Source organism: Arachis ipaensis, chromosome B06, assembly GCF_000816755.2.
Source record: "Arachis ipaensis cultivar K30076 chromosome B06, Araip1.1, whole genome shotgun sequence".
Taxonomy (NCBI): Eukaryota; Viridiplantae; Streptophyta; class Magnoliopsida; order Fabales; family Fabaceae; genus Arachis; species Arachis ipaensis.
Window position 1 is genome coordinate 37,130,682 of NC_029790.2, and position 72,089 is coordinate 37,202,770.

General features: G+C 37.9%; 1 protein-coding gene and 1 long non-coding RNA gene across 2 annotated transcripts; both read left to right on the forward strand.

The window, feature by feature from the left end:
* LOC110263962 lies at positions 25,073–39,908 on the forward strand. Its single transcript, XR_002349689.1, has 3 exons — positions 25,073–25,170; positions 26,092–26,098; positions 39,899–39,908. It is a non-coding gene; the product is annotated as an uncharacterized LOC110263962 (long non-coding RNA).
* Positions 71,040–71,525, forward strand: LOC107646794. Its single transcript, XM_016350950.1, has one exon. It carries the CDS (start codon positions 71,040–71,042, stop codon positions 71,523–71,525), a length of 486 nt encoding a protein of 161 aa, XP_016206436.1.

Genomic DNA, 72,089 nt, shown 5'->3' on the forward strand with positions numbered 1-72,089 from the left:
TAAACCTCCTTCTGCCCTTCATGAGCTCTGATGAGTATTCTTCCTCTGAAGAGGATGAAGACATTACTGAAGAGCAAGTTGCTAAATACCTTGGAGCAATCATGAAGCTGAATGCCAAGCTATTTGATAATGAGACTTGGAAAGATGAACCTCCCTTACTCACCAATGAACTAAATGCATTGGATAGGCAGAAATTACCTCAAAAGAAACAGGATCCTGGTAAATTCCTAATTCCCTGTAACATAGCCACCATGACCTTTGAGAAGGCTATGTGTGACCTGGGGTCAGGAATAAACTTAATGCCACTCTTTGTAATGGAGAAACTTGGGATCTTTGAGGTGCAAGCTGCCAGAATCTCTTTAGAGATGGCAGACAACTCAAGAAAACAGGCTTATGGACAAGTAGAGGACGTGTTAGTAAAGGTTGAAGGCCTTTACATCCCTGCTGATTTCATAATCCTAGACACTGGGAAGGATGAGGATGAATCCATCATCCTTGGAAGACCCTTCCTAGCCACAGCAAGAGCTGTGATTGATGTGGACAGAGGAGAGTTGGTCTTCCAACTGAATGAGGACAACCTTGTGTTTAAAACTCAAGAATCTCCTTCTGTAACCATGGAGAGGAAGCATGAAAAGCTTTTCTCACTGTAGAGTCAACCAAAGCCTCCACAGTCAAACTCTAAGTTTGGTGTTGGGAGGCCACAACCAAACTCTATGTTTGGTGTTGGGAGGTTCCAACAATGCTCTGAACATTTGTGAGGCTCCATGAGAGCTCACTGTCAAGCTATCGACATTAAAGAAGCGCTTGTTGGGAGGCAACCCAATGTTATTTAATTATATCTATTTTATTTTTATTGTTATTTCATGTTTTATTAGGTTGATGATCATGTGAAGTCACAAAAACTACTGAAAAATAAAAAATAAAATGAAAAACAGAATGAAAAATAGCTCACCCTGGAGGAAGAACTTACTGGCGTTTAAACGCCAGTAAGAAGCACCAGACTAGCGTTTAACGCCAGAACAGAGCATGGAGTTGGCGTTTAACGCCAGAAATAAGCAGCAGTCTGGCGTTAAATGCCAGGATTGCACTCTAAGGGCATTTTTGCACGCCTAAATAGAGCAGGGATGCTAAGTCCTTGACCCCTCTGGATCTGTGGACCCCACAGGATCCCCACCTACCCCACTTCTTTTTCTCTCTTCTTCACACCGTTCCATAACACTCTTCCCTAAAATAACCTCCACCAATCACTTCTATTACTCCTCCAAAACCATCATACAACCCACCTACACCCACCCACTCAAATTCAAACCATCACTTTTTCCTTTTTACACATCATAACCACCTAATTCTCCCTTAGCCGAACCACTCACCCTCTCCATCCCCTCCAATTTCTTTTTTTTCTCCTCCTTTCTTTCTTCTTTTGCTCGAGGACGAGCAAACCTTATAAGTTTGGTATGGTAAAAGCATTGCTTTTTGTTTTTCCATAACCATTAATGGCACCTAAGGCCAGAGAAACCTCAAGAAAGAAGAAAGGAAAGGCAATTGTTTCCACCTCTGAGTCATGGGAGATGGAGAGATTCATCTCAAAGGTCCATCAAGACCACTTCTATGAAGTTGTGGCCAAGAGACATCCTCATTGAAGAGGACAAGCCCATCACTAAGAAAAGGATGGAGCAAACAAGAGATCATGGACCTCAACAAGAGCATGAGGAAATTCCTCACCATAAAATCCCTGAGATACCTCAGGGGATGCACTTTCCTCCACAAAACTATTGGGAGCAAGTCAACACCTCCCTAGGAGAATTAAGTTCCAACATAGGACAACTAAGGATGGAACACCAAGAGCACTCCATCATTCTCCATGAGATTAGAGAAAATCAAAGAGCTTTAAGGGAGGAGCAACAAACACAAGGAAGAGACATAGAGGAGCTCATGAGCACCATTGGTTCTTCAAGAAGAGGAAGACGTCACCCTCACTAAGGTGGACCCATTCCTTAATCTCCTTGTTCTTATTTTCCTGTTTTTCGTTTACTATGCTTTATGTTTATGTTTGTGTCTTATTACATGATCATTAGTATTTAAGTGTCTATGCCTTAAAGTTTTGAATGTCCTATGAATCCATCACCTCTCTTAAATGAAAAATGTTTTAATTACAAAAGAACAAGAAGTACATGGTTTCGAATTCATCCTTGAAACTGGTTTAATTATTTTTGATGTGGTGACAATACTTTTTGTTTTCTGAATGAATGCTTGAACAGTGCATATGTCTTTTGAAATTGTTGTTTATGAATGTTAAATATGTTGGCTCTTGAAAGAATGATGAAAAAGGAGACATGTTATTTGATAATCTAAAAAAATCATAAAATTGATTCTTGAAGCAAGAAAAAGCAGTGAATAGAGAAAAGCTTGCGAAAAAAAAGAGAAAAGAAAATTGGCGAAAAAAAAAGAGAGAAAGAAAAAGAAAAAGCAAGCAGAAAAAGCCAAGAGCTCTTTAAACCAAAAGGCAAGAGCAAAAAACCAATAGCCCTTAAAACCAAAAGGCAAGGGTAATAAAAAGGATCCAAGGCTTTGAGCATCAGTGGATAGGAGGGCCTAAAGGAATAAAATCCTGGCCTAAGCGGCTAAACCAAGCTGTCCCTAACCATGTGCTTGTGGCGTGAAGGTGTCAAGTGAAAACTTGAGACTGAGCGGTTAAAGTCGAGGTCCAAAGAAAAAGAAGAGTGTGGTTAAGAACCCTGGCCACCTCTAATTGGGGACTTTAGCAAAGCTGAGTCACAATCTGAAAAGGTTCACCCAGTTATGTGTCTGTGGCATTTATGTATCCGGTGGTAATACTGAAAAACAAAGTGCTTAGGGCCACGGCCAAGACTCATAAAGTAGCTGCGTTTGGTGTTGTGATGAGCGGATAATTTATACGCTTTTTGGCATTGTTTTTACATAGTTTTTAGTATCATTTAGTTAGTTTTTAGTATATTTTTATTAGTTTTTAAATAAAAATCACATTTTTGGACTTTACTATGAGTTTGTGTGTTTTTCTGTGATTTCAGGTAATTTCTGGCTGAAATTGAGGGACTTGAGCAAAAATCAGATTCAGAGGTTGAAGAAGGACTGCAGATGCTGTTGGATTCTGACCTCCCTGCACTCAAAGTGGCTTTTTTGGAGCTACAAAAATCCAAATAGCGCGCTCTCAATTGCGTTGGAAAGTAGACATCCAGGGATTTCCAAAAATATATAATAGTCCATACTTTGCCCGAATTTAGATGACGCAAACTGGCATTCAACGCCAGTTCTCTGCCCTATTCTGGAGTTAAACGCCAGAAACAGGTTGCAAAGCAGAGTTAAACGCTAGAAACAGGTTACAAAATGGCGTTTAACTCCAAAGAAGACCTCTACACATGAAAGCTTTAATTCTCAGTCCAAGCACACACCAAGTGGGCCCGGAAGTGGATTTCTGCATCATTTACTCATTTCTGTAAACCCTAGTAACTAGTTTAGTATATATAGAAATTTTTACTATTGTATTTACATCTTATCTTTGGATCATCTTTTGATCAATTGAGATCTTTAGACCTCCATGAAGGCTGGCCACTCGGCCATGTCTACCCTATTTTCACTTATGTATTTTTAACGGTAGAGTTTCTACACACCATAGATTAAGGTGTGGAGCTTTGCTGTTCCTCATGAATTAATGCAAAGTACTACTGTTTTTCTATTCAATTCAAGCCTATTTCTTCTCTAAGATATTCATTCGCACACAAAAACATCATGAATGTGATGATTATGTGACGCTCATCATCATTCTCACTTATGAACGCGTGCCTGACAAACACTTCCGTTCTACATGCAAACAAGATTGAATGTGTATCTCTTAGCCTTCTGATCGTGAGATCAGAGTCTTCGTGGTATAGGCTAGAATTATTGGCGGCCATTCTTGAGGTCCGAAAAGTCTAAACCTTGTCTGTAGTATTTCGAGTAGGATCTGGGAAGGGATGGTTGTGACGAGCTTCAAACTTGCGAGTGGTGGGCGTAGTGACAGACACAAAAGGATTACTGAATCCTATTCCAGTATGATCGAGAACCGACAGATGAATAGCCGTGCGGTGACAGCGCATCTTGGACCATTTTCACTGAGAGGATGGGAAGTAGCCATTGACAACGGTGATGCCCTACACAAAGCTTGCCATAGAAAGGAGTGGGGATGATTGGATGAAGACAGCAGGAAAGCAGAGGTTCAGGAGGAACGAAAGCATCTCTATACGCTTATCTGAAATTATTACCAATGAATTACATAAGTATCTCTATCCCATTTTACGTTTTATTTATCTTTTAATTATTAAAACTCTATAACCATTTGAATCCGCCTGACTGAGATTTACAAGGTGACCATAGCTTGCTTCAAGCCAACAATCTCCGTGGGATCGACCAGTGCACTTGCTGGTTAGCTGTGTGAAGTTGTGACAAAGTGTGTGAATTACGTTCAGAGCACCAAGTTTTTGGCGCCGTTGTTAAGGATCACAATTTCGTGCACCATTATCCTTATCAATTGTGATGAGAATTGTCCATTGCTCCCACTTAGTTAACCTCTAACTATGAAGGAAAGTCAAGTGGATGAATCAATTTGATTCTTCAAGTCCTAGTCAACTCCTAAGGAAAGACTAGCTTTAGAGGGATCCAAATCAACTAGCAACTTTCAATTATCAATCAACAAAGGAGTTTGATAACTCAAGAGTCTCCAATTACTCAACCAAAGCCAAGAATATAAAAATCTAACTTAAAATCCAATCAAGCAATCTATCAAACACTTGGAAGGCATAACATAAAAACATAGAAAACTAGCAAGGAATATTAAATCCAAACAACCAATTGCAAACATCAATGACTAACAAATAATAGAAGAAGCAATAAACATGAAATACCTCAAATTGCATTAAATAGAAAATCAAATCTAACATGAGAATTCTTAAACCAAAATAGCAACATAGAGTAATCAACAAGGGAAATAAATAAACTAGAATACTAGAACAATTAAAAATAGAAGAGAAACTAAATTAAACTAAGATAGAAATCTGAATTTTGAAAATAGCTAAACCTAAGAATAATCCTAAAACCTAGAAAGAGGAGAGAGCCTCTCTCTCTAGAAAACTACATCTAAAACCTAAAATTATATGAATGAATATTGTGTGAATAAATGAATGTGATTCCCCCACTCTGCAACCTCTAATATGTGTTTTTCGGGCTTAAAACTGGGCCAAAAATAGCCCAAAAATCGCCCCCAGTGTCTTCTGCGATTTCTGCACGTGGTGCATGTCCCGCGTACACGTACATCACGCGTACGCGTCGCTTGTCTGTCGCACTATCCACGCGTACGCGTCATGCACGTGTACGCGTCACTTAACAACAAGGCAACTATGGTAAATTTTATATCATTTTGAAGCCCCAGATGTTAGCTTTCCAACGCAACTGAAACCGCCTCATTTGGACCTCTGTAGCTCAAGTTATGATTGATTTAGTACTGAAGAGAGAAATTTTGTGTGGTCTAGAATTCAGAATAAATTCCCGTTGCAAGTATAGTTTCTAAACCAACAAAAGTCCTTTCTTGCAAACGTTTTGGTTGTCACAAGTAACAAGCCCCTTAAAAATTGATAACCGAAGTATTCAAACCTCGGGTCGTCTTCTCAAAGAACTGCAGGGAGGTATGTTCTTATTATTGGTTATGAGTTTTGTAAATTGGGGGGTTTTGAGAGTAAGGAACAAGTAATTTAAATGACAAGTAAAATAAATAAATAACTATAAAATAAACTCTTGGCAAGGCATAAAAATTCGGAAGTCCTATCCTAGTTATTCTTATGAGAATTGAAGTTAATCCCACTTAGTTAACCCTTATGAAAGCAAGAGAAAGTTAAGTGAACTAACTAGTTAGAATTCCCAAGTCCTAGCCAACTTCTAAGGAAAAACTAGAGTTAGTAGAATTCAATTCAATTAGCAAACATAACAATCAATCACGATAAGTTTAATAACTCAAGAATTTCCAGCTAATCAATTAAAACCAAGGATATGAAAAGCTAAATAAGAATTATAAATCTGAAATACCTCAATTGCATTAATAAGAGAAAATCAATCTAAACATGAAGAGTTCACAAGCCAATTCGGCAACATAAGTAATTAAATGAGAACATTAAAGTATCTAAAAGTAAAAGAGAAATATAAAGTAAAAGGAATAAGAGGAGAGCCGCTCTCTCTAAAAACTACATCTAAATCATGAAAAGTGAATAATTCGAGAGCTCCCCTTGAATGGATGCATTCTCCCACTTTATAACCTCTAATCTGTGTTTTCTGGACTTAGATCTAGGCCAAAAAGGGCTTCAAAAATTGCTGGTAGCGTTTTCTGCTTTTTCTGCACGTGGCATCTGTCATGCATCCGCGTGGGTCCCGCGGTCGCGTCATCTAGGAGTTTTCCTTGTCACGCGTTTGCTTCGGTCACGCGTACATGTCATCTGTATTCTGCTCAAGGCACGCGTCCGCGTCAGTCACGCGTTCGCGTCACTGCCTTTTCAATTCAACTATGTCTTGACTCATGGTTGCCATCATTCCTTCTATCCGGTTTAATTGATCTTGAAATTGTTGGTTCAGATTAGGTTGGGTAGGTTGATTATTTTGGCCATGATATGATGGTTGGGGGTAAGTGTTTTGTGTGGCTTGGTATGATCTTTGGTTGGAGTTTTGGTATGTGGAATTGTCATGTTGGTTGTGGTTGTAAGGTTTGTGGTTTTGTGGTTGGGTTTGTTGGTTTCCCCACCCAAAGTTTGGGTGGTTTTTCCAGCCTGGGTTGTAAGTGTTGGAATGTGGATCATATGATTGCCTTTGTTGGTTTCCCACATAATTGGCCTCTTCCCAATCACCTCCTTCAGTGCTTTCTTCCTCTTGCTCTTGTGTGTGTATTGCAGCCACTTGCTTTGTTTCTAATTGCCTGGTAAGCTCTGCTAGTTGCTTGGCAAACACCTTGTTTTGGGCTAGAATTGTATCAACATGGTTCAGCTCCATGACTCCCTTAGTGTTNNAATTCCCAGAGGTTGGGTTTATGTATGAACTAAGAACCCTCCTCTTAGGAATGGCATTGTTTCCATCAGCTCTCTCATGGTTGTGAACTTCTCTATCCATGTTGAGATCTAAAGCTTCCTCAAAATTGTCCTCAGATTCTCCTTCAGATTCCTCTTCTCCCACTACTCTCTTCCCTCTTGCTTCCCTTCTAAGTCTATGAAGGGTCCTCTCTGGTTCGGTATATGGAGGAGTTGATGTCTTTCCTCTCCTACCTGTCATACAAGAACACAGCACAGGCAACAAACAAGTGAAATACTCTTGGTTAATGGAAGAGTATGGTTAGAGCAATTGAGGAATTAATTCAAACAGTTAGTGAGTCAGTGAGTTAGTTGCTTGAATTTAAAGGCATAAAGAAAGAAAGCATGTAACCGAGTGCAGAAATTAAAATTCAACAAGTAACTTGTACTGAATTAATCAAAACACAAAAAATGCTCAATCTAGTTAACTTCCAATTTGAGAATTGTCAATTGAAAACCAAAGCCCCGGCAACGGCGCCATAAACTTGACGCGCATAAACTAGTTATGCTACGATTAGGAAATTAGGGGGTTTAGTGAGTCATAGCTCTGAATTCAATTACAAAGATATGAAAACTAGCTAAAAGTGAAGGTAAAAGTCCCCCCTCACTTAAATTCTATCCTATTTATACACTTTCTATATTGAGCTTCTGTTGTGTTTCTTGGGCTTTGAGGCCTCTCCATGCTTTCCTTTTGCCTTGGGTTTATGATCCATAATCTTGATGAGGTTGTTGATCCAAATTCTGTAACATTTATTGAGCCAACTTAGTGATAATCAAATAATAATACATGACTCAACAAATTGAAATTTCAGACTCATCAATCCTTCAGGCCCAATCCCATAAACCATGATATTCAATTGGGTTTCATGCCAGAGTAAGTTTAAGTTAATGTTTGTGCTCAAAGACTAACTTAAACCGCAATATTTTTGGCCCAGAAACCTTTTCCAAGAGTGGCGTTTAAGTTGCAGTTTAAGCTTACACATGTGATATTCAAGCTTCCTTTATTGATTTTGTTGCTTCCTTGCCTAGCCTCTTCTTCCCTGAAATCATCCAAACAATTGCATCAAAGTCTTGCAAAATTTCATGAGAAATCTTCCATTCATAGCATTCAAGTAATATAACTAAAACTCATGGAATTTGCATCAAAATCATATTGTTTGGATGGTTCATTGCTTTGTTATTCTTTTAACCATTCTTGGTTACTTTAAGCTCAAGAAAATGCATAAAACCACTAAAACTAACAGAAAAATACTAGTGAAACTAGCCTAAGATGCCTTGGCATCAATAAATCACCTAAATTGAGCACAAAATACATCATAAAATATGGGTTTATCAAGTACCAAGAGGTCAGGCTTGACAGCTCAGCAATTCCTTCAATTTCTTGTATTCTTTCCACTTTTGCATGCTTCCTTTCCATCCTCTAAGCCATTCCTGCCCTATAAACCCTGAAATCACTTAAAACACATATCAAAGTATCGAATGGTAACAAGAGAGGATTAATAATTAGCAATTTTAAGGCCAAAGAAGCATGTTTTCAATCAAAGCACAGAATTAGGAATGAAAGTGTAAAACATACGAATTATATGAATAAGTGTGAGTTTAGTGGATAAAATCCACTCAATTAAGTATAAAATATACCATGAAATAGTGGTGCATCAAATCTCCCTACACCTAAACATTAGCATGTCCTCATGCTAAGCTCAGGAGAAGCTACAAAGTAGTGAAGAGAAATGGTAAAAATTATGAAATGCAACCTATCTATATAATTGCAACTACATGTAAAAATACTTCTACCTACTTGGTTAAAAGTAAACAAATTCTCCAAGACAAACATAAATCAGATTCCACTAATTCAAATCACACAATAAAAGACAAGTAAACTTGTAGGAAGATAGCTCATGAAAGCAGGGAACATAGAATCAAGCATTGAACCCTCGCACTCTAATCGCTCAAGTGTCTAGGGTTAATCCACTCTACTCTTCTCTAGTCATGCTTTCTAAAACTTTGTTCTTTATCTAACCAATCAACAAATATTTAGTGTACAAATGCAAACATCATGAGGTCTTTTCAAGGTTGTAATGGGGCTAAGGTAAGGGTGAGGATATATGTATGGCCAAGTGAGCTACAATATGAATCTTTGACTAACCTAAGTTCTCACCTAACACACACACACTCTATATAATTCTTAAATCATGCCGAGCTACCCAAAATTTCTACTTTTTCATCACATACTCATGTATCAATTTTTAATTTCACCACATATGCATTGATCTTTTATTAAACTTAACATTGGGGTAATTTTTGTCCCCAATCTCTATCTTAAGCTAACCAAAGATTCAATTGGGGTAATTAATTGTTTTTCTGCTTAAGGCTAGTGATGTGGTAAAATACAGAACAAATGGGGATTAAAAGGCTCAAAGTGGCAAACAAGGGTAATTAAAGTGGTATGCTATTTGGGATAAGTGAGCTAATAACAAATGATGGCCTCAATCATATGCATGCATGTAAATACACTAAACAATGGACATATAGAATGGAACAAAGCAAAGATTGCAATCATAGAGAAGAAAACACACAAGAATAAAAATCATGGTTAAATAATGTAACCATATAATTAAGCTCAAAATCTCACAGGTTGTGTGTTCTTAGCTCAAAAACCATGTTCCAAATTGCAGTCTTCAAACAAGTTTAACAAAAAAGTTTTAATTTAAATTAGTGAAATACTATAAAAAGGGTCTTGAAAAAGAACTTATCACTCCAACCAAGTAGTGGTAGAAGAACATGCACAAAATCAAACAAACATGCAATCAAACATGCAAATGCAACAACTAATTTAACAAGGAAAATTAAACATTGGTGTTGAAATAGGAAATAACTAACTCACGGAAGTCGGTATCGACCTCCCCACACATAAAGATTGCACCGTCTTTGGTGCATGTTGAGATGTGTAAGTGGTTGGGTTGCTACACTGATGCTTTTCCCCAAAGATTGTGTAGATGGACTTGTCTGTTGTCCCATTGAGAAGCTTTTCCTTTCCCTTCTCGGTGGCCATCCTGAAAGAAGAGGAAAAAGAAGAAAAGTAACCCAGAAATAAAGATAAGAAAACAGATAAAGTATGGGTAGGTTAATACCAAATAATGAGGGCCTCAATTACATGGTAGCTACAACATCCAATTGAGAGAACAGTAGAAGCGCATGGCATATCGATAGTGCAAAAATTGCAACAATGGGGGAGAGAGAGTGGGTAATGAAAGATAGTGTAAGTGCATAGCAATGCAAATGGAATATAAGTATCATAAAAGATTAGCATTGACTTATGAATAATAATACACAGTAATATAAAACAAGTCACTAAGCACCAAAATAATGCAAGAAAAGATGCAACAGTTGAATAAGGACATTTAACACCAATGGAAAAATAATAGACTTAGAAAAGAAAATAAAAACATGAACAAAATTAAAATACAATGAGTGAAAGTATGTAAATGCAATAAGAAAAATAGAATGAAAGAGAATACGAATGAGAAGTTAAAGAAATGAGGAAGAAGGAAGTAAGAAAGGAGGAAGAAAGAAGGAGAGAGGAGAGAAGAAAGAAGTAAGAATTGAAAAATAGGGCGCAACGCGCACACGTGGGTTATGCGTGCGCATGAAAACAGACACGGCCATGCGACGCATAAGCGTCTGGCACGCGTATGCGTGGAAGGTCTGAAAGCAAAAGGACACGCACGCGTCAGGGACGCATATGCGTGGGTGATTTTGTGCCACTAGCATAGTGCCAGCCCCAGACCATCACAACTCTCTGTTCAGCACGCTATTTATGCCGATTGCCAAATCCACGCGTGCGCCTGCTTGACACGTATGCGTGGATTTCCCAGGTTGCAAGTGACGCGCACGCATCCTAGACGCGTATGCATAGGTCGAATTGTGCGCAGAGCACGCTTCCTGCCCCACTCCCGCGCAACTCTCTGTTCAATCCCACTGTGTTTCACATTCACGCATGACGCGTACGTGTCATAGACGCTTGCGCGTCGAATGCTCCTTTTTTTTATATGCCGAATGCAGTTGATTATGCAGAATATATAAATTAACACTGATAAAAAAATAACACTAATAAACAGGAAAGATCATACCATTGTGGGTTATCTCCCACCTAGCACTTTTAGTTATTGTCCTTAAGTTGGACATTTGGCGAGCTCCTTGTGATGGTGGCTTGTGTTGAACTCATCTTTGAACTTCCACCAACGCTTGGACTTCCAATAAGCCTTAACGACTCCAAATAAATTCACCAAGACGTGATGAAGTTCTTGATGAATCCATATTTGATGATATATTTTGACTCAAATTGGATGGATTCTAGCACATGAACTCACACTTAAGCACTCAAATAGCATACTTTTGTGTTATCTCCCTAGTTTGGACATAAATGTGAAAACATGCTCTTTTGTACTTATTTTGACTAATTATATTCCATTTACCTTCCATTCGATACCTTGATGTTATTTGTGAGTGATCTCAGATGAATAAGGTAGGAAAGGCTTGGTGGGAATGGAAGAAAGCATGCAAAAAGGGAGAAAGCATGATGAAAACAAAGGAGAATAGCACAACCATGCGTGCGTGCGCACAGACATGCGTGCGTACGCACAACCATCAAATTAGAGCCACGCGTGCGCGTGAGCCGCGTCGCGCGTCCAGACAAGCATCGCCTAGTGTGTGTGCGCACAGCTACTTGTGCGTACGCACAGGTAGCTCTGCGCACACACACTAGGCGATGCGCGTACGCACAGGAAGGGATTTTCGCGAAGTGTGCGGACGTAAACGTCTGTGCGTCCGCACAGGTCCCAGCACATGCCTCCATTAAAAATGCACGTGACTCGCGGTTTTGGGGCTCTTTTGGCCCATTTTTAAAGGCTTGGGTGCTGAAATCAAAGGCTATATTAAGGGAACTTCATGCCATATGAAGGGAGCTCACTTTTAGATTAGGAAAAACACATTAGGAGTAGTATAATGTAGTTTTAGGTTTTGCTCTCTTATGGTTTAATTAGGGTTTTGTAGAATTTTATACTTCAAGTCTTGCTTTTGGATTTTGCAATTTACATTATAAGTATTTCTTTAATTGTCTCTTTCAATTACCATACTTGTTCTACACTTGTTTCTATTTTTACTTTCCTTTATCAATATATGCTTGGTTTTGCAATTTTGATGTTCTTGTTGATGAATTTGATGTTTGATGCTTGTTTTATGTTTGTTTGAGTTGCCTTTATTGATTTTGATCATTTATGGTTCATAGCTTTCATTAATTTACCAATTTTGCCATGTTTTGTGAATATGCATACTAGGTGTTTGATGAGATGTCAACCCTAGCTATGGAATAAATTTCCACCCCTTGGCTTGGGAAAAATGAGTCTATGGATTACTAGAGTTTTAATGTCCAACATTTAGTGGTAATTCTTGGAGAGTTAGTTGATTCTTGTTTCCATTAAAGCTAGCCTTTTACCAACTAGTTTGGTAAGTTGGTTAGAACTTATGGATTAAGGTCAATTATGCTTGCTTGACTTACTCCTCGATGTTAGGGGTTAACTAAGCGAGATTAACTCATGATAATTACCATAGTTGTGGTTATGGCAAGGAAAGGATTTCATAACTCATCCCAAGTCAAGGTTTCATTTATGTTTTAAACCACCTTTCAATCACTTTATAGTTTTACTTGTTCATATTACATACATAGTTCTTTTATTCCTTCATTGCTTTATTAATTGCAATTTTGTCTAGTTCTTTTATATCTTTATTTGTTTGCCTCCTTATTATTGAAAACACCCATTGTTTCCCACAACCAAAATTGTGTGCACTCTTTGGCATTAGTTCTTTGGGAGAACGATCCGGGATTTAAAACTCCCGGTTATTGTGTTTGATTGTGACATCTTTAGGATTATAATTTGATTGATGATCAATGGTTGGGTTTGGACTATACTTGCAACGGAAAAATTCTATTTTTAGTGTGAAAATCCAAACCTACGCTCTTGGTCATCGTCAAATTTTGGCGCCGTTGCCGGGGAGCTAGCGTCATGAGTGCTATATTTTAGTTGTTGTAAATATGTCCATAGTGTGAATAGATACTTTTTGGTTGTTTGTTTGCTTTTGTTGGTAATTAGGATTTTGTTTCTTTTGTTACTTGATGTCTTTAGTTTTTATTTTCAATTTTCTCTATGAGTTATCACGCTCTTGGTTTGGAGATTGGTTGTGCTTATTTCGTAGGGCTTGATAACCTCAATTTTGGATTGCATCATGGGTTTGGAGCATCAATTTTGGGAGGAGCAACCTCCTCCATATTACAATGAACCATACCCTCCCCAATATGCATACCCAAAGGATGTGGTGGATTTCACTATGACTATACACCTCCACCACCATATATATATGACCCCTACCCTCAATACAATCCTCAATCCCCATATTTTCAAACACCACACCAAAACCACCATCCATCTTCTTACATACCACCTCAAAATACTTACCAATATGAGCCACCTCCCACACATATGACCTTCCTCCCAAACAATGAAACCTCTTTTTCATCACAATGTGAAACTTTCCCACCCTTGGCCCAAGAACAACAAGACCTTCAAGCCTTTCTCCAAGAGCAAGAAGGATTCCGAAGCACACAAGGGCAATTCATGGCTACCATAACCAAAGTGGTGAACCGCTTGGTCCTACTTCGCTCATCCGATCAAGACGCTTCTCTTGAAGAATGTAAAGGATCAACTATAGAATAGAGTAAAGAGGAGAATGTGAAGCCTCAAGGGAAAGAAGAAGAGTTGGGTCATGATATGCAACAAGAGGGAGAAAGGGAAATATGTGAACCGGAGGAGAGAAAGAGAGATATGAGGGAGATTAATCAAGAAGAAGATTCCATCATCGATGATTTTTTGTCCTCCTTGGTCAATCCCCTTAATGATCCTAATGAGTCTTTTCCCATTGAGTTTGAGAAGGATATGGAGGTAGACTTCTCACAACCTCCATGTTATGATTTAAGTGATGGGGAAGAGGAAGTTGGTGAGGAAGCAATTTCGGTCCAAGAACATATTGAATGGGAGGCAATTTCACCTATGAGCTTCATTGGCCCCCATCAATATGCTATCTTGGAAACAGATTACCAACTCAAGCTCCTTCTTGGGTTGGTGCATGGTGGAAGGAGTGTTGGTCGCCAAAGGAGTCTAAGGATCTCCAAGAAAATCAATTCAAGAGTTAGAGTTCAAGCATGGTGTAGAGCACAATTGGGTGATTTCTGGAGAATGTTGGAGTGCTACAAGGGTCAGTTGAGAGCTTATCCATCCGGCTTGGAGCATAGAGATCAACAAGAAGGTGACCAGATGCCTAGAATATGGGATCCCGGAGGACCTTTGAAGACTAAGCTTGGATGGAGATTTAAGGAGGAGTGGAAACACATACCACCCTAACAAAAGTCTCCACAAAAAGTCCAACTTAGGACTATAAACCAAAGTGCTAGGTGGGAGACACCCCACCATGGTAACATCTTTCTTACCCTTTCTCTTTGTTTATAATCTTAGTTTAGTGCATGTTTTTTTTATCTTAGCTAGCTTAGACTAGTTTAGTTTTGAGATTAGATATGTTAATCTGCATATGGATCATGATTTTGTGATGTTTTGAATGTTTGGGGCTGAAAAATGCGTTGAGATAAGGTGGAGGGCCCTAGAATTTGAAGAAAAATTTTTGGAAAACACGGAACCTGTGCGTGCACACAAACCTCCTTGTTTCGCGTCCTGTGCGTACGCACCCAACTGTGCGTACACACACTCCCTTGCAAAGCCACTGCTGGCAGCGCTCGCAGGCCTTGTGCGTGCACATTCCCCTATCTTTTTCGCCCTGTGCGTGCGCACCTTCTCGTGCGCACGCACGCAACCCCTGTTTCGCCCACCCTGTGCGGCCGCACAGAGATGTGCGCCCACACGCGAGCTTGCAGCTCCTCTGGTGTGAGCGTTAGCACAGCTTGTGCGCCTGCACCCCAACCCTTGTTGCTTCTGTGCGTGCGCACGGACCTGTGTGCGCACGCACACATGATCCGTCTTTTGAAAAAAAAAAGTGTTCTGTGCTCACACACAGGCTTGTGCGTGCGCACACTTCTTAAACCCCCTTCTGTCTAGAGCGTTCGCACGACTTGTGCGGACGCCCCCTCCACTTTTCACCTAGTGTGTGTACGCACACATACCTGTGCGTACGCACAAGTGTTGTTTTGGGTAAAATTTTTATTTCTCTTCCAATTAAGCCCTAAAGCACTCCCAACCCTTCCATCCCTCCCTTTTCTTGCATTTTCCATATTTTTCTACTTGTTTTACTTCGTCTTCGTTGCATTTCATTTTTATTGTAGTCATTATATTAGTTTTCCTTTAGTTGTTTCTATTTAAATAAGATGCAAGTGCTTGTTTATTAGTGATAGGGTTGCCTCTTAGATACAATGTACTTATACTTTGCTTTAATATATAAGTACCAAGTGGATTTGAATACTCATGTTTTGATTGTACCACTAGGGCAAAATATATGAGTGCATTGGCTTAAGTGAATTGACTTGAAATTACTTGTTCATCATGGTTTCCACGTTAAATTTATCACATGACCGGTACTTGCTCCTTGTTAATGCTTGGCATTTGTTTGAGTGACTTCACATGATTCTATCAAATGTATCACTTTTTTTAACAAGTACCTATACCATGTGACTCTTTCTTTGTGTTTCATGATGAATAAGTAGTTTTCTTTTCCTTATTGTATTGGTTATTGCTTGTTGTGCTATTTTATCAATCTTGCGCTATCACTTGCACAATATCGATAACCAATCTCTCATAGATTCAATTCACTTTTGTGGTTACCTAGGGTTGCTTGTACCTTAAGTTTTGCTTATTCTTTACTTGCAACCTAGGCAATTTAATTGAGGAACATATGCTATTTTCTTTCGATGGTATGGATACCACTTTACCCGGCTAATGTGTCTATTCTAAAGTGTGCGCACACTTAGAATACACACATTATCTTTTATCATACCACACTCATATGATCTTTTCCTAAATTGTTGTTTACTTGTGTATAGAGCAACCCAAGCCCCCGCATCCGCCAGCTGATGGTGGAGCTCTTAGAGACATTCCTCCCGGATTGTGTTCGTGCACGGAGGACCGTGCAGTGCTTAAGTGTGGGGGAAGATTCATCATTTTGGGGCGTAAATTTTCTTTACCAAACACTTTGCACTTTATTTTTTGTTTTCTTTTATTATGCTTCTTGTAGATATTTGTTACTATTTTTTGACTATTGCATCCTTACTCTAGTTAGTATATATATATATATATATATATATATTGCATGTGCATGGTATATATTTTATAAATAGAAGTTGTGATTGGATGACGTGAATATTTCACCTATGAGCTTCATTGGCCCCCATCAATATGCTATCTTGGAAACAGATTACCAACTCAAGCTCCTTCTTGGGTTGGTGCATGGTGGAAGGAGTGTTGGTCGCCAAAGGAGTCTAAGGATCTCCAAGAAAATCAATTCAAGAGTTAGAGTTCAAGCATGGTGTAGAGCACAATTGGGTGATTTCTGGAGAATGTTGGAGTGCTACAAGGGTCAGTTGAGAGCTTATCCATCCGGCTTGGAGCATAGAGATCAACAAGAAGGTGACCAGATGCCTAGAATATGGGATCCCGGAGGACCTTTGAAGACTAAGCTTGGATGGAGATTTAAGGAGGAGTGGAAACACATACCACCCTAACAAAAGTCTCCACAAAAAGTCCAACTTAGGACTATAAACCAAAGTGCTAGGTGGGAGACACCCCACCATGGTAACATCTTTCTTACCCTTTCTCTTTGTTTATAATCTTAGTTTAGTGCATGTTTTTTTTATCTTAGCTAGCTTAGACTAGTTTAGTTTTGAGATTAGATATGTTAATCTGCATATGGATCATGATTTTGTGATGTTTTGAATGTTTGGGGCTGAAAAATGCGTTGAGATAAGGTGGAGGGCCCTAGAATTTGAAGAAAAATTTTTGGAAAACACGGAACCTGTGCGTGCACACAAACCTCCTTGTTTCGCGTCCTGTGCGTACGCACCCAACTGTGCGTACACACACTCCCTTGCAAAGCCACTGCTGGCAGCGCTCGCAGGCCTTGTGCGTGCACATTCCCCTATCTTTTTCGCCCTGTGCGTGCGCACCTTCTCGTGCGCACGCACGCAACCCCTGTTTCGCCCACCCTGTGCGGCCGCACAGAGATGTGCGCCCACACGCGAGCTTGCAGCTCCTCTGGTGTGAGCGTTAGCACAGCTTGTGCGCCTGCACCCCAACCCTTGTTGCTTCTGTGCGTGCGCACGGACCTGTGTGCGCACGCACACATGATCCGTCTTTTGAAAAAAAAAAGTGTTCTGTGCTCACACACAGGCTTGTGCGTGCGCACACTTCTTAAACCCCCTTCTGTCTAGAGCGTTCGCACGACTTGTGCGGACGCCCCCTCCACTTTTCACCTAGTGTGTGTACGCACACATACCTGTGCGTACGCACAAGTGTTGTTTTGGGTAAAATTTTTATTTCTCTTCCAATTAAGCCCTAAAGCACTCCCAACCCTTCCATCCCTCCCTTTTCTTGCATTTTCCATATTTTTCTACTTGTTTTACTTCGTCTTCGTTGCATTTCATTTTTATTGTAGTCATTATATTAGTTTTCCTTTAGTTGTTTCTATTTAAATAAGATGCAAGTGCTTGTTTATTAGTGATAGGGTTGCCTCTTAGATACAATGTACTTATACTTTGCTTTAATATATAAGTACCAAGTGGATTTGAATACTCATGTTTTGATTGTACCACTAGGGCAAAATATATGAGTGCATTGGCTTAAGTGAATTGACTTGAAATTACTTGTTCATCATGGTTTCCACGTTAAATTTATCACATGACCGGTACTTGCTCCTTGTTAATGCTTGGCATTTGTTTGAGTGACTTCACATGATTCTATCAAATGTATCACTTTTTTTAACAAGTACCTATACCATGTGACTCTTTCTTTGTGTTTCATGATGAATAAGTAGTTTTCTTTTCCTTATTGTATTGGTTATTGCTTGTTGTGCTATTTTATCAATCTTGCGCTATCACTTGCACAATATCGATAACCAATCTCTCATAGATTCAATTCACTTTTGTGGTTACCTAGGGTTGCTTGTACCTTAAGTTTTTCTTATTCTTTACTTGCAACATAGGCAATTTAATTGAGAAACGTATGCTATTTCTTTGGATTGTGTGGATACCACTTTACCCGGCTAATGTGTCTATTCTAAAGTGTGCGCACACTTAGAATACACACATTATCTTTTATCATACCACACTCATATGATCTTTTCCTAAATTGTTGTTTACTTGTGTATAGAGCAACCCAAGCCCCCGCATCCGCCAGCTGATGGTGGAGCTCTTAGAGACATTCCTCCCGGATTGTGTTCGTGCACGGAGGACCGTGCAGTGCTTAAGTGTGGGGGAAGATTCATCATTTTGGGGCGTAAATTTTCTTTACCAAACACTTTGCACTTTATTTTTTGTTTTCTTTTATTATGCTTCTTGTAGATATTTGTTACTATTTTTTGACTATTGCATCCTTACTCTAGTTAGTATATATATATATATATATATATATATTGCATTTGCATGGTATATATTTTATAAATAGAAGTTGTGATTGGATGACGTGAATAGTATAGCACCTAGTTCAATTTTGATCCTAATTGTTCATGTTAATTTTTGCGATGTTGAAAATTAGGAAAGAACTAGGAAAGATTTTGAAATTGCATCCATCACAACATACATACATACATATAGGAAATAATTTTGGTGAAAAACAACAAAGATTTTTCAAGAATTTTGTTTCAAGGGTGTTTTATTGAATTGATTTAGAAAATTATTTTTAAACTTGCTTGAATGATTTTTTGTGGAATATAGAAGAGAGATAGAACAAAATACTTTGTGAGTTTTGAGCTTTAATGAGTGGTTACACATTCTAACCACAATTTTTGTTCATTGTGTGCTATATCTCCTTCTATGATTGTAATCTTGGTTTTGCTTGATTCTTTATTTCCAATGTTTGATGTCTTGAATGCATTTAACATGATTGAGGCCATTTTTGAATTAAACTCACTCACTCACCCATATAGCCTTACCCTTGCATCTATAGTTGTTAACCCCTTTGAGCTTTTTAATCTCCTTTGTTCTAATTGTTAGCATATCACAACCCTAAGCAGAAAACCATGAATTACCTTGAATTGCATTTTTGATTATCTTAGGTTGAGGAGTGTGTGTCATTTAAGTGTGAAAAAAATTTTGGTAGAGAAAAAAATATTGTTGTGGGTATTTATTGAAAATTTGGAAAAAATGGGTGCACATTCATGTATCACTTTGCTTTAACCGTATGCATTTCTCATAGAAAAAGAAAAAGAAATAGAAAAGAAGAAAAAAATGAAAGAAAAAAATATAGTAATAAAATGGGACAAAAGTTATCCCAAAGAAAAAGAAAAAAATGATGATGAATAAGAAATGCATATGTGTTTTGAATAGGAACTAAGTCATGAATGTGTGTGAAAGAAGTAATGGGCGGAATGTATTTTTTTGTGGGTTGATTGATATAGGTTGAGTTGGATACTTGAGCTAATCAAAGATTCAATCCTTTAGTCCACTTAGGCATATACTCATCCTACCCTTACCCCAACCCCATTACAACCTTTTAAAGACCTCATGATTCATGCATTCATGCATCACTTGTTTGTTGATTGTTAGATGAAAAGAAAATCCTTGAAAGCATGATTAGGAGGAGACTTGAGTGAATTGACCCTAAACACCGAGTGACTAGAGTGTATACACACCAAGTGAGGGTTCGATCACTCAATTCTATGTTTCTGCATCTCTTATCATGCATTCTTGTAAGTTGCTTCATTTTTATGAGTAAATCAATTCTTTAGATTTTTTATTACATTGAGTGATTTCTTTGCTTAAGCCATATATACCTATACTCTTACTTGGAAATTTGACTATATATATATATAGTATATAGCATAGATACATGCATATAGATAGTTGCATTCAATAAGTTGCTTGCCCTTTTATCATTCACCTTGTCGGTCTAGCATGAGGACATGCTATTGTTTAAGTGTGGGGAAATTGATGAATCCATATTTGATGATATATTTTGACTCAAATTGGATGAATTCTAACACATGAACTCACACTTAAGCACTCAAATAGCATACTTTTGTGTTATCTCCCTAGTTTGGACATAAATGTGAAAACATGCTCTTTTGTACTTATTTTGACTAATTTTATTCCATTTACCTTCCATTCGATACCTTGATGTTATTTGTGAGTAATCTCAGATGAATAAGGTAGGAATGGCTTGGTGGGAATGGAAGAAAGCATGCAAAAAGGGAGAAAGCATGAAGAAAACAAAGGAGAAGAGCACAACCATGCGTGCGTGCGCACAGACATGCATGCGTACGCACAGCCATCAAATTAGAGCCACGCGTGCGCGTGAGCCGTGTCGCGCGTCCAGACAAGCATTGCCTAGTGTGCGTGCGCACAGCTACTTGTGCGTATGCACAGGAAGGGATTTTCGCGAAGTGTGCAGACGCACACGTCTGTGCGTTTGCACAGGTCCCAGCACATGCCTCCATTAAAAATGCACGTGACTCGCGGTTTTGGGGCTCTTTTGGCCCATTTTTAAAGGCTTGGATGCTGAAATCAAAGGCTATATTAAGAGAACTTCATGCCATATGAAGGGATCTCACTTTTAGATTAGGAAAAACACATTAGGAGTAGTATAGTGTAGTTTTAGGTTTTGCTCTCTTAGGGTTTAATTAGGATTTTGTAGAATTTTATACTTCAAGTCTTGCTTTTGGATTTTGCAATTTACATTGTAAGTATTTCTTTAATTGTCTCTTTCAATTACCATACTTTTTCTACACTTGTTTCTATATTTACTTTCCTTATCAATATATGCTTGGTTTTGCAATTTTGATGTTCTTGTTGATGAATTTGATGTTTGATGCTTGTTTTATGTTTGTTTGAGTTGCCTTTATTTATTTTGATCATTTATGGTTCATAGCTTTCATTAATTTACCAATTTTGCCATGTTTTGTGAATATGCATACTAGGTGTTTGATGAAATGTCAACCCTAGCTATGGGGTAAATTTCCACCCCTTGGCTTGGGAAAAATGAGTCTATTGATTACTAGAGCCTTAATGTCCAATATTTAGTGGTAATTCTTGGAGAGTTAGTTGATTCTTGTTTCCATTAAAGCTAGCCTTTTACCAACTAGTTTTGTAAGTTGGTTAGAATTTATGGATTAAGGTCAATTATGCTTGCTTGACTTACTCCTCGATGTTAACTAAGCGAGATTAACTCATGATAATTACCATAGTTGTAGTTATGGCAAGGAAATGATTTCATAACTCATCCCAAGTCAAGGTTTCATATATGTTTTAAACCACCTTTCAATCACTTTATAGTTTTACTTGTTCATATTACATACATAGTTCTTTTATTCCTTTAATTGCTTTATTAATTGTAATTTTGTCTAGTTCTTTTATCTCTTTATTTGTTTGCTTCCTTATTATTGAAAACACCCCTTGTTTCCCACAACCAAAATTGTGTGCACTCTTTGGCATTAGTTCCTAGGGAGAACGACCCGGGATTTAAAACTCCCGGTTATTGTGTTTGATTGTGATATCTTTAGGATTATAATTTGATTGATGATCAATGGTTGGGTTTGGACTATACTTGCAACGGACAAATTCTATTTTTAGTGTGAAAATCCAAACCTACTCTCTAGGTCTTCATCAGTTCTCCACAAGCTTTGAGCTCCCAAAGTTGATCCTCTTGTATGCCCGGATCCCAAATCTTATTTCCACACCCGTCTTTAAGTTGATCATGATGATTCCATCCGGATGGTTTAGCCTTGGAATTCTCATTTAAGCTCCCAAACATCCTCCTAGACCCAAGCAATTGAGAATTAGACCAACCCTTGCAATTAGGCCTTGAGCTTCCAACCATAACGAACCTAGGATGGTGTTGCCAACCACTAACCATCTCCCTTTTACTCTTAAAACCCCAGATAGCTCTAAGTTATCCATCCGTTTCAAGCAAACCATATTCAAGTGGGAAGGCAGAGTTTAAGGATAAAAATTTTACCCACTTGAATGTTGTGTTGGATGGTAATGGCTTGGGGGGAGGTATTTCCTGTGGCGGCCTTGCCAATGTATGCTTCACTCTCTTGGGCTCCTCTTTGATAATCTCCACCTCTTGACAAGCTTCTGCAACATTAACCTCTTCTTCAAGTTCAATGGGAGAGGATTCAATTGTGGATAGAAATTCATTAATTCTTGAATCCATCTCTTGATCAATCTCCTCCAAGTTTTCAACCATGACATGCCTTAGAGGTTATACTCCCTCCTCAACATCAAATTCAAACGTCTTGGAAGGAGGCTCTATGACTTGAGTTTCCCATGGAGGTTCTGCATCTCCTAAGTCCTCAACCACTTCCTCTTCTTCAAAAATTTTGGCGTTCTCCACTTGCTCTAGTACAAAATCCAGCTTCTCCTTGATGATTTCTACTTCTTGACAACTTTCTTCAAGAGTCTCTCCTACCTCTACCTTTCGGACCTCCTCTTGCTTTTCTTGAAGTATGTATGCGTGAACCCGATCATTACGTCCCTGAGACAATCCCTTCTCTCTTGTTCCGTGTCAATAGCGTAATTGGGATCATGTTGCTCTTGAATTGCTGGAGATGGGTGAAAAGTAAGTGCACCAGAGCTTGAGGGTTGAGTATTGGGGTAAAAGATTGATCCATGCGGGATATAAGAGCTTGGAGAGTAGAGGTTAGACCAGCGAAAGCAGAGGTAAGTGTGGTTTGAAGCTCTAATTGCCCTTGGTGAATAACATTAAGGGTGTTGTCATCCAGTGGAGGTTGGGGTGGATAGGAGGGTTCATTATTTTGGAGAAAGGGTTCATAATAGGGAGGTGGTTCTTCTTGGTAAGGGTATGGAGACGGTAAATATTGAGGTGGTGGTTCATGAGAGTAATTATGTTGGAGTTGGGGTGGTTCTATCACTACAAGAAAATGGAACATTTGTAACAAAAAATTTGTATCAAATTTAAAATTGTTACAAATTATAGTTTTTTTGTAACAATAATTAGTTATTGTTACAAAATAAGAATATTTTGTAACAATAAGAAAATTTGTTATAAAATATTTCAATATTTTGTAACAACTTGATTTCTTTTGTTACAAATTATGTTGGCTTTCGTATCGAATTGTTGTTTTGTTACAAAATGTTATAATGTTTTGTAACAAAAGAATATATTGTTGTAAAAATTTAAAATATTTTGTAACAAAAAATTGATTTGTTACAAAATACAATATTTTTGTAACAAGTTATTTATTTGTCACAAAATTCAAAGATTTTTTGTAACTAATAAAAAATTTTGTTTCAACATACTAAATGTAAGACTTTGAATTTTTAAAAATTAACATAATAAGTTATTTATGATTTATTATATTTATTTAAGATTTTATATTAAAAAATTTATTTTACTAAAAATATTTAAGTCCCAGATTTTTAGACATTAAATTATGAGTTAATTGCGATTTATGATATCTATTTATGATTTTTATTTTCAGAGAATTATCTTACAAAAAGGTAATTAAAGCAAAATTATGAGTTTTTGAATTTAAAATTAATTAGAACTTATATAATTTTTATAGTAATTGGGTATTTTCTTATTTATAATTTAAAGTTTTAGTAATTAAAAAAATATAAAAAATTTGTATAATTTAATTTAAATATTTGAAATTTTTTAATTTAATACTTTAAATTTTATGAATAAAAAAATTAACTTGATTATCTCCAATTTTATCTTAATTAATATTTGTTTAAAAATAATTATAAAATAATAATAAAATAATATTTTAAGAATAATTAATTTAATTACTGTAAGACCCATAATCTTTGAAAAAATATTATTATGAGTTAATTTCAATTTAATTATTCATAAGGAGTTTATTTTCAGAAATTATTTTATTAAAAGTAATTAAATCAAGTTTTGATAATTAAATAATATTTTCAAAATAACTTTGAAGGATTAAATTAGATTTCAAAGTTAATACAATATAATCTAATTTGATTTAAAATTTGCCAAACTCTAATTAAACAAAATATCCCTAATTTCAAATTATCCCTAACCAAACCCTAATCTTAAAATTTAAACACAACACCCTAATCCCTTTATCCCTGTCAGTCGCTATCCCTAACACACAATATCCCCAACACTTGCAGCTTTAGCTAACCAAAGAGAGAAAGAAAGAAAAAAAGAAAGAAAAGAAGAGAGGGTTACGTCGGGGAAGGAAAGGAGAGGGGAGGGAGGAAGGAGTCACGCGGCACTGTTGGGTTTGCCGCCGCCGTCGAGTTGCCGTCAATGGAGAGAGAGAGGGCCGCCAGGAGTTGCTGCGTCGCCATCATCGTCGAAGAACTAGCTGAGGGAAAGCGGCACCGAAGAGAGAAGAAGATGCGAGCAAGGGTAGAGAGAGATGGGGACCGCGTTAGCTCGCCGTCAAGCCGCTGCCGTCGAGGGTCCGAGCCGGCACTATTGTCACCGCCGCAGCTGGGTCATCGAGAGAAGGAGAACCCGACACGAAGAGGGTGAAGAGCCACTGTGGTTTGTTGCTCCCAGCTCACTCTCACCACTGCCAGTGCGCCATTCATGCTACCGCCGTTCTGTTCACTGCCGCCGAGGATCCCGTCGCCGTCAGATCTGTCGCATTGCCGTTGAGGGAGCTTATCACCGCCGTGCTTCCATCAGCAACGTGGATTTGCTTCATCGCCGAACTGAGCTATATATGAAGGGTCAGAGCGCGACGGGAAAAGGAGACACCTTCCGCCGCTGCCTCATCGCCAGGGTCATGTCACCGTTGCAAACCACCGCCGTTCTGACTATTGGAAGCTGCCATCGAGCCTTCGCCTTCTTGGTAAGTGTTTTTATTTCCAGAACCTTTGAAAATTAGTATTTCAATATATGTTGTTAGAGATTCTGAGCTGTTGGTACCTTAGAAATTCGGTTTCAGTGAGTGCATGTCAAAATTGGGGTTGCTGCCACTCTTTCTTGTTTTGTTCCTCTATCATATTTTCGTCCTAATTATGTTAGCATATTTTATTCTAGTGTTGCTAATTTATCTCCTAAACAATTATGATTGGTGCTGAGATCATTGTTGCTGCTGCTCCAAGAGGAAAATTGTTGCTACTAGGATTTAAAAACAAACGAAGGGTTTGTTGCGTTTAATTACCGAGTTTCAGCTAATTGAGGTAGGGAATTTTATTTTGAAATTAACTGTTTTAATTTATGAATGCCATGGAAGTCTAGGGTTTAATTTATTAGAACTTCTGATTAGGGATATTGTTTTTGATTATCAGAACTTGTGAATATTAGGGCTGTTGATTATTGTTCTGTGTAGTTTTTTTTTCTGATTTGTTACTTGTTTTTTTACTTGTTTTGATTAGTAATTTAGTATTATTGGAACTTCAAATTGAACTAAAGAAAAAAAAATGTTACAAAATCAAGTTACATTTTGTAACAAAATTTTATGATAGAAAAAATAGATTGTCACCAAAAATACCTTGAATATCAAAATTTGTTACCACTTTTGTAACGACTTTTGGTTTTTTGTATCTGAAAAATTTGTTACAAAATATCACTTTGAATTGTAACAGTTCCGTTTTTTGTTACAAAAACTTTTTGTAACGGGACATACTGCAACGGCCCATTTTTTTGTTACAAAATCCTTTTGTTTCAAAATTTTGATTTTTTGTAACAATTTTTTTGTTACAAATATTATTTTTTCTTGTAGTGTATGTATGGTTCGTATGGTTCATATGGTGGTTGGTATGGTGGATAAGAGTTAGGGTTATACGGAGGTGAATGGTGAAAAGGGGCTTGTGAGTATGGTGGTTTAAAGCTATGTTGAGGAGGGGGTTCATAGGCATATGGTGGGGCTTGTTGGTAACTCTAAGGGGGTCCACTATATCCATTGTCTTGGTATGCACCTTGGAATGGCTCTTGCTCATAAGTTAGTGGAGGTTGTTGCCAAGAGGGTTGATCAAATCCTTGTGTCTCCTCCCATCTCTGGTTGTCCCAACCTTGATGCATGTTCTCATTATAGCTTCCACTCCCTACAACATAATTTGAACCAGACTCATAGCCAAAGGGGTGAGAATTCATAGTATCAAGAGAAAATAAAAATAAAAACTAATAAGAATTAATGGAAGTAAACTCCTAAAACTAGAAACAACTAACAAAGAAACAAAAAATCAAAATTATTTACAATATTCAGAATAAACAATGATAAGGCACACGTTTGCAACTCCCCGGCAACGGCGCCATTTTGACGAATGGATTTTTGTCGGCAAAGAATTTCACAATAAATCCTCGTTGCTAGTATAGTTTCTAAGCCAACAAAGAATCCTTTCATACAAAAAATTGGTTGTCACTAAAGCAAACCCAATAAAATTAAACCGAAGTATTCAAACCTCGGGTCGTCTCTCAAGGAATTTCATGGAAGTATGTTACTATTGGTTATGAGATAGTATATTGTTGGGTTTTTGTAAAGGTTGAACAAGGAATGTAAATGACAAGAAAGTAAACTAATAGCTAAGAAAGCTCTTGGGAAGGTATGAGAATTAGAAGTCCCATCCTAGTTATCCTTATCAATCGTGATGAGAATTGTCCATTGCTCCCACTTAGTTAACCTCTAACTATGAAGGAAAGTCAAGTGGATGAATCAATTTGATTCTTCAAGTCCTAGTCAACTCCTAAGGAAAGACTAGCTTTAGAGGAATCCAAATCAACTAGCAACTTTCAATTATCAATCAACAAAGGAGTTTGATAACTCAAGAGTCTCCAATTACCCAACCAAAGCCAAGAATATAAAAATCTAACTTAAAATCCAATCAAGCATTCTATCAAACACTTGGAAGGCATAACATAAAAACATAGAAAACTAGCAAGGAATATTAAATCCAAACAACCAATTGCAAACATCAATGACTAACAAATAATAGAAGAAGTAATAAACATGAAATACCTCAAATTGCATCAAATAAAAAATCAAATCTAACATGAGAATTCTTAAACCAAAATAGCAACATAGAGTAATCAATAAGGGAAATAAATAAACTAGAATACTAGAACAATTAAAAATAGAAGAGAAACTAAATTAAACTAAGATAGAAATCTGAATTTTGAAAATAGCTAAACCTAAGAATAATCCTAAAACCTAGAGAGATGAGAGAGCCTCTCTCTATAGAAAACTACATCTAAAACCTAAAATTATATGAATGAATATTGTGTGAATGAATGAATGTGATTCCCCCACTCTGCAACCTCTAATATGTGTTTTTGGGGCTTGAAACTGGGCCAAAAACAGCCCAAAAATCGCCCCCAGTGTCTTCTGCGATTTCTGCACGTGGCACTTGTCACGCGTACGCGTACATCATGTGTACGCGTCGCTTGTCTGCCGCACTATCCACGTGTACGTGTCATGCACGTGTACGCCTTGCCTAACCGCAAGGAAACTATGGTAAATTTTATATCATTTTGAAGTCCCGGATATTAGCTTTCCAACGCAACTAGGACCACCTCATTTGGATTTCTGTAGCTCAAGTTATAATTGATTTAGTACTAAGAGGTCAGGCTTGACAGCTCAACAATTCCTTAAATTTCTTGTATTCTTTCCACTTTTGCATGCTTCCTTTCCATCCTCTAAGCCATTCCTGCCCTATAAACCCTAAAATCACTTAACACACATATCAAGGCATCGAATGGTAACAAGAGAGGATTAATAATTAGCAATTTTAATGCCAAAGAAGCATGTTTTCAATCAAAGCATAGAATTAGGAAGGAAAGTGTAAAACATGCGAATTATATGAATAAGTGTGAGTTTAGTGGATAAAATCCACTCAATTAAGTACAAAATGTACCACGAAATAGTGGTGCATCACGTACGTGTCGCTTGACAAATTGCTATCCACGCGCACGCGTCATGTACGCATACGCGTCTCCATGCGACCTCACAATCCACGCGTGCACGTCTGCTGCGCGTTCGCATCGTTGAGTTCATCCCAAATCCTTGATTTTCCATAATTTCTCCACTTTGCATGCTTTTCTCTTCATTCCTTTGATCCTTTTCTAGCCTTTTCAACCTGAAATCACTAACAAACATATCAAGGCATCTAGTGGAATCAAAGGTGAATCAAAATTAACAATTAAGGGCCTAAAAAGCATGTTTTCACACTTAAGCACAAATTAGGAGATAATCATGAAACCATGATATCTCATTGAATAAATGTGGCCCTAAATTAAGCACAAGATAAACCCTAAAAATGGCGTTTATCAACTTTTCGGGCTAAAATCTAAGATTTTCCCTCGGACCATGGTGCTCCAATTCTCAGGATTTGGGTTCACACTAATGTGATGGTTTTTCATGACCCATGCATTAGCATAGGACTCTTGCACCATTAAGATTCCAACCTCTTGGATAGTATTGGTTAGGACTTCCCAACCTCTTCTCCGGATCTCTCTTCGGATTTTCGAATACTCATTCTTCTTGAGCCTGAAAGGGACCTCAGGGATCACCTTTTTCTCTGCCACTACTTCATAGAAGTGGTCTTGGTGGGCTTTGGTGATGAATCTCTCTATCTCCCAAGATTCAGAGGTGGTGGCTACTGCCTTTCCTTTCCTCTTTCTAGAGGATTCTCCAATCTTGGGTGCCATAAGTGGTAATGGAAAGCAAAGAGCAACGCTTTTCCCACACCAAACTTAAAAGCTTTGCTAGTCCTTGAGCAAAAATAAAGAAAAGAAAAGAATGGAGTAGAAGAAGAAGAAAATAGAAGAAGATGGAGGTGGAGAGTAATTCGGCCAAGGGGATTTAAAGTGTATGAGAGGTGTGTGTGTGTGAAGGGTTAGTAAGAGGGGTATTTATAGGAGTGGGTTAGGGTTGGGTTCGGTCATGGGTGGGAAATATGGGAGGGAAATTTGATTTAGAAGTGGGTGGGGGTTGGTGGGATTTATGATGGTCTTGGAGAAGTGATATGGATGTGATTGGGCTAGGGTTTATAGGAAAGAGTATATGGGAAAGTGTGAAAGAAAAAAGGAAGAAGTAAGGTAGGTAAAGATGCTGTAGGACCTACTGGTCCTGAGAGGCTAAGGAATTCAGATTCCTTGCCCTCTACATGGGTGTTTAAATGCCCAGGGCTCTGCCCATAGCTGGCATTCAACGCCAGCAAGGCTGCCATTTGGGGCGTTGAACGCCCAGCCAGTGCTCCCTGGCTGGCGTTCAATGCCAGCAACACTCCATCTAGAGTGTTTTATTTTTACTGCTGAACATTTCTGTCTCTGTTCTGACTACTGTACATGATTATGAACCTAAAAAAATAACTTAAAGAAAAAACAAAATTAAGGAAAATATAAATAATTAGTTAAGATTGGATTGCCTCCTAACAAGCGCTTCTTTAACGTTATTAGCTTGACGGTTAGCTCCTTACGGAGGTGAGTATGGGCTCAGAATTTGGCCTCTTACAGTGAACTTTCTTCCTATCTTCTCATGAATGAGCTCCACATGCTCTAGAGACAGGATACGACTCATTGTATGTGGTATGACTGGTTTCTTGGTGAAGACAACTCTCATGCCAGGTTAGAGGCCTTTAGTTGGGACTTTCTTGTCCCTCCAACCTTTAGGTACTTTCTTTCGAGTACCTTTGTTTTTAGTGCTTGTTAATGGCTGCCCAACACCAAACTTAGAATTGATGTTTGGGGCTTAGTAACGCTCTGCATTAATAGAGATGGTTGGAACACTAAGTGTTGCATAGTTATTTCAGAGGGAGAGTTGGGGTGAGGCATCTTGAACAAGATGTGATCCTCCCCTAGTTGTAGAATCAATTCTCCCTTAGCTACATCAATGATAACATTGGCAGTGGCTAGGAAAGGTCTTCCAAAGATGGTGGATTCATCCTCATCTTCCCCAGTATCCAAGATTATGAAGTTTGCAGGGATGTAGTGGTCTTCAACCTTTTCCAAGACACCCTCTACTAAGCCATATGGCTTCTTCATTGACTTGTCTACCATCTCTAGTGAGATATTTGCAGTTTGTACCTCAAAGATTCCCAGCTTCTCCATTACAGAGAGTGGCATGAGGTTTATGCTTGACCCTAGGTCACACAGAGCCTTCTCAAAGGTCATGGTGCCTATGGTGTAAGGAATTAAGAAGCGTCCAGGATCTGGAAGCTTCTGAGGAAACTTCTGCTGAGCCAAAGCATTGAGTTCTTTGGTAAGCACTGGAGGTTCTTCCTCCAAAGGCTTTGTACCAAATAGCTTGGCATTCAGCTTTATGAGAGCTCCTAGGTACCGAGCAACTTGCTTTTTCCTAGTGTCTTTATTCTCATTAGAGGATGAGTATTCATCAGAACTCATGTACTACAGAAGTGCATGCAAAGAAACCTCTATGGTCTCTATATGAGCCTTGGCTTTCTTTGGTTCTTGGATAGAGATTTCTTGAATGGGTACTGAGCACTCAGAGGGTGTGCCTTTACTGGCGTTTAGCACCAGCTCTGATGGCTGGTGCACGAAATTGTGATTACACTTTTCACAACTCCGCACAACTAACCAGCAAGTGCACTGGGTCGTCTAAGTAATACCTTATGTGAGTAAGGGTCGATCCCACGGAGATTGTCGGCTTGAAACAAGCTATGGTTATCTTGTAAATCTTACTCAGGAGATTAATGACAAAAATGATTTTTGTTTATGAAAAATAAATAACATGAAATAAATAGTACTTGTGGTTCAGTAGTGAGGAACAGGTTGAGGTTCTGGAGATGCTCTGTCATTTGAATCTCTTCTTTTCTATTGTCTTCTTCTCCAAACACGCATGGCTTCCTTCAATGGCAAGATGTATGATCCTCTCGGATGAAAAATACCAGGTACGATGTCTGCACGGCTAATCAACTATCGGATTTCTCGTCTCGGATGAAAAATACCAGGTACAGCTACCGCACGGCTAATCATCTGTCGGTTCTCACTAGCGTCGGAATAGGATCTCTCTATCCTTTTGCACACTGTCACTGTGCCCAACATTCGCGAGTTTGAAGCTCGTCACAGTCATCCCTTCCCAGATCCTACTCGGAATACCACAGACAAGGTTTAGACTTTTTGGATCCCAGGAATACTGCCAATTGGTTTTAGCCTATACCATGGAGGTTCTAATCTCAAGGACTCGGTCCGTGGATCAGAGACCCAAGAGATACACACTCAAGCTGTCGCCCAATGACTACGTTGAGCTCAGATAGAACGGGAGTGGTTGTCAGGCACGCGTTCATAGATTTGAGAATAATAATGAGTGTCATGGATCATCATCTTCTCTATATTGAAGTACGAGTGAGTATCTTAGAAAAGAATCAAGCGTGATTGAATAGAAAACAGTAGTAATTGCATTAATCCATTGAAACACAACAGAGCTCCTCACCCCCACCTATGGGGTTTAGAGACTCATGCTGTAGAAAATACAATAAGAGATGTAAAATGTCATGAGTTACCAAAATGAATCTCTAAAAGTAGTTTTTATACTAAACTAGTAACTTAGGTTTACAGAAAATGAGTAATTAAGCGCAGATAGTGCAGAAATCCACTTCCAGGGCCCACTTGGTGTGTGCCTGGGCTAAGCATTGAAGCTTTCACGTGCATAGGCCATTCTTGGAGTTAAACACCAGCTTGGGTGCCAGTTTGGGCGTTTAACTCCAGTTTTGGTGCCAGTTCTGGCGTTTTACTCCAGAAAAAGGTCTCTGGCTGGCGTTGAACGCCAGTTTGGGCCATCAAATCTCGGAAAAATTATGGACTATTATATATTGCTGGAAAGCACAAGATGTCTAATTTCCAACATAATTGAGAGCGCGCCAATTGGGCTTCTCAAGCTCCAGAAAATCTATTTCGAGTGCAGGAGGGTCAGAATCCAACAGCATTTGTAGTCCTTTCTCAGCCTTTGAATCAGATTTTTGCTCAGGTACCTCAATTTCAGCCAGAAAATACCTGAAATTATAGAAAAACACACAAACTCATAGTAAAGTCCAGAAATGTGATTTTTTCATAAAAACTAATAAAAATATAATAAAAAGTAACTAAAATATACTAAAAACTACCTAAAAACAATGCCAAAAAGGGTATAAATTATCCGCTCATCACAACACCAAACTTAAATTGTTGCTTGTCCCCAAGCAACTAAAAATAGAATAGGATAAAAAGAAGAGAATATACAATAATTTTCAAAATATCAATGAAGCTTAGTTCCAATTAGATGAGCGGGACTAGTAGCTTTTTGCTGCTGAACAGTTTTGGCATCTCACTTTATCCTTTGAAGTTCAGAATGATTGGCATTCGTAGGAATGTTATTAATTTTCTTAGTTCAGTATGTTGATTCTTGAACACAGCTACTTTATGAGTCTTGGCCGTGATCCTAAGCACTTTGTTTTCCAGTATCACCACCGGATACATAAATGCCATAGACACATAGCTGGGTGAACCTTTTCAGATTGTGACTCAGCTTTGCTAGAGTCCCCAGTTAGAGGTGCCCAGAGCTCTTAAGCACACTCTTTTTGCTTTGGACCATGACTTTAACCACTCAGTCTCAAGGTTTTCACTTGGAGCTTCATGACACAAGCACATGGTTAGGGACAACTTGATTTAGCCGCTTAGGCCAGGATTTTATTCCTTTGAGCCCTCCTATCCATTAATGCTCAAAGCCTTGGATCCTTTTTACCCTTGCCTTTTAGTTTAAAGAGCTATTGGCTTTTTCTGCTTGCTTTTTCTTTTTCTGTATTTTTTGCCATTTTTTTTCTTTTCTTTCGCAAGCTTTGTTTTTTTCACTGCTTTTTCTTGCTTCAAGAATCAATTTTATGATTTTTCAGATTATTAATAACATTTCTCTTTTTTCATTATTCTTTCAAGAGCCAACAATTTTAACATTCATAAACTTCAGTATCAAAAATATGCACTGTTCAAGCATTCATTTAGAAAATAAAAAGTATTGTCACCACATCAACATAATTAAACTAATTTCAAGATAAATTTCGAAATTATGCACTTCTTGTTCTTTTGCAAATAAAAACATTTTTCTTTTAAGAAAGGTGAGGGATTCATGGAATCATTCATAGCTTTAAGACATAGACACTAAATACTAATAATCATGTAATAAAGATAAAAACAAGACAGAAACTAAACATAAAAGCAGACAAATAACAATAAAAGAAAGGAAATTAAAGACATAAAAAAAATAAACGACTCTAATACTAATGCTCATGCAACTCTTAAAATAGGTCTCTAATAACAAAAGTTATCATAGAGTTAGGACTCAATAACCTTTATTTTGAGAAATACTTGCTCCTTCAATCTGTGGGACGTCTAGCTCTTCAAGAGGCAGCTTCTGGCGTTTTAGCTCATGTATCTCACGCCCTTGCTTCTCTTGTTCTTTGAGCAGTTTGCAAAGCATGTTGTTTTGATTCTGCTGCTCTTCCTTGAGTTGATCCTGATGCCAGGGCATCTTGGCCAGTTTCACTGACCTTTTTCTTTACTATTTTAGGGTAGTTTCATGCATTTTCTTAATAAATAAGCAAGTTTTGGATGAATATACACTTACATCTTGATTCAAGCAAACATTGTGAACTTTACATGATTTCAAGAGAATTATGCATGAATTGAATGATAAAATGGATGATGCATGATCTCATGACTTGAGACAAAGCTTTGATGCACCTTGTTTGTTTGATTTTAGGACAAAGGAAGCAAGGAAGAGCCACGTTAGCAGCCACGTTAGTCTCACTAATGTGACCACTAACGTGGAAAGGGAGCAAGCTTGCAACGTTAGTGGTAAAGTTACCTCCAATAATGCTTTTGAAAGCCATCATAACCCACGTTAGTTGCTACGTTAGCTACATTAACTTGGGAACTAATGTGGAAGGAAAGAAAAGCTCCAACGTTAGTGAACACCACTAACGTTCCAAAAGGCCACACACAGCCACGTTAAGAGTCACGTTAATCCAATTAACGTGAACTCTAACGTGGAAAAAGAAAGAGATCGCCAACGTTAGTGACACTCACCTTTGTCACTAACGCTAGAGCAGGCCAAGATTGCCCACGTTAGTGGTCACGTTAAGACCACTAACGTGAAGGGTAACGTGGAGCAAGGGATGATATGCCAACGTTAGTGACACTAACCTGTGTCACTAACGTTGGAGATGGCAAGCACATCCAGGTTAGTGGTCACGTTAATGCCATTAATGTGGCCCAAGTTTACACTTAACGTTAACGCTATTAACGTCCTAACTAACCTCCCATCATGCCTAACTCACATTCTTTTTGCAAGCAAAGCTGAGCCCACTAAAGACTGTAACTGCTTCAACTAAAGATCAAGGGCCCATATCCAAGACTTGAAGAGCTAACTAGAAGATCAGAAGAGTAGTATATATAGGGATAGTTTTGAATTAAAAAGGGGATCGAAAACTTGAGAACTACACTTTGTATATTTTATTTTCTCTGCAAATTCTAGTTTAAATTCAGAATGCACTCTTCTCTATCATCTTCCATTTCCAGAGCTATGAACAACTAAAGCCCTTTTCATTGGGTTAGGGAGCTCTGTTGTAATTTGATGGTTCAATTATACTTTTCATTCTTCTTCTTCTTTCTTTTCTCTTGATTTTACTAGAAAGCTTTCGATCTTAATCCAATTGGTTAGTTGTCTTGGAAAAGAAACTCTCCATAATTGGATCTCCTCTGAGCCTTGGAAAAGGGACGAGGAGATCATGCTAGAATTACTTTCTCATGTTAGACCAAATTGGGGTTTGGATGGATATAGTGACATATAATCCTACCAACACTTTGATTTGGAAATACATGTGGTATAATCAGTGACCATACTTCATCTCTTCCCATGAGCAATTAAATCAAGGAATTGGACAATTGTTCAAGTTTAGAGAGATTGGGTTGCCAAGGAATTGGAATCCAATCACTTAAGATTGCCAAGGAGATCAATAAATACATTGATTGAGGAAGAGATGATAATGAATTTGATCCGGAGAATGCAACATCTCCTAAGCCCAATGAATCCCCCATCTCTGATCTTACCCATTCTCTTTACCTTCTGTCATTTACTTTTATGCTCACTTACCCAAATCCCCATTTAAGATTCTGCAATTTACTTTCTGCAATTTACATTCTGCCATTTATTTCCAGCATTTACATTTTATGTTATTTACTTTCCCGCCATTAAATTTTCTGCAAATTCCTAACTCAATTTCTACTTAGCTCAAATAGAACATTCCTCTAATTAAAGTTGCTTGACCAATCAATCCCTGTGGGATTCGACCTCACTCTATTGTGAGTTTTTACTTGACGACAATTCGGTATACTTGTCGAAGAGAAATTTGTTGAGAGACAAGTTTCCGTGCATCAGATCCATAGCTTCTTGCAGCTTGGTGACAGATGCTTCTAAGCGGACCCAATATTCAAATTGAGAAATTTCTAGGAGGAGCTCATGCGCTCTCCTCTTGATGGAGTTGTCTTGAACTTGAGGTCCATTCATCACCTTTATGGTGATTGGGCGTTCAACTGGGATATATTCATCCACGCCTATCTGTACCCCCGCATCTTTACATAACAGGCTGATCAAGCTTGGGTAAGCCAATTTAGCATCAGTGGATTCCTTGTTTGCAAATATGTAAATTTCACCAGGAATTAATTGATGAATCTCTACTTCTTTCTCCAGCATAATACAGTGAATCATCACTGCTCTCTTGACAGTGACTTTAGAACGGTTGCTGGTTGGGAGTATAGAACGCCCAATAAAATCCAGCCAACCTCTAGCAACTGGTTTGAGATCTCCTCTCTTTAACTGGTTTGGGACACCTTTTGTATTGGTAATCCACTTGGTTCCAGGGAGGCATATATCCTCTAGAACTTAATCTAGCCTTTTATCTTTGGCCATTCTCCTATTAAAGGATTCTGGATCATCTTGTAGTTGAGGAAGCTTGAGAACTTCTCTCACCTTGTCAAAGTGGAAGTAAATAATCTTTCCTCTGACCATGGTCCGAAAGGAGTGGAGAGCAGTTCCCTCTAATCTTTGCTTATCCATCATCCACAGATTTGCATAGAATTCCTGGATCATGTTTCTTCCAACATGTATCTCAGGATTAGCCAGGACTTCCCAGCCCCTGTTTCGAATCTGTTCTTGGATCTCCAGATATTCATCTTCTTTCAGATTGAACCTAACTTCCGGGATCACTGATCTTCTGCACACAATTTTGAAGTAATGGTCTGCATGTTCTTTGGTGCAGAAATTCTCATGCATCCACAGTGGCTTTGGATTGCTTTCTTTTTTGCCTCTTGAAGTGGTTTGTCTTCCTTTAGGAGCCATGAGATTCGTTTGTTTTAGCTCAGGGATCACGGAAATCACACCAAACTTAGATATTTTCTTGTCCTCAAGCAAAATAAAAAGAAAGAAGATGAATAGATGGAGAGAAGAATTCGAATGATGGGTGAAGAGGGGCTGGCCGAATGTGTATTTAAAGGGAGGGAGGGAATGGGTTTTGAATTATTTTTGAAAAAGATAAACTAGGAAGATATGATTGATAAAGGATATGATTCGTAAAATATGAAAGATTTGAAAAAGATATGAGGAAGTTAAATCTGAATTTTCGTTTATGCATCTAAGAAATAAAAGATAATATGAATCAATTAAAAAGATTTGAAAAGAAATTAGAAAGATAAATGAGTTTTCAAAAATGTTTTGAGAAAGAATTGAAAAGAATTGAAAAAGAATTAAAAAGAGTTTATAATATTATTAATTTTTGGGAATGGAAATAAAAAAAATGAATGTTTGTAATATTTTGATGCAGAAAATTATGAATTAAAACATGAAAATTCGAAAAAATTTGAATTGGAAACGAAATTACCTCCCCCTTGCTGTTCTGGCGTTAAACGCCCAGAATGATAGCCATTCTGGCATTTAACGCCCATCTGGTGGCCATTTTGGGCGTTGAACGCCCAACCAGGTACCCTGGCTGGCGTTAAACGCCAGAAATCCTTCTTTACTGGGCGTTTTTCTGAACGCCCAGAATACTGCAATTTCTGGTGTTAAATGCCCAGAATGCTGCCTATTCTGGCGTTTAACACCCAGAATGATACTTTTACTGGCGTTAAACGCCCAGAATGGTAGCCATTCTGGCGTTTAACGCCCAAACTGCCTCTTTACTGGTGTTTTAACGCTAATGAGCTCTTTTTCTCTGTGATTCCTTTGCTTTATGTTCTGAACCTTTATTTCCTTGACTTGTTCACTGAAAAGCATTAACAAACATGAATAACAAAATTAAATGGACTTATATAATTGTTATAAACATCTAATTTTTGATAATGGCTGGGTTGCCTCCCAGCAAGCGCTTCTTTATTGTCTTTAGCTGGACTTTTGCTGAGCTTTTTAATTTAGTCTCAGTTTTAAGCAATCTTGCTCAACATTGCCTTCAAGAGAATGTTTGACTCTCTGTCCATTGACAATGAACTTTTTATCAGAGTCTATATCTTGAAGCTCTACATATCCATATGGTGACACACTTGTAATCACATATGGTCCTTTCCACCGGGATTTCAATTTTCTAGGGAACAATCTGAGTCTAGAGTTAAACAGTAGAACCTTCTGCCCTGGCTCAAAGACTCTAGATGACAACTTTTTGTCATGCCATCTTTTTGCTTTCTCTTTGTAAATTTTAGCATTTTCGAAAGCATTGAGTTTGAACTCCTCCAGCTCATTCAACTAGAGTAATCTTTTCTCTCCAGCTAACTTAGCATCAAGGTTGAGGAATTTGGTTGCCTAGTAGGCTTTGTGTCCTAATTCCACTGGCAGATGACAGGCTTTTCCATACACAAGCTGGTATGGAGAGGTCCCTATAGGGGTCTTGAATGCTGTTCTGTATGCCCACAGAGCATCATCCAGACTTCTTGCCCAATCCCTTCTACGAGTACTTACAGTCCGTTCCAGGATTCGTTTTAGTTTGCTATTTGAGATTTCAGCCTGCCCATTTGTCTGTGGATGATATGGAGTCGCCACTTTGTAGTTAATTCCATATCGGACCAGAGCTGAGTCAAGCTATTTATTGCAGAAATGAGTGCCTCCATCACTGATCAGTATCATAGGGACACCGAACCTGTTCAAGATATGCTTCTGGAGGAACTTCATCACTATCTTAGTATCATTAGTGGGTGTTGCAATTGCCTCTACCCATTTAGATACATAGTCTACTACCATCAGAATATAAGTGTTTGAATATGATGGTGGAAAAGGTCCCATAAAGTCATTACGCCATACATCAAACATCTCAATTTCTAAGATCCCTTGCTGAGGCATGGCATAACTGTGAGGCAGATTACCAGCTCTCTGGCAACTGTCACAGTTATGTACAAACTCTCGGGAGTCTCTATAGAGAGTAGGCCAGTAGAAGCCACATTGGAGGACCTTTGTAGTTGTTCGCTCACCTCCGAAATGTCCTCCATATTGTGATCCATGGTAATGTCCTAGGATCTTCTGTGCCTCTTCTCTAGGCACACATCTACGGATTATTCCGTCTGCACATCTCTTAAAGAGATATGGTTCATCCCACAGGTAGTACTTTGCATCAGAAACCAATTTTTTTTGTTTGCACCTTACTGTACCCCTTGGGTATGAATCTCACAGCTTTACAATTTGCAATATCTGAAAACCATGGTACTTCCTGAATGGCAAAGAGTTGCTCATCCGGAAAGGTTTCAGAGATTTCAGTAGGAGGGAGGGACGCTCCTGCTACTGATTCTATCCGGGACAAGTGATTAGCTACTTGGTTCTCTGTCCCTTTTCTGTCTCTTATTTCTATATCAAACTCTTGCAGAAGCAGCACCCATCTTATGAGTCTGGGTTTTGAATCCTACTTTGTGAGGAGATATTTTAGAGAAGCATGGTCAGTGTACACAATCACTTTTGATCCTACTAAATAAGATCTGAACTTGTCAATGGCATAAACCACTGCAAGCAACTCCTTTTCTGTGGTTGTGTAGTTCTTCTGTGCGTCATTTAAAACACGACTAGCATAATAAATGACATGCGGAAGCTTGTCATGCCTCTTTCCCAATACTGCACCAATGGCATGGTCACTGGCATCACACATTAGTTCAAATGATAATGTCCAGTCTGGTGCAGAAATGACTGGTGCTGTAACCAGCTTAGCTTTCAGAGTCTTAAACGCCTGCAGACACTCTGTGTCAAAGACAAATGGCGTGTCAGCAGCTAGCAGATTGCTCAGAGGTTTTGCAATTTTTGAAAAATCCTTTATAAATCTCCTATAGAATTCTGCATGCCTCAGAAAGCTTCTGATTGCCTTACCATTGGCAGGTGGTGGTAATTTTTCAATTACCTCTACCTTAGCTTGATCCACATCTATTCCCTTGTTCGGAATTTTGTGCCCAAGGATAATTCTTTCAGTCACCATAAAGTGACATTTTTCCCAGTTTAAAACCAGGTTAGTCTCTTGGCATCTTTTCAGAACAAGTGCTAGATGGTCAAGACAGGAGCTGAATGAGTCTCCAAATACTGAGAAGTCATCCATGAAGACTTCCAGAAATTTTTCTACCATATCAGAGAAGATAGAGAGCATGCACCTCTGAAAGGTTGCAGGTGCATTGTACAGACCAAATGGCATCCTTCTGTAGGCAAACACTCCAGATGGACATGTGAATGCTGTTTTCTCTTGGTCCTGAGGATCTATTGCAATTTGGTTGTAACCTGAATAGTCATCCAAAAAGTAGTAGTATTTATGGCCTGCTAGTCTTTCTAGCATCTGGTCTATGAATGGTAAAGGAAAATGATCATTCCTGGTGGCTGTGTTGAGCCTTCTGTAGTCAACACACATACGCCACCCTGTAACTGTCCTTGTAGGAACCAGTTCATTCTTTTCATTATGAACCACTGTCATGCCTCCCTTCTTGGGGACAACTTGAACAGGGCTCACCCAGGGGCTATCAGAAATAGGATAAATAATCCCAGCCTCGGATCTTGTGCATGCATCTGGCTGGGCTAATGCCCTTAAGATCACTTATGGACCACCCAAGAGCTGTCTTGTGTGTCCTTAGCACCTGAATTAGTGCTTTCTCTTCCTGTGGCTCTAAAGCAAAGCTTATGATTACCGAAAAAGTGTCATCTTCTCCCTGAAATACATATTTCAGGGATGGTGGTAGTGATTTGAGCTCGGGTTTAGAAGGCTTCTCCTCTTCCTGAGGAGTTTTCAGAGGTTCTTTTGTTTTCTCTGATTCCTCCAGATCAGGCTGAATATCTTTAAAAATGTCTTCTAGCTCTGATTCGAGACTCTCAGTCATATTGACTTTTTCCACCAGGGACTCAATAATATCAGTGCTCATGTAGTCTTTTGATGTGTCTGGATGCTGCATAGCTTTGACAGCATTCAACTTAAACTCATCCTCATTGACTCTCAGGGTTATCTCCCCTTTTTGGACGTTAATGAGGGTTCATCCAGTTGCAAGGAAAGGTCTTCCTAGAATGAAAGTTGCACTCTTGTGCTCCTCCATTTCTAGCACTACAAAATCAGTGGGAAAGGCAAATGGCCCAACTTTGACAATCATATCCTCAATTACGCCTGATGGAATTTTAATGGAGCCATCAGCAAGTTGGAGACATATTCGGGTTGGTTTAACTTCATCAGTTAAACCAAGCTTTTCGATAGTGGATGTAGGTATTAGGTTGATACTTGCCCCAAGATCACATAAAGCTGTCTTGGTACAGGCATCCTCTAACGTGCATGGTATCATAAAGCTTCCGGGATCTTTAAGCTTCTCTGGTAAGCTTTTTCAGAATGACTGCACTACATTTTTCAGTGAAGAAAACTTTTTTAGTTTCTCTCCAATCCTTCTTATGACTTAAGATCTCTTTCATAAACTTAGCATAAGAGGGTATTTGCTCAAATGCCTCTGCAAACGGAATCTTTATTTCAAGAGTCCTAAGATAGTCTGCAAAGCAGGCAAATTGTTTATCCTGTTTCGCTTGGCAGAGTTTCTGAGGATAAGGCATCTTGGCGTTATATTCTTCAACCTTAGTTGTTGCAAGTTTATTTCCTATAGAAGTGGTTGGAGAAGCCTGCTTAAGAGGGTTGTTATCAGCACTTGCAGGTGTCTGATCTCTTATTGGCGTTTGAACGCCAGAATTGGGTGTAGTATGGGTGTTTAATGCCAGGTTGCCACCCTTTTCTGGCATTTGGACGCCAGAATTGGTCATCCTCTGGGCGTTTAACGCCAATTTTCACCCTTTTCTGGCGTTTGAACGCCAGAATCATTCCTCTGTGGGCTCTTGCCGTCCTCAGAGGGATGTTGGGCCGTGGCTTTGTCATCCTCTGTCAGTTGTTCCTTTCTTGGCTTTTTGCTGCCTTGAGTTGAGACATTCAATGTCTTCCCACTCCTTAACTAAACAGCTTGGCACTCTTCTGTTATCTGTTTAGATAACTGCTGTCTTGTCTGGTTTAATTGTGCTTCCATATTTTTGTTGGCATTTTTAGTGTCTTGTAGCATCTCTTTAAATTCTGCTAACTATTTTGTTATAAGAAGTAATTGCTGATTGAATTCAACAACTTATTCTAGAGGACTAAGTTCAGTGGATAGTGCTTTAGCCTCTTTTTTTTATGGAGGACTCACTACTTAAGTACAGATGTTGATTTCTAGCAACTATGTCAATGAGCTCTTGAGCCTCTTCAATTGTCTTTCTCATGTGTATAGATCCACCAGCTGAGTGGTCTAGAGACATCTGGGCTTTTTCTGTAAGCCCGTAGTAGAAGATGTCTAACTGCACCCATTCTGAAAACATTTCAGAGGGGCATTTCCTTAGCATCTCTCTGTACCTCTCCCAGGCATTATAAAGAGATTCATTATCCTCTTGTTTAAAGCCTTGGATGTCCAGCCTTAGCTATGTCATCCTTTTTGGAGAGAAATATTGATTCAGGAATTTGTCTGATAATTGTTTCCATGTTCTTATGCTTGCTGTGGGTTTGTTATTTAACCACCTCTTAGCTTGATCTTTTACAGCAAATAGAAACAGTAATAATCTGTAGACATCTTGATCTACTTCCTTACCACGTATTGTGTTAGCAATTTGTAAGAATTGTGCCAGAAATTCAGTAGGTTCTTCCTGTGGAAGATCGGAATACTGACAATTTTGTTGCACCATGATAATAAACTGAGGATTTAGCTCAAAACTGCTGGCTTTGATGGGGGTATACAGATACTACTCCCATATGAAGCAGTAGTTGAGTTAGCATATGATCCCAGAGTCCTTCTGAACTGTTCATTTCCACTTAAGTCCATGATGGAGAAAGGGAGATGATGTGGATTGTAAAATAAAAATTTTATTTATTAATTTTTTATTTTATTTATTTATTTATTTATTTATTTTAAATTAAAGAAATTAAAATAAAGTAAATAGGAAAAATGGTATAAGTTTCAAAAATTAAAAGATGAGAAATAAAAAAAATTAGAAAACTAAATTAATTAATTAATTAAAAAGTGAATTGAAAAATTATGGGTGAGGATTTTCGAAAAATGGAGAGAGAGGAAGTGGTTAGGAAGTTTTTGAAAAAGATATGTCTTAAAATTAAAGATACTTGTAAGAAAACAAATAAATAAAAGAAAAGATTTGAAAAAGATATTGTTTTAAAATTTTAAAGGTTGAAACTTTCTTAACAAGAAAACACCAAACTTAAAATTTTTTAATCAAATCAATAAAATAGGACAAGTAATTTGAAAATTATATATAAAAAAAGAAAAATATTTTTAAAAATTTTATAAAAAATTTTTGAAAAAATATAAAAAAGAAAATTGAAAAAGAATTTGTTTTGAAAAAGATTTAAAAAGATAAATTTTTAAAATTGAAATTGTGACTTGACTAACAAGAAACTACCAAATTTTAAAAATCTTGACTAAGTCAACCTAAGAAATTCGAAAATGATGAGCAATTAAAGGGAAAGATATTTTTTTTGAATTTAATGAGGAAAGAGAAAAATAATAAAATGACACCAAACTTAGAATCTTCAGATCAAAACAAAGAAAACCAACAAGAAAACTTTGAATGTCAAGATGAACACCAAGAACACTTTGAAAATCAAGATGAACACCAAGAACAAATTTTAAAAATCTTTAAGAAAATAAAAACACAAAGGACACCAAACTTAGAAATTTTTATACTTTGGACACTAATAATTCGAAAATATATAAGATAAACAGCAACAAACACCAAACAAGAAATTTTAAAGATCAAATAAGGAAAATTATCAAGAACAAATTGAAGATCAAGAAAGAACTAAGAACATGTAATTAAAAAAACATGAATAAAAAATAAAAACCTGCAATTAACACCAAACTTAAAACATGAAACTAAACTCAAACAGAAGACTCTATTATCAGCTTATTAATTTTATCTTTTTATTAAAAGTTTTCGAAAATTATCTAGAAAAAGAAAACAAGGATTTTAAAATTTTAACCAAAAATAATAATAGAAGACACAATTTTAGTGACTCTAAACCAAAAAGATAAAATTTTCCTAATCGAAGTTGTCCAAACTCGAACAATCCCCGACAACGGTGCTAAAAACTTGGTGCACGAAATTGTGATTACACTTTTCACAACTCCGCACAACTAACCAACAAGTGCACTGGGTCGTCCAAGTAATACCTTACGTGAGTAAGGGTCGATCCCACGGAGATTGTCGGCTTGAAGCAAGCTATGGTTATCTTATAAATCTTAGTCAGGAGATTAATGATAAAAATGATTTTTGTTTATGAAAAGTAAATAACATGAAATAAATGGTACTTGTGGTTCAGTAGTGATGAGGAACAGGTTGAGGTTTCGGAGATGCTCTGTCGTCTGAATCTCTGCTTTTCTACTGTCTTCTTCTCCAAACACGCATGGCTTCCTTCAATGGCAAGCTGTATGATCCTCTCGGATGAAAAATACCAGGTACAATGTCTGCACGGCTAATCAACTGTCGGATTTCTCGTCTCGGATAAAAAATACCAGGTACAGCTGCCGCACGGCTAATCATCTATCGGTTCTCACTAGCGTCGGAATAGGATCTCTCTATCCTTTTGCACACTGTCACTGCGCCTAACATTCGTGAGTTTGAAGCTCGTCATAGTCATCCCTTCCCAGATCCTACTCAGAATATCACAGACAAGGTTTATACTTTCCGGATCCCAGGAATGCTGCCAATTGGTTCTAGCCTATACCACGGAGGTTCTAATCTCATGGACTCAGTCCGTGGATCAGAGACCCAAGAGATACACACTCAAGCTGTCTCCCAATGACTACGTTGAGCTCAGATAGAACGGGAGTGGTTGTCAGGCATGCGTTCATAGATTTGAGAATAATGATGAGTGTCACGGATCATCATGTTCTCTATATTGAAGTACGAGTGAGTATCTTAGAATAGAATCAAGCGTGATTGAATATAAAACAGTAATAATTGCATTAATCCATTGAAACACAGCAGAGCTCCTCACCCCCACCTATTGGGTTTAGAGACTCATGCCGTAGAAAATACAATAAGAGATGTAAAATGTCATGAGTTACCAAAATAAATCTCTAAAAGTAGTTTTTATACTAAACTAGTAACTTAGGTTTACAAAAAATGAGTAACTAAGTGCAGATAATGCAGAAATCCACCTCCAGGGGCCACTTGGTGTGTGCCTGGGCTGAGCATTGAAGCTTTTACGTGCATAGGCCATTCTTGGAGTTAAACGCTAGCTTGGGTGCCAGTTTGGGCATTTAACTCCAGTTTTGGTGCCAATTCTGGCGTTTTACTCCAGAAAAGGGTCTCTCTCTGGCGTTTAACGCCAGTTTGGGCCATCAAATCTCGGGCAAAATATGAACTATTATATATTGTTGGAAAGCCCAAGATGTCTACTTTCCAACGCAATTGAAAGCGTGCCAAATGGATTTCTGTAGCTCCAAAAAATCCATTTCGAGTGCAGGAGGGTCAGAATCCAACAGCATTTGCAGTCCTTTCTCAGCCTCTGAATCAGATTTTTGCTCAAGTACTTTAATTTCAGCCAGAAAATACCTGAAATTACAGAAAAACACACAAACTCATAGTAAAGTCCAGAAATGTGATTTTTTCATAAAAACTAATAAAAATATAATAAAAAGTAACTAAAACATACTAAAAACTACCTAAAAACAATGCAAAAAAGGGTATAAATTATCCGCTCATCAATGACTCTTTAGGCGTTGAACGCCTATTCTGTATACCGTTACTGGCATTAAACGCCAGTTCCCTTACCATTCTGGGGGTTGAACGCCCAGTAAGGATGTCCTTGCTGGCGTTCAATGCCAGCTTCCTTGCCTGGTCAGGCGTTGAATGCCCAGTGAGGGCTTCCTCACTGGCGTTTGATGAGCGGATAATTTATACCCTTTTTGGCATAGTTTTTACATAGTTTTTAGTATGTTTTAGTTACTTTTTATTATATTTTTATTAGTTTTTATGCAAAAATCACAATTCTGGACTTTACTATGAGTTTGTGTGTTTTTCTATAATTTCAGGTATTTTCTGGCTGAAATTGAGGGACCTGAGCAAAAATCTGACTCAGAGGCTGAGAAAGGACTGCAAATGCTGTTGGATTTTGACCCTCCTGCACTCGAAGTGGATTTTCTGGAGCTACAGAAGCTCAATTGGCGTGCTCTCAATTGCGTTGGAAATTAGACATCTTGGGCTTTCCATAAATGTATAATATTTCATACTTTTTCCGAGATTTGATGGTCCAAACTAGCATCTAAACGCCAGCTAGAGACCTTTTTTTGGCGTAAAACGCCAGAACTGGCACCAGAACTGAAGTTAAACACCCAAAATGGCATCCAAGCTGGCGTTTAACTCTATAAATGGCCTATGCACGTGTAAAGCTCAATGCTTAGCCCAAGCACGTGAGCCCCGGAAGTGGATTTCTGCACTATCTGCACTTAGTTACTTATTTTTTGTAATCTCTATTAACTAGTTTAGTATAAATAGCACTTTTTACTATTGTATTCGCATGTTTGGAAACCCTCTTTTCACTTTTATGTTACAATTGAAGGCTGGCCATTCGGCCATGCCTAGACTTTTTTCTCTTATGTATTTTCTATGGTGGAGTTTCTACACCTCATAGATTAAGGTGTGGAACTCTGCTGTTCTTCATGAATTAATGCAAGTACTATTATTTTTCTTTCAATTCATGCTTACTTCTTCTCCAAGATATACTCTCGTACTTAATTCAGTTAAGTCAGAATGAAGGGATGACCGGTGACAATCACCCACTATCTTCGTTACTCGCTTAGCCAAGATCCACATGCCTGACAACCACAAAGCGGTCTACATGATGTTCAATGTAGTCATTAGACGATAGCCGGAGTATATTCTCTTGGGTCTCTAATACATGGACCGAGTCCGTGAGATTAGGATCTTCGTGGTATAAGCTAGAACCAATTGGCAGCCATTCCTGAGATCTGGAAATTCTAAAGCTTGTTTGTGGTATTTCGAGTTGGACCTGGGAAGGGATGACTGTGACGAGATTTAAACTTGCGAATGTTGGGCGCAGTGATAGTGTGCAAAAGGATAAGGGTCCTATTCTGACGCTAGTGAGAACCGACAGATGATTAGCCGTACAGTAGCTGTACCTGGTATTTTTCATCCGAGACGGGAAATCCGACAGTTGATTAGCCATGCAGAGTTCGTACCTGGTATTTTTCATCCGAGAGGATCAACAGCTTGCCATGGAAGGGAGTACGCATGATTGGAAGAAGGAAATAGGAAAGCAGAGGTTTAGAAGCAACAAAGCATCTCCAAATGCTTATATGAAGTTCCCACCAATGAATTACATAAGTATCTCTATTTTATTTTATGTTTTATTTATCTTTTAATTATCAAAACCTCATAACCAATTGAATCCGCCTAACTGAGATTTACAAGATGACCATAGCTTGCTTCAAGTCGACAATCTCCGTGGGATCGACCCTTACTCACATAAGGTATTACTTGGACGACCCAGTGCACTTGCTGGTTAGTTGTACGGAGTTGTGAAAAGTGTGAATCACAATTTTGTGCTCCAAGTTTTTGGCGCCGTTGCCGGAGATTGTTCGAGTTTGGACAACTGACGGTTCATCTTGTTGCTTAGATTGGGTAATTTTATTTTATGTTTAAGCTTTTTATTTTTATTTTCGAAAAAAATTTACAAAAAAATTTTAGTTTTCGAAAAATTCATAAAAATTTTTAAGAATGAATTCTAGAGCTTCTTCAGATATGTTGAAGTCTGGCTGGCTGTTAAACTATGTCTAATCTTTTGGACCGAGGTTTCCACTTTCCATTGTAGAAAGGACATGTCTGTAATTGTTATGCTAAAGCTTGGCTGGCCATTTGGCCATGTCTAATTCTTTTGGACCGAAGCTTTATACTAACATTGCATGAATCCTGGAATTCTCGTTAAAAATTTTGAATTTCTTATTTCTCTTTTTCCAAAATAAATTTTCGAAAAATATACAAAAAAATTTAATAAAATCGTAAAATTAAAAAAATTTTATGTTTCTTGTTTGAGTCTAGTGTCAAATTTTAAGTTTGGTGTCAATTGCATGTTTTTAATTTTCTTAAAATTTTCGAAAATTCATCATATGTTCTTTTTTGATCTTCAAGTTGTTCTTGGTGATTTTCCTTGTTTGATATTTAATTTTTCTTGTTTTGTGTCTTTTCTTATTTTTCATATGTATTTTCGAATTCATAGTGTCTAAAGTTTAAAAATTTCTAAGTTTGGTGTCTTGCATGTGTTTCTTTTCTTAAAAATTTTCAAAAAAAAAAGTGTTCTTGGTGTTCTTCTTGACATTCAAAATGTTCTTGCATGCATTTATTGTTTTGATCTTAAATTTTTATGTTTTGTTTCATTTTTGTTGTTTAATGAAGAAAGAGAAAAACAACAAAATAATATTTCTTCATTAATTCAAAAAAATAAAAAATAATATCTTTTCCTTATTTCACTCATAAATTTCGAAATTTTGGGATTGACTTAGTCAAAATTTTTAAAATTTAGTTGTTTCTTGTTAGTCAAGTCAAAATTTCAAATTAAAAAAAAAACTTTATCTTTTCAAATCTTTTTCAAAAATCATATCTTTTTTATTTTTCTTTCATGTTTTCCGAAATTTTTTTTTAATTTTCAAAATCTTTCTCTTAATTTTATTTCATAATTTTCGAAATTATTGCTAACATTTAATGTCTTGATTCAAAAATTTCAAGTTTGTTACTTTTCTGTTAAGAAAGGTTCAATCTTTAAATTTTAGAATCATATCTTTTAGTTTCTTGTTAGTCAAGTCATCAACTTTAATTTTCAAAATCAAATATTTTTAAATTTCTTTTTCAAATCTTTTTCAAAATAGATTTCAATCATATCTTTTTCAAAACTTAATTTCAAAATCTTTTTCTAACTTCTTACCCTTTCAAAATTCATTTTCAAATCTTTTTCAATTAACCACTTGACTTGTTTGTTTTAATTTAAAAAAAAAAGTTTTCTTATCTTTTTCAAAACCACCTAATTACTTTTCCACTTCTAATTTTCGAAAATCACTAACCACTTTTTCAAAATTCTTTTTAATTAACTAATTGTTTTAATTTCTAATTTTATTTTATTTCTTTTCTTAAATTTCGAATTCTAACTAATAATTAAAATAAAAACAAAAATATTTTTCTTTTATTTTAATTAATATTTGAATACTCTCTCTCTCATCTCTTTCTATTTATTTTATTTATTTACTAACACTTCTCTTCTACTCATAATTCGAACCCTCTCCCTCTCTCTGTGTTCGAATTCCTCTTATCCCCTCTCTACCTTATTCTTCTATTCTTCCATTCTTCTACTCACATAAAGGAATCTCTATACTGTGACATAGAGGATTCCTCTTCCCTCTTTGTTCTCTTCTATTTCATATGAGCAGGAACAAGGATAAGAATATTCTTGTTGAAGCTGATCCTGAACCTGAAAGGACTCTGAAGAGGAAGCTAAAAGAAGCTAAAGCACAACACTCTGGAGAGGAACTTACAAAAATTTTCAAAAAAGAAGAAGTCATGGCAGCCGAACCCAATAACAATGGTGAAGATACAAGGAAGATGCTTGGTGACTTTACTGCACCAACTTCCGACTTCTATGGAAGAAGCATCTCAATTCCTGCAATTGGAGCAAACAACTTTGAGCTTAAGCCTCAATTAGTTTCTCTAATGCAGCAGAATTGCGAGTTTCATGGACTTCCATTGGAAGATCCTCATCAGTTCTTAGCTGAATTCTTGTAAATCTGTGACACTGTTAAGACCAATGGGGTTAATCCCGAGGTCTACAGACTTATGCTTTTCCCCTTTGCTGTATGAGACAGAGCTAGGATATGGTTGGACTCACAACCTAAAGAAAGCCTGAACTCTTGGGAAAAGTTGGTCAATGCTTTCTTGGCCAAATTCTTTCAACCTCAAAAGATGAGTAAACTTAGAGTGGAAGTAAAAACCTTTAGACAGAAGGAAGGTGAATCCCTCTATGAAGCTTGGGAAAGATACAAGCAATTGATCAGAAGGTGTCCTTCTGACATGCTTTCAGAATGGAGCATCTTATGTATATTCTATGATGTCTGTCTGAATTGTCCAAGATGTCATTGGACCACTCTACTGGTGGATCTCTTTATCTGAAGAAAACACCTGCAGAAGCCCAGAAACTCATTAAAATGGTTGCAAATAACCAGTTCATGTATACTTCTGAAAGAAATCCTGTGAATAATGGGATGACTCAGAAGAAAGGAGTTCTTAAGATTGATACTCTGAATGCAATATTGGCTCAGAATAAACTATTAACTCAGCAAGTCAACATGATTTCTCAGAATCTGACTGGAATGAAAGTTGCATCCGGCAGTACTAAAGAAGCTTCCTCTGAAGAAGAAGCTTATGACCCTGAGAATCCTGCAATGGAAGAGGTGAATTACATGGGAGAATCCTATGGAAAAACCTATAATCCTTCATGGAGAAATCATCCAAATTTCTCATGGAAGGATCAACAGAAGCCTCAATAAGGCTTCAATAATAATAATGGTGGGAGAAATAGGTTTGGCAATAGCAGGCCTTTTCCATCATCTTCTGAACAACAGGCAGAGAATTCTAAGCAGAGCCTATCTGACTTAGCAACCATAGTCTCTAATCTATCTAAGACCACTCTTAGTTTCATGACTGAAATAAGGTCCTCTATCAGAAATTTAGAGGCACAAGTGGGTCAGCTGAGTAAAAGAGTTACTGAAATCCCTCCTAGTACTCTCCCAAGCAATACAAAAGAGAATCCCAAAAGAGAGTGCAAGGCCATAAATATACCCAAAGTGGCCGAACCTATAGAGGAGGAAGAGGCAGTGATTTCCAATGAGGAAGACCTTGCTGGACGTCCACTAACCACTAAGGAGTTCCCTCCTGAGGAACCAAAGGAATCTGAGGCTCATACAGAGACCATAGAGATTCCACTGAACTTATTGTTGCCATTCATGAGCTCTGATGAGTATTCTTCCACTGAAGAAGATGAAGATATTATTGAAGAGTAAGTATCTCAGTATCTAGAAGCAATCATAAAGCTGAATGCCAAGTTATTTGGTAATGAGACTTGGGAGGATGAACCTCCATTGCTCATCAATGAACTAAATGCTTTGGTTCAATTGAATTTACCTCAGAAGAAACCGGATCCCGGAAAGTTCTTAATACCCTGTATTATAGGTACCATGACCTTTAAGAAGGCTCTGTGTGACCTGGGGTCAGGAATAAACCTCATGCCACTCTCTGTAATGGCAACGGCCGCTTATACCACAGATCAAAAACTGTTGCCAAAGCGTTGCCTAAAGTTTAGGGAATGGTTTTTCAATATACAGCAACGGTTTTTTATCGTTGCGAAAAGCCTTGTTTGTTGTAGTGTGGATTTTGTAAATGACGTCCTTGACTTTGGTCACTTTCTTGTGAGTCTTGTACTTTGATTCAACTTGAATTCAATTCTAACGAATGCACCATTTTCTTCTCATCGTCTCCATTGAAGTTCTTTAATCTCTCCATACATCCGCCTCTTATTTGTAAACTACTACATGAATCTTTAAGAACGTCTATCCTTGTCATTATACTTCTCTTTATGAATCTTGTACTCTTTGACATGACATTGAAATTGTTTTGGGTACGACGCCGACCCTCGGATCTTTGAAAATGTAAAGCGCCATTTTTTTATTATGCTGTATTGGCTTATGCATTCTAAATTGTGCCGTTCAATTTGATGTGTCGTTTATCCTTTTCTTTTTCTTGAGATGTAAATTAAATTTCCTTGCTTCACCATTTGTACCTTACGCATATCTTGATCTGCTTACACTTCTGACTATGTTAAGACTCTTGGAACACGGCTATTGATTCCATATTCCTCCACGAATTATGAAATCCTCGTGATCCTTTGAAGTTGTTCTGCAGTAATGCGTCACCATAGTCTTTAATCATTTCTCTTGTATGAAATCTCATACTTCTTCGACTCAGCTGGGATATGTTTCAAACTATGCACATGCACTGATTTTCTTTTTATTGATCCTATTGAATTTCTTTGATCCAAGGGTTATCTTTGAAGTTGTCAATTGATTTCTTTCTAGCAAACTTCATTGCTTGAGCATTCTTATTTACCTGGAATTACATTCATTCTTTCAAATCTATGAGTATTATCCTTGACATTTGTCTCTCCTTTCTAAAATCTTGTATCCTTCTGAGTAAACTCGAGATTTGTTTTTGTGTCACGTGCGACCTTTAAATACAACAAGCGATGTGTTAGTTCTTAAGACACGGTTGGGGGATGCAAAAAGTGAAACTTGTAAGTGTGCGATACCGTAAGATGTTGTGGAGCCTTGTTTCACGCGAAAGAATTTTGCACATGTTGGACTTGAGACCGATGGTGGGCGTACAAAGGGAGTGGAGAGGTCGAGAACTTTCAGACGAGTTGCTTGATATAGTATGGTTGGTAGTGGTGGAGATGCGTCTGGACGGAGTTGAAAGTTGAAATTCTGAAGTGGGTACGATATCTGTGGGTGAATGCTATATCTGGTGTTTTAATACCAGCCTGCTTTGTAGCCTTTTGCCACATTAACTATAGCCTTACTTTCTGAACGCCTATCTTATGTCTTCTGCCTTACACGATACTTTACCCTTATATTTAATTTTATAGTTATTCAGTATTTGAACATCTATATATATATGCTAAACTTTCTTGCTTATCTAAACAACATTTAGAAAGCAGAGTACTGATTCTTTGTATTACTTTATATATTCCTTTAATTTTCGAGGATGAAAATTTTTATAAGGTGGGTGGAATGTAAGACCCAGAACTCTTGAAAAGTTATTACAAATTAATTTCAAATTATATATATTTATCTACAGTTTTAAGTTCATAAATTATTTTATTGAAGATAATTAAAGGTAGTTTTGATTAATTTGATTTAAAATAAATTAATATTTTTATCCAAACTCTATAATTTTGGATTATTTTCCTATTTACTATTTAAAAGTCCTAGAAATTCAGTATGTTGATAAAAAAAATTAAATATATTGTATTATATTTTCAATTAGAGTATTTGATTCCAAGAAAAAAAGTATTTTGATACAATTAAAGTAATTTTAGAGATTCAATTAGTTTCAAATTAAACCCAAAGTTCCAATTTTTATACCCAAACCCATATTTTATTAAAACAATTTTTTTTCCTTCATCCAATGAAACCCTAGCCGCTGCCCTATCTTTCCCTTCAGTAAACCACACAACACAACAACAGCTTCAGAAAATTAAAAAGGAAAAAGAAAGAAGAAAGTAGAAAGAGAGGAAAGGAAGATCCGGTGGAGGGGAGAGGGCGCAAGAGTAGGGGGAGGAGCCGTCGCGCCACTACCGGATCGCTGCCGTCATGCTCGCAGGCATAGAGGAAGCCCGTCGCCGCCGCTGCTGCTCGTGAAGCCATCGCTGTCGCGGGTCAAAACTGAGGCAAGAGAGAAGGCTGCAAAGGAGGAGGGAATAGCGCAGCCCAGTCACAGTCCGTAAAGCCTGGGTTGCCGATGTCCATCCTCACTGCCGCTGTCATCATCATTGCAGACTACTGCTACACGTCACTGGTGCTACCTCTGAGTCCGTCACTGTCAAGCTGAGCCGCAGGGAGAGAGAAGATCCGTGAGTGAGAGAGAGAACCTGGAAGGGAAGCCGCTGCTGTAGGTGGGTGGTCGAACCTTTGCCGCCGGAGGATGCCGCTGCCCCTACAGAGATCCACTGCCGGTAAGGGTTTTAAGTTGATTTTTCCTTTCCATTGAGTTTCTAGGAACTTTCGTCGTTGCTGCATGTTGTTTAGGTCACCATTGCCGCTTGAGGTGGTTGCCGGGGCTGCCACCGAACCGGTTCAGAGACCACCGTTGCTTCGTTTTGCTACTACAGTAAGTATTTACGTTTTGAAAACCCTGCGTTAGTGTTCAAGTTGATAATAGTATGAAAAATATATTTTTATAATTACACGAGTTTTATGAATTGAATTGAACTGTTTGGATGGCTGTGATTATTTATTTGCTTGGTTTATTGAATTATTGAGGAAGCTAGTTATTTTGATTTGCTGTTTTGGTTTGTTAAGTTGGTCATTATTGAATTGATTTTTCTTGAATTACTGGAAGATGTTTAATATTGGAATTTGGTTTGATTTTGGAAAGGATTTAATATTTGAAACTAGTTGAGAATGGATTGGGAAAATGTGGTTTTGATGGGACCCGCAAGGGTGGCATAGTCTGAATTTTAGAGGAGTTGCTGCCAAAATTTTTATAAAAATTAGAGACTTTGTTTAAAAATGGTTATTTAGAAAGATTTAGATTTTCTAGGATTCTATAATTTGATTTTTGGAAATTATGAAGAAAAAGTTTACGTTTGGTGTTTGATTTATTTAGAAAAGAATGAATTATATTTTGAATCTGAATTTTTGAATAAAGTAATAAGTGGTATGATGAGAATGAGTATGAGAGTGAAGATTGATTTTTGAGTATAATTTTTGAATAATTGAATGACAATGAGAATGAATGTGAAAATGAGATTTGTATTTGATTGAGATACCTGGGTAGTAGCAAGGATGGTGGTTCGTCCTGCTTGCTCCAGGTCAATGCTTGAGAATTGATAATAATGATTAGTTTAGACTGAATGAATGTATGTTTGAGATACCTGAACAGTATCAACGATGGTGGTTCATCCCGCTTGCTCCAAGTCAGTGATTGTGACGCCTGGGTAGTAGTAGCAGTAGTGGATTATTCCGCTTGCTCCAGGTTGAGCTTTTAAACACCCGCCTGGGTAGTAGCCGCAGTAGTGGTTATTCCACTGGCTCTGGGTTAAACGGGTAGTAGTAATGGGGTTGTAGCTCAAATCCACTTGCTCCGCAAGGGTGTTTCAGTCCATGGTTAGCTACCAAGACATGTCGGGTTGGCTATATACCTGACAGATAATATCATCAACCATAGGATAGGCATTCTTCATATGCACTTGTATGCTTTGCTTGAGTTTGAATTTGTTTGGGTCTACCTAATTGCTTAACTGTTATTAACTGCTATCTGAGCTATTTGCTGTAATTGCAATCTATACCTGTGTTTTCCTTGTATGTTTTACCTGTGCTTGTTTCTGTTGTGGTACCTTTGAGTTTGGATATTCATGATGATATGATGATTTGGTTGTGGAATTGTTTGAGTCGCTGAGTTGAAGGCTGTGATTGGTTTCTGATTGAAGTATTAGTAAGGTATGAAAAATCAAGCTGGTTCAGGATAGACTTAATGAACCTATATTTGGAACAGATTGGTCATTCATACAGTTAGAAAACTTTTAATTTTCTTTTATAGGAAAAATTGAGTTTGGGATTTCTGGATACTTAATCACTGAGTTTGAAACACAGTTTACGTACTAAATATCTTCTTATAACAAATTCTGAAAACTATGGTGAGACCATGTGGTTAGGTTCTCACTCCCTACAAATCTTTTCTTTTTCAGGTTATGGACGACGAAGTTCAGAAGAGCTTGTTTCTTTTTTGTTAGACGATATTTTTGTATTGTTTTAGTATTTATGTTTCACTCGCCTTTAACCTTACATGTTTTGCAAGAAGGATAGGAGTTTTGATATGTGAAGTTTATATATTGGTATGATGTATATATATATGTATTATATGTAACTATTGTAAATTGTATTGAAAAGTATGGATGTATGTTTTGAAAATTTGGTTTAAGATTTAAACAGGCTTATATTTTAATATTAAATATTTTAAGAGTTATAATACCCGAGTTATCAGAGTGGCACAGCCAGAAGCGTGACATTTTGATAGTTAGGGTGTTACACTTGTTGTTCTTGCTTTTGATTGAACATGGAATTTATACACGTGTCCTTTTGAGCCAGAAGTGGTATATTTATATACCATTTATATATTCACTTCTTGTGTGATTTTATTCTCTTCTAGCATTTGTAATCCTATCTTATCTCATTCTTAGATTTTAATTATCATTGCATGCATGTATTTAATATGATTGAGGCCTTGTTTATTTTAGAGAGACTTACCATATAGCCTACTCATTACATCACTTCCTAGTTAAACACTTTGAGCCTTTTATATTCTTTAGATATTAGCTTTTCTCTTTAAATTCTCTTGTCTTTTAGGGATTATTGTATGAGAACAACCAATAGATTAAGTGTGGGAGAATTGATGAAATCTAATTATGTGCATTTTAAGGGATTCTATGCAATTTTTTTATGCTTTGTGTGCTTAATTGACTACATTTGTGATCATTGTTTCTAATTGAGATTAATGTGTTTTGGCCATAATTTGAATATTTTTTATATTTATTCATCTATTTGGTACCTTGATATATTTGTTAGTGTTTTAGGTTAAATTAGGGTCGAGTGGGAGCATGAAACATGGCCAAAGAAGGAAGGAAATACAAAGCAAGGAGTCCACTCAAACTGGGGCCACGCATGCAACAAGAAGCCACACAGGCGAGGATTTGATGCGCACGTGACAGGGCCATCACATGTCTGTGTTAGGTGGTATGAGGGCTCGCATTTTGGGTCTGAAAAGACCCCTAAGTATAAGATTCTATAAATATTTAAGACAAGCAATAGTTTAAGTTTGGTGTTGTGATGTGTGAGCATCTTTTCTTTATTTTCTTATTATTTTATATATGAATTTATTAAGTTTTATTGAGATTTTAGTGTTTGAAGCCTGTTTGGATGCTACTTTGAGGCAGATTGTGGTTTTATTTGTTTCAGAAAAAATTCGGGCGAGTTTGGCAGAGTTCGTGCAGAAGAAAAAGAAGAAAAGTGAATCTGCCAAGCTGGTGTCTCGTGGTGCTTGCAAGGTCTCTGACTAGTTTGTGTTAAACGCCCCAACCTAGAGTTTAGTGCTAGGAGCTTTGCAATTCGTGCAACGCCCGCAATCCTCTCTGCCTCCTCAGCGCTAAACGCCGAGCCTAACGTTTAGCGCCAGGAGGACCGCAAAACTCCACAATTTTCTCTGCCTCACTGGTGCTAAATGTCGAGCCTGGTGTTTAGCACCAGCACCGCATACATGGATTTCAAGGACGGATTTGTTGGATGAAGATTTCGTTAATAATTAGTTTTATTTTATTTTCTTTTGTTTATTATTAATACTAAACATAATCTTCTAGGGTTTGAGATATTATTTTATTTTATTTTAGTTTATTTTATTTCTTCTATTTTATTTTTAAATCAATTCGGTTAGATATAAAAGGGAAAAGATTTAGCCCTTTGGGCTCCTCTCTTCTCTCTTCTACCTCATTCTGCACTTTACACACTTTTGACACCCTAGCTTTTCTTTGACGCATGGGCAACTAAACCTCCTTTCTTAAAGTTAGGAGCTTTGTTTATTCTATGGATTAATAATATTAACACTCGATTTTAATTATTGTAGTCTTTTAAATTCAAGAATTACTTTCGTTCTTCATCTTATGAATTTGCGTGTATTGAAAAATAACTCTTTTTCTACATGAATTCTTATTGATTCTTGGAAAATTTAACTCACTTGAATAATAGCTTGAAAGTAGTTCCTCCTAAATCACTAATTACCTAGATTTAACGAGATACATGACATATAATTCTCCTATATTTGGGTAATTCGGGTTTTGGTGGCCAATAAATAAGAATTGGACTTAACCCTTTAATCTACATTAAGTGATCTAGAAATTGACAGTTGATTAGCTTAGAGGAGACTAAATTACTAAGGGATTAAGGTTTAGTCAATTAGGATTTGCCATGTGTTGGATCTTGGATGATTAAAATAGTTGGTAAGAAATATTCATCCAGAAAAATAAATACCTCTAAAACCTTAACGGTTTTCTCACATAATTTTCACATCAAATTTACTGCTTGTTTTCTAAATTCCTGATTTACTGTTTAATGCAATTTGAACCCAAAAACACTCTTTTGAACTTGTTTGACTAAGTGAATCATTCAACCATTGTTGCTTGGTCTATCAATCCTCGTGGGATTGATCCTCACTCATTTGAGGTATTACCTGGTATGACCCGGTGCACTTTCCGGTTCAGTTGTGGTATTCTAAATCCGCACCAAGTTTTTGGCGCCGTTGCTGGGAATTGACTGTGATTAACAACTACCCGTTGTTTGATTGCTTAGATTAGGCGTTTTTTCTTTAATTTTGTTTACTTTCTTTCCTTGAATTTTCGAAAATAAGCTTTAAAGTATTTAAAATTTCTTCTCCTTAATTTATGAAATTAAGTTTTGATGTGCGGAAAACGATCCGATACAAAACTCACCGGCAAGTGCACCGGGTCGCATCAAGTAATAATAAGTCACGGGAGTGAGGTCGATCCCACAGGGATTGAAGGATTGAGCAATTTTAGTTTAGTGGTTGATTTAGTCAAGCGAATCAAGATTTGGTTGAGAGATTTGTGATTTGCAGAATTTAAATTGCATGGAAAATAAAGGGAATGGTAATTTGCATGAAATTAAAGAGAACTGTAATTTAAAGTGCTAAATCTTAAAGGGCAAGAAATTAAATGGCCGAAACTTAGAACGCAAGAAATGTAAATTGCAGAATCTTAAAGTGCAAGAAATGTAAATGGCTTGAATTGTAAAGGGAATTGGGAATTTGATTTGCAGAAATTAAACAAGGAAGAGTTAAATTCAACACACAGAAGAGTAGAAGATGCCTTGGGTTGAATCGGATCTAAAACAGAAATATAAAAGAGCTTGAAAAGCAGTAAACAGAGAAATTGAGAATGGGAATCCAGATCTCAGGACTCAAGAGACTAGATAACCAAGTCTAGATCTCAATGCCTTCCTAGATCCAGCAAGAACAATTGCAAAGGAAATGAAGAAATGTAAATTGCAGAGAAAGTAGAAGAAGAAGCAATTAACAGAAACTGAAATTTAATGATGCTGAAAATTAAACAAGATCCCAAGGTGATATTGAAACAGAATTTCTTCAATTCTCCACCTAAGATCCGAAGCAAGAAAAGTAAAGAGTATTCAAGCAAGAACAAGGAAGAAGAGAGATCAATTCTCCTCCCAAATTCTCTTGAATTAAAACAACAATGCCAAAATGTAAAGGTGAGCTTTCTACAAAACTACCTAATCCAAACCGAAAAGAAAAGCTTTTTCAAAAACTTAAATCTTAAGCTATTTATACACTTTCTTCAAATGGTCTTCAAGCCTTGAATTGGGCCTTTGCTCTTGATGGAATTGGGTTGATAGAGGCCTTGGTTGATTGCTCTTGGAGTTGGAGAGAGAACCGAAGTGGATGATCCCGGGTTAGTTAACCCAAGTCACCAAGTGTTGATGCACTCCAAAGAGCTTAATAATCCAAGCAGATCTTAGTACCAAGACACCACAGGCATATATTCTAAGGTTCAAGCTATTGGTGTCTAGCTTTANNNTCCTCTACTCTATCTTCAAGCTTCATTGCATTGCTTACTTCTATCTCACTTCTCCTTTTGAAGAATTCATTGAAGGTTTGAAATGCTGGATCCATGTTGTGCAGATGTTCTCCAATATAGTTCAGTTTGATTTGTCCATTTATGTTGTAATCGGCTTGGACTTCATATCTTGCATCTTGGAGTGTTGTAAACTCTTTGAGAGCCCTCATAGTTTCGGCTTGCATTTGTGCTAACTTTCCAAATGATTCGTGAGATTGAAAGGCATGCTCCTCTTGCATCACGAAGAATTTTGACTCAAATTCACTTTTTTTGTTCATCATTCTTAGCTCCCGTTCTTCTTGCTCTTGTTGGTTTTTCATGTATAGTGAATGGTATTCCTCTTACCTTTCTTGAATTCTCATGTACTGTTGTGATAATCTTCCAATTGCTTCCTGCATCTGAGTCATGTCCAGATTGTTATGTAGGGGAATGTGCTGCTGTTCCTCCTCCTCTTGTGGCTCTTCTTCCTCTTGTAATTCTTCTTCCTCCATTGGTTCTTCTCTTTGCCTGCTTCCGTGTGGTCTTCGGCCTTGATGTGCTTCAGGAACCATCATCATTCTTTCAATGGTTATAGGCATGCCATGGCTCAACCACGTTGGGTTCTCCTCCCCCATTGGTACTTTAGCTTTTGCACACAACCTCCAAATGGTACTTGGGTAGTATAACCAAGACCCGGCCGAGTTCTTCTCTGCAAGTTTTTGAATGTCTTTTGCAAGGATTTCATGAACCTTTACCTCTCCTCTCACAATGATGCAATGCAACATAACAGCTCTCTTCCTGTTGACTTCTGAGGTGTTTACTGTGCCCAGGATTGATCTTTTCAAAATCTCATACCATCCCTTTGCTTCCGAGGTAAGGTTACCTCTCTTAAGATACTTGTATTTGTTCTTGGCATCTCCTTCCCATTCTGAGTTCTCCATATAAATATCTCTAGAAATTCTATCATAATCCGGATCTCCATTTATCCTTTGGTGGTATCCCGGTTCACTAAAGCGGACTGATTTTAGTCCCAAGACTTTCTTGATGGCCTCCGAGCTAAAGTCTACTTCCACTCCCCGTACATAGCTCTTGTATGTTGGAGCTTCACTCATGTCAAGCCTTGAGACATTGGCGTAGAACTCTCTTATGATGTTAACATTGATCCGGGTGATTGGTGATATGAGTTCTTCCCACCTTCTCTTTCTAATCTTGTCCTTCATTTCTTGTCATCCATCATCCGGCAGCAAGAGTGGAACTTCTGGATATATCTTCTTCTCATTCATCCATTCAATTTGTAATTGATGGTACCAAGATTTGAATCTCCATTGGTCATATTCAGGGGTGCTCTCCTCCACCATGGGATCTTTCCCTTTTCTTCGTTTGGTTCTTAAGGAAGAGGCCATGATCACTTGGTTGTTTGATCTTTCTGGGGTTAAAGGGAGTGTGAAGAATGTTGGAGATTTTGATGTGTGTTTGGAGCAAGAAGAAGTTTGAGGCTGAGCTTATTATGATGAGAAGTGATGAAGGGAATGGAGTTTAAATGGTTGGAGTGCAAGGATTCGGTCATATGCATGGCTTGAAGGTGGTGTGTTATTTAAATGAACAATGAAGGGCTTTGATGCAATTAGATACTATGTGAATCAAAGATGTGCATGTAAGGATGAATGAAGACAAAGCTTGCTTCTTCAATTGTCTTTGCTGTGATCATCTCAAGGAGTGGCAGATTCCCCTTTTGAGGCATGTGATGAGATTTTGTCCTCATGCAATGCTTTCCTTTGTCTTGTCTTTTTCATTGAGTGTTCTTTGACCACCTAGTCATCACAACAAGACAACAAACATTAGTTTTATCAAACTGTGGCAAGAGTGCTTCTTTCATTAACACTATATGAATAATCATTCCTTATATCCATTTGAATCGTGACTTTTCTTGGAGGACACCAAACTTAATGATTGGTCATATAGTAAAAAAAAATGTTTCTTCCTCCCACTAGTGTTCTTGAAATCCCAATGTCACTCTTGATTAAATGTTTATAAGAAATGTTTTCATCATAATTTTCCTTTTTCTCTTTTTTTTTTTCATGAAGGACAATAATTGCACTTTGTCACCTTTGGAAAGCCCCTCTATTGGAATCTTCCTGTTCTTCCAAGCCCTTTTTGTTTTGTTTCTGCGTTTCATCCCTTTTTTTGTTGATCTTTCTTTTCTGGCTGTAGGCTTACCTTGGGGATCTCTCTCTTCAGTGGCTAATACTCCAATATCCTCTTGGACTTTTTCATCCTTCTGCACAATCTTCTGCCTTGGGATGTTGTTGTGAATCACCTTGTCAATTTCCCTATAGTCCCTCCTCTCATTACTAAACTGGGCTTCTAGTAATACCTTCAGAGTGACACTCTTATCATGCATCCTGAGAGTTAGTTCTCCTTGCTCTATGTCTATGATAGCTCTAGCAGTGGCCAAGAATGGCCTTCCCAGTATAATAGAGTCACCATCATCCCCATCTGAATCTAGAACCACAAAATCTGCAGGGTATATGAAATTGTCCACCTTGACCAGAAGGTTTTCAATCATACCCCTGGGGTATACCGTTGACTTATCTACTAGCTCTAGAGATATCTGTACCGGTTTAACTTCCTCTATACGCAGCTTTTTTACCAAGGAGGATGGTATTAAGTTAATACTTGCTCCTAGATCGCACATTGCTTTAGTGATGGTAAATTCCCCAACGGTGCAAGGCAGCAAGAAGCTCCCTGGGTCCTCAAGCTTCGGAGGAAGCCCTTTTTGAATCAAGGCCCTGCATTCCTCAGTAAGCAGTATGGTTTCTTTCTCATCCCAACTTCTTTTCTTATTGATAAGATCCTTCAAAAACTTGGCATACAGAGGCATTTGCTCAAGTGCTTCAGCCAAGGGAATATTGATCTCCAGCTTCTTGAGAGTCTCAAGGAACTTATGAAAATGTTGGTCCTTAGCCTCTTTGTTGAACTTCTGGGGATATGGCAGTGGAGGTGTGATGCTCTTTCCTACTTGCTGCTGTCCCTGAATCACTTCTTTTGAACTGTGTGACTGGTTATCCTTCTCTTTGAGTTTCTCAGTGCTCTTGTTTGGCATCACAACTTGATCCTTGGCTTCATCTTCCTTCGTTTGCTCCTCATCTTCTATTGGCCTTTTGCTACTCTCTGCTTGCTTCTTTGTAGTGTCATTGTTGCTCATCAATGTTCTCCCACTCCTTAATTGTATTGCCTTGCATTCTTCCTTAGGATTTAGGATTGTGTCACTCGGCAGTGAGCTTGAAGGTCTCTCAACAGAAATCTGTTTGGAGATCTGCCCAATCTGCCTCTCTAGGCTCTTCATGGAGGCTTCATGGTTCTTGATTGTCATTTCCTGGTGTTTCAACATTTTGTCTATCAAGGTCTCCAAGTTAGTGAGTCTTTGAGATTCAAGTGATACTTGTGGTGGGTTGTGAGATGTGGGTGGTTGTGAGATGTGGGTGGTGGATGGTAGGCATTTTGGTTGGTGGGTTGGTTATTAGATTGGTAATGGTTGGGGTTAGGGTAGTTGTTTTGAGGTTTTCTGTAGGGGTTCTGGTTAGTTTGCTGCTGGTTGTGGTTTTGGTTGTTTCTTGAAGTGTTTTGGTTTGAGTTCCTCTGCCATGGTTGTTGGTTTTGGGTATGATTATCTCCCCATCTGAGGTTTGGGTGGTTCTTCCAGGATGGATTGTATGTATCACCATACACTTCATTTGGTCCTTGGTTGTGCATATACTGTACTTGCTCTTGTTATTGTTCTTCTTGAGTTTCTTCATTTTGCCCCCATGTGGATGATGATTGGCTTATGTTAACTGCTGCAACTTGGGGGCTATCAATCCTCTTGGCCATTTGCTCAAATTATTGTTGAATTTGCTGCTGCATCATCTTGTTTTGAGCCAAGATTGAGTCCACCCCTTCTAGCTCCATTACTCCTCTCCTTTGTGATGGTTGGCGATTTCTTTGATGAGCAAAGAAATATTGATTCTTGGCCACCATGTCAATAAGATTTTGAGCTTCTTCTGCTATTTTCATCAGTTGCAATGATCCTCCAGTTGAGTGGTCAAGTGATTTTTGAGCCTTTAGAGTGAGTCCTTCATAGAAGTTCTGTAGCTTGTCCCACTCAGTGAACATTTCTAGTGGACATTTCCTCAGCAGAGCCTTGTATCTCTCCCATGCTTCATACAGATTTTCAGCATCCAATTGCGTGAATGTTTGCACCTCAGTCTTCAGCCTGATGACTCATTGAGGTGGATAGAATTTGGCTAGAAATTTAGTCACCAAATCATCCCAGATAGTGATGCTTCCTTGAGGAAAAGTTTCAAGCCACTGTGCGGCCTTGTCCCTTAATGAGAACGGAAACAGCAGAAGTTTGTAAGTTTCAGGATTCACGCCATTGGACTTGACAGTGTCACAAATCCTTAAGAAGGTAGATAGATGTTGATTTGGATCCTCCAATGGTCCTCCCCCAAACAAGCAGTTGTTTTGGACCAATGTAATGAGTTATGGCTTCAATTCAAAGTTATTTGCATTGACATTAGGGGTGAGAATGCTGCTTCCACAATGTCTAGCATTTGCAAAGGTATAGGAGGCCAATACTCTCCTCTACTGTGGGTTATTGTTAACCCTTCCTCCTGGATTAGATGGATCCCCTTCCATCTCGTGATATTCTTCCTCAGATTCTTCCTCTCCAACAATATTTTTCCCTCTTTCAGCTCTTCTCAACCTTCTAAGAGTTCTCTGGTCAGTTTCAGATAAAACAGGAATGGATCTCCCTGTACCTGACATACAAACAAAACACAAGAAACACCACCAGTAACTCTTCAGTCTATTGCTAGAACGAAGTTTAGTTTAAGCAAAATTTCAAACAGTTAGCGTGTTAGTCAAAGATTAGAGAAACAGAAATTAAAAATGCTAGATCTAGATCACCACCTCACTTAATCATTATCAATCTAATCAATCCCCGGCAACGGCACCAAAAACTTGATGTGCGGAAAATGATCCGACACAAAACTCACCGGCAAGTGCACCGGGTCGCATCAAGTAATAATAACTCACGGGAGTGAGGTCGATCCCACAGGGATTGAAGGATTGAGCAATTTTAGTTTAGTGGTTGATTTAGTCAAGCGAATCCAGATTTGGTTGAGAGATTTGTGATTTGCAGAATTTAAATTGCATGGAAAATAAAGGGAATGGTAATTTGCATGAAATTAAAGAGAACTGTAATTTAAAGTGATAAATCTTAAAGGGCAAGAAATTAAATGGCCAAAACTTAGAACGCAAGAAATGTAAATTGCAGAATCTTAAAGTGCAAGAAATGTAAATGGCTTGAATTGTAAAGGGAATTGGGAATTTGATTTGCAGAAATTAAACAAGGAAGAGTTAAATTCAACACACAGAAGAGTAGAAGATGCCTTGGGTTGAATCGGATCTAAAACAGAAATATAAAAGAGCTTGAAAAGCAGTAAACAGAGAAATTGAGAATGGGAATCCAGATCTCAGGACTCAAGAGACTAGATAACAAAGTCTAGATCTCAATGCCTTCCTAGATCCAGCAAGAACAATTGCAAAGGAAATGAAGAAATGTAAATTGCAGAGAAAGTAGAAGAAGAAGCAATTAACAGAAACTGAAATTGAAACAGAATTTCTTCAATTCTCCACCCAAGATCCGAAGCAAGAAAAGTAAAAAGTATTCAAGCAAGAACAAGGAAGAAGAGAGATCAATTCTCCTCCCAAATTCTCTTGAATTAAAACAACAATGCCAAAATGTAAAGGTGAGCTTTCTACAAAGCTACCTAATCAAAACCGAAAAGAAAAGCTTTTTCAAAAACTTAAATCTTAAGCTATTTATACACTTTCTTCAAATAGTCTTCAAGCCTTGAATTGGGCCTTTGCTCTTGATGGAATTGGGTTGATAGAGGCCTTGGTTGATTGCTCTTGGAGTTGGAGAGAGAACCAAAGTGAACCGGGTTGGGAATTATAAAAGCTTGAGTAAAAGTTTGAGTAAAATTTTGAGGCAAACTTTTACTCAAACTTTTTACACCAGCTGCCCCATTCTTGCTGCTACCAACGTTTAAGCTAAAGTTTGGGGTCAAACTTTTGCTCAAACGTTGGCCCCCTTATGCACACTCATGGCGCCAACGTTTGCCAAAACGTTTGAGGCAAACGTTGGCGCAAACTTTTTGTCTCCAGGGTGTGTTGCTGATGGCGCCAACGTTTGCCAAAAAGTTTGAGGCAAACGTTGGCTCAAGCTTTTCTCCCAAAAGTTTGAGCTAAAGTTTGAGGCAAACTTTTGCTCAAACTTTTTGTTCTCTCTTGCTCCTAGCCATTCCTTCTTGCTTCAACCTTTCTCCAAGCTTTCTTCACCTATCATCAATCAACCAAACACATCAAAGCTATACTCAAAATCATGAGTTTGTCATTCTTTCATAATATGTGGCAATTATAGCATAAATCCTCATGAAATTGCATTAATTCATCTATGGTTGATTAAATCAAAGGAAACATGGAAATCTACCCAATTGGCTTGCTTATGGCTCAAGAAAGTGCATAAATCAATTGAAAACAAAAGAAAAAGGCTAGTGAAACTAGGCTAAGATGACTTGTCATCAAGTTTAGTATCCCCCTAGTTTCTTTAATTTATTTTTTGCATTTATTTTTCGTTTAAAATTTTCGAACTCATTGGCTTACTTTTCCTTAATTAATTTTCGAATTTGTTGGTTTATTTCCTTCAATTATTTTTGAAAATTTTAGTGTTGTTTATTTATTTTATTCTAATTTATTTCATTTACTCAGGTTACTTCACTGGGGATTCTCTTCACTCTAACGTTGAGATTTTTGCTTTTTCTTGTTTTCTGTTTTTTATTAGTAGAAACAGGAATAAAAAACCTCTTCTTGAATTTGATCCTGAGATTGAGAGAACCTTGGGAAGGCATTTACAGCAGGCTAGAGCTTATAAAGCCATTGTGAATCTCAAGGATAATTTTATGAAGGAAACTGAAGGAGCTACTTTGGATCTAAACAACACCAACAATGTTAATCCTCATGTTTTTAATGCTCCTAATGTGCCTGAGCAACCAAGAAGGACACTGGACTCATACACTGCTCCTAGTCCTAACTTCTATGGCAATAGCATTGTTGTACCTCCTGTGGCTGCCAATAATTTTGAGTTGAAGCCTCAGCTCATCTCTTTGGTACAACAGATCTGCCAGTTTCATGTACTCCCGCAAGAAGACCCAAACTTGTTTACCTCTAATTTCTACAGATCTGTGACACTGTGAAGACCAATGGAGTTTATTCAGATGTCTATAGGTTGCTTCTCTTTCCATTTGCTATACGGAACAGAGCTAAGCAATGACTTGATACACAGTCCAAAGAAAACTTGGATACATGGGACAAGTTGGTTAATAGATTTTTAACCAAGTTCTTTCTACCTTAGAAGCTGACTAAGCTGAGGATGGATGTTTAGACTTTCTGGCAGAGAAAGGGTGAGTCTCTATATGAAGCCTGGGAGAGGTACAAGATGATTCTCAGGAAGTGCCCTCCAGATATGTTTTTAGACTAGATTCAGTTATAGATTTTCTATGATGGAGTTACTGAGGTTGCCAAAATGTCTTTGGATAATTCTGTAGGCAGATCTCTTCACATGAAAAAGACTCCTGAGGAAGCTTTTGATTTGATTGAGATAGTTGCTAACAACCAATATCTATATTCTTCTGAGAGAACCTCTGTAAGAAAGGAGTCATGGAATTTGATGCTTTGGATGCTATTCTTGCTTAGAACAAGGCCATGTCTCAACAGATTAATGCTATTACTCAACACTTGAGTGGAATGCAAGTCTCACCCTTCAATACTCAAGATACATCTTATGACATGCGTGCCACTTTCCTCAAGGTGAGAGTTATGATTATAGCCAATTTTCCCTTGAACAGGTCAATTACATGGACAATTCCTCTAGACCCCCCAATAATGATCCTTTCTCTAAGACTTACAATTCGGGGTGGAAGAATCATCCTAACTTTGGATGGGTAAATCAACCTCAGAGGCAACAGAATTTTGGCAATAATTCTCAGGGTAATTTCAATCAGAATAACTTCAACAACCTCCAGTTTCAGCCCTTTCAACCACAACAAGTACCTTCTCATCCTCAAAAATCATTTGACCTAGAGTTTATTGTTGCAAAACTCTCCAAGAATACTCATAATTTTATGTAGGAGACCAGAACTTCACTCAGAAACTTGGAGATTCAAGTGGATCAGTTGAGCAAGAAAGTACCTGAGAGGCCTCCTAATACTCTTCCTAGTGATACAGTGCCTAATCTAAGGGAGGAGTGCAAGGGCATACATATGAAAAGTGGTAAAGTAACAGGTTCAGAAGCAAAGGTTAGTGAGGAACCGGTTGAAAAAGAAGCTCTGGAGGAGGTACAGAGTAAGGAAGAGCATGCGCCCTCTAGACACCCGGACAACCCCTTTCTAGTTAGTCTTGAAACACATCCGACATTGCCTAAAGCACCTGAGTACAAGCCTAAAATGCCATATTCTCAGAGACTTTAAAAGGGATCCAAAGATAAGCAATTTTCCATATTTTTAGAGGTCTTCAGGAAGCTTTAGATCAACATTCTTTTTGCAGAGGCCCCTGAACAAATGCCTCTTTATGCCAAGTTCATGAAGGAGTTGTTGACTAACAAGAGGAATTGGAAAGAGAATGAGATAGTGGTGCTTACTAAGGAATGCAGTGCCATTATTCAGCATGATCACCTTGAGAAAATATAGGATCCAGAGAGCTTTTTGATTCCTTACACCATTGGAGATATCACCATTCAGGGAGCTTTCTGTGATCTTGGAACTAGCATCAATCTCATGCCACTTTCTTTGATGAGAAAGATCCAAATTGATGAGGTAAAATCTACTCATATTTCTCTTCAACTTGCTGACTGTTCAATTAGATTTTGTCTTGGAGTTGTTAAGAATTTACTTGGGAAAGTAGAACCATTTATTTTTTCTACTAATTTTGTCATACTGGATATGAAAGAGGACAAAAATGTCTCTACGATTCTTGGGAGACCCTTTTTAGCTACAGGTAGAGTCCTTATTGACGTTCAAAAGGGCAAATTGACTTTGAGGGTCAATGAAAAGGAAGTTGTCCTTAATGTGCTTGAGGCTTTGCAACACCCTAGTGATTCTGAGGGGTATGAAAGTTTATCTTATTGAGCCCCTGATTGAAGAAGTATGTGAAGATGAAGAGCTTGATGATGTTATGGAATCCCCTTTTGAGAATAATTTGCTTCAAATTGATGGTTCACCACCTCAGAAGGAGAAGCCTCACATGCCTAGTACTGAGGAAAGGGCTTTGAAGCTTGAGTTGAAGCCCTTGCCTCCCTCTTTGAAGTATGCATTCCTAGGTGAGCCTGATTCTTATCCAGTGATTATTAGCTCCTCTTTGAGGTATGAAGAGGAGGAGGCGTTACTTGAAGTGCTCAAGAGTCATAAAATGGCTCTTGGATGGACCATTAGTGATTTGAAGGAGATTAGTTCGGCTAAGTGTATGCACAAGATCTTGCTTGAGGATGATGCTAAACTAGTTGTGCAACCACAGAGGAGACTAAATCCAACCATGAAAGAAGTAGTCCAAAAAGAGGTAATAAAGCATTGGGAAACTGGGATAATTTACCCAATTTCTAACAGTCCATGGGTGAGTCCTGTGCAAATGGTTCCCAAAAAGGAGGTATGACAGTGATTAAGAATGAGAAGAATGAGCTTATTCCCATAAGGACCATCACAGGGTGGCGTATGTGTATTGACTACAGGAGGCTCAATAATGCAACAAGAAAGGATCACTTTCCCTTGCCTTTCATTGATCAGATGCTTGAGAGGTTAGCCGGTCATGCTTTTTACTGTTTCTTAGATGGATATTCTAGCTATAATCAGATTGTAGTGGACCTTCAAGATCAAGAGAAGACGACATTCACATGCCCCTTTGGAGTATTTACTTACCGGAGGATGCCATTTGGACTATGTAATGCCCCAGTAATTTTTCAGAGGTGCATGCTTTTCATATTTTCTGACATGGTTGAAAAGTTTATTGAGGTATTTATGGATGGCTTTTTCTATATTTAGTAATTCTTTTAACTCATGCCTTAAGCATTTTGCCTTGGTCTTGAAACGGTGCCAAGAAACAAACCTTGTTTTAAATTGGAAAAAAATATCACTTTATGGTCACTGAAGGTATTATTCTTGGGCACTGGATTTCAAGTAAGGAAATTGAGATTCATAAAGCTAAGGTGGAGGTAATTAAAAAATTACCACCACCCACTAATGCTAAGGCAATCTGGAGTTTCTTGGGACATACAAGATTTTATAGGAGATTTATAAAGGATTTTTCTAAGATTGCTAAACCTTTGAGCAACCTCTTAGTTGCGGACATTCCTTTTAATTTTTATAATGATTGTTTGCATGCCTCTGAAACTCTAAAAGCTAGGCTTGTCTCTACTCTTATCATAGCTCCTCCCAACTGAGATTTACCATTCAAATTGATGTGTGATGCCAGTGACTATGCTATTAGAGCCGTCTTGGGACAGAGACAGAACAAGCTTATGCACATCATTTATTATGCTATCCGTGTGTTAAATGATGCACAAAAGAATTACACAACTACAGAAAAAGAATTACTGACTGTAGTTTATGCTTTTGATAAGTTTAAGTCCTATTTAATTGGTTCTAAGGTTATTGGTTTTACTTACCATGCTGCTCTTAAGTACCTTCTAACCAAGCAGGATTCTAAACTAAGATTGATCAGGTGGGTGCTCATTCTTCAGGAGTTTGATATTGTGATTAGAGACAGGAAAGGGTCAGAGAATCAAGTGGCTGACCATCTTTTCAGGATTGAGCCTGAAGAGGGGATGCAACAACCCACTTCTGTGACTAAGACATTCCCGGAAGAGCAACTCATTATGATTCAGAGAGCTTCGTGGTTTGCGGATATTGAAAACTACAAAGCCATGAGGTTCATCCCCAAGGAGTACACTAAACAACAAGTTAAAAAGCTTTTAAATGATGCAAAGTACTACTTGTGGGAAGAACCTTATATTTTTAAGAGATGCTCATATTGTATTATCTGGTGTTATGTTTCAGATGAGGAGACACAACAGATTCTCTAGCATTGTCATGGTTCCGAATACGGAGGCCACTTTGGTGGTAAAAGGATGACAACTAAGGTTCTTCAGAGTGGTTTTTTATTGACCGGATTTCTTTAGAGACTCTCAGAAATTTGTGAGGAACTGTGACAAGTGCTAGAGGGCAGGGAATCTTCTCCACAATCATGAGATGCCACATCAAGGAATTTTAGAGATTGAGTTATTTGATGTATGGGGCATTAATTTTATGGGTCCTTTTTCACCCTCGTACTCAAACACTTACATCTTGGTGGCAGTTAATTATGTGTCCAAGTGGGTAGAGACAGTGGCTTTACCCACTAATGATGCCAAAGTGATGATGAGCTTTCTTCAAAGGTATATTTTCAACCGGTTTGGTGTCCCAAGGACACTAATTAATGATGGAGGAAGCCACTTCTGCAACAAACAACTGGACTCACTTCTATAGAGATATGGAGTCCATCATAAGATGGTAACCCCTTATTACCCATAAACAAGTAGACAGGTTGAGGTCTACAATAGAGAACTCAAGTGGATTCTAGAGAAGACCGTTAGCACTTCATGGAAGGACTGGGCTAGGAAGCTTGACGATGCTCTCTAGGCATACCAAATGACATTCAAGACTCCTATTGGTATGTCCCCATATAAGTTAGTCTATGGTAAAGCCTGTCACTTTCCAGATGAGTTGGAGCAAAAAGCATATTGGGCAACAAAGTTCCTAAACTTTGATGCCAAGGCCGTAGAAGAGAAGAGGCTCTTTCAACTGAATGAGCTTGATAAATTCAGAAATTTAGCTTGTGAGAATTCCAAGCTCTATAAGAAAAAGGCCAAGGTGTGGCATGACAAGAAGATAGCCACCAAAACTTTTGAGCCAGGTCAGAAAGTCTTATTATTCAACTCGAAACTCAAGCTCTTCCCCGAAAAGCTGAAGTCCCAGTGGTCAGGACCGTTTGTAGTGACTAGAGTGTCACAGTTTAGTCATGTGGAATTTCAGGAAGAAAACTCAGATAGAAGGTTCACTGTTAATAGCCATAGGCTGAAGCACTATCTTGGAGGCGAGGTTGATTGCCAGAGGTCTACTCAGCTGCTAACTTAGCAGAAGCTGAATGTCAAGCTAATGACGTTAAGAGAAGCACTTGTTGGGAGGCAACCCAACTATCCGTATTCTTGGTTTTGAAGTTACTTTAATTTTGGTTTTATAGTTATCTTGATTATAGTTTTATAGTTCCTTTTATTTTAGTTTAATTCTTTTATTCTGCTTTTCTAAGGTTTTTCATCTTTTTATATGTGTTTAAGTCATGCAAAGTATTGAAAACAAGAAGAATCATAAGGAAAAGCTGAACACCCTAGAGAAGAATTGATTTAGGTGCTCTGGCGCTAAACTTCAAGTTGGGCATTTGGCGCCATAAAGCATGTATTTCGAGGAAAGCTTTCTGTTTGGGTGGCGCCAAATGCCCCAACCTGGCATTTGGCGCCGAGTGGCATGTAAAACAAGGAATGTCCCAGGGAGGTGGCGTTAAACGCCAAGCCGGGCATTAGCGCCAATGAGTCCGAATTAAGAAGAGTTTTCACTGCCTTGCTGACGCTAAACACCGGACGTGATGTTTAGTGCCAAGAGTATAGCAATTGGGAACTTAGCCCTTGTCTCCCTAGCGCTAAA

Bases quoted from the DNA above. Each gene is read 5' to 3' on its own strand.
- LOC107646794 (XM_016350950.1), top strand. From the start codon at position 71,040: ATGACATTCAAGACTCCTATTGGTATGTCCCCATATAAGTTAGTCTAT.